The following is a 72,089-nucleotide window of genomic DNA, read 5'->3' on the forward strand; positions in this document are numbered from 1 at the left end:
TTATTCATTTTCTATGGTAGTTCTTATCACTACACATGTAACCCCACCTCCACAATGTGGGTTGCAATGGCAGAGTGGCGCTGTCTGTATTTCTACTTGTTGATGCTACAGGAAGTGAAGATTGCAGAAGGAGCGATTTAAAGCTCATGACTAACTTTGCTGAAAACATTAACCAAAATATGAGATATTTGTGTCTGTTTATGTTTGTGGTGAATGAATTGTTTAACAAGGGAAGGTGATATGTACAAAGTTCATTAACCTGTCTGGATTATTTTGTTCTAGGATAGTGGAATATATACAAATAGACTACACTAAACTACAGGCTGAACAGGGACAACAATTGGTGAATGAAAAATCCTTAATTAGTCTTTATTAACTTAAATTTTGGTTATTAAGAAATCAGTCAGAATGGTAGATTAATTTCTCGGCACCTGTCCGTGTCACTGCCTGTGGTGTTGTAGACTGTTTTATGTTTGAATAGGCCTTGTAGTGTTGTAGACCTCCGTGTCTATTTTATATTTATGTTATTCCCGTGTAAGAAAAACATGGTACTGAGACAGTGCACCTGGCCTGTCGCTGTCTATCGGGGGTGGTGCTGAACCATTCGTCAGTCGATGCACGTAGAGCTGTCCTTGGTGCTGAAACATTTGAACGTGACTGGCAACTTGTTTTCTTTTTTTTGTTATTCAGAACAAGCTTGTCTGACAAAGTGACATACGGTAGACTTATCTGGCTCAATAAGTGACAATTTGTGTTTATGGATAGGATAGGATAGGATATATCAGCTATTTTACAGGTGCAAATTTACAGGTGTGACTTTATCAGAAGGGCCCCTGGAGCTCTGCCTCTGCTAGCGAGTGTTCAGTCTTTGCAACAAACGTCAACTTTATTGTCCCAGTACTCCAGACACACAGGGTGGTTGATGTGATCTGAATGATTCAGTTAAGCAGGAGCAGATCTGAGGTTATAGATATTTACAGTTTGGGGGTCCTGGGTGATCTGTTATCTAGCAGTGCCCCTGCTGATGTGTTGTGATTTGACCTGGTTTTCCACATTTAGAGCTGAGACACATTTAGTCATGGACTCGTCAGATCTTGTGACTTTTGTCTCAAGACATCAGAATGTTTTGGTCACAACTCTTCCCGCCATTAATAATAAAGCACCTGTTCCCTCAGTCAGCAGCCTCCACATCACATCTTCACAGGTGCAGACACCAGACACAAACTACAAAATGATGTAATGTGCACAACTGTACCTGCTGAGCTAAACATTCACAAAAGCTGTTAAAGCTATTTTAGGGGAAACTTCTGTATGTCACTATTTGTTCAATCTGTGATAACAGCAAGAAAAACAACAGCCCCCCACCCACCCACCCACCCACACGCACACATTCACATATACACACACACACACACACACACACACACACAGCACCGAAAAACGTATACATCTCGTCCTCACATCCTTCTTCCTCCACCTCCAAGTCCATCTCTCTCTCTCTCTCTTCGCCGCTACCTGCATCAGCACCGTCTGCAAAAGTTGCTTGCTGCAAAGGTAGGTTTCTAACTGATTATACCTGATTTATATGCACATTTAACCGATCTCCAATACACGAGCATTAAATTTAATGTATTAATGACATGACAGCATATCAATCCGAGCGATGCGCGCATGCTTAGAGGTGGAGAGGAGCGCACCACATGTACATACGTACACACTGTACTTTTGATAAAAGCATCTGGAAACGAGGGCGGACCGCTTTGCAATTGCATTTGTGCTCTTTAAAAAAAAAAAAAAAACTATTTAAAACTGTTTTCATCGAACAAAGGTTCATATAACAAGGCAGAGTTCAGAAGAGCAGTTTGAAGACGTTTTACAAGGTAAGCCAGAGCTCACGAAAAAAGGAGTAAATATGTAAGAAATTCAAAAGAAAATCACCACATAGGACAGAGTGGTCACTATATACTGATTATCATATACAAGACCATCTATGAGTTCAAGTGGTTTTAACTGGAGGACGTTTAAATCAACATTTATTGTGTCAAATGAGAACATCACACCATAAACTTGTTGTTGGGCATGATGTTCTCATCCTTTGTTCTCTGACAAAGGACAGGTATAGTATGTCTTATAGTTTGTGTAGGATCCTCTGTGCAGGCGGGATGTATAGAGTGTGGGCTCCAGAAACAGTCTGGATTTAGATTTCTCTGTCTGAGTATTGAATATTACTGGAGGAAGCAAACTGATCCTGTTTGATATCGAGTTTCACTTTGCTTCAGCTGGAGTTTGTGCACAATATCAATATCTTTGATTAAAAGCACATAAGCAAAGTTTCACCTCTCTCTTTCTTTTTTAACATCTCTTTCCCTTTACTTCTGTATATATCTATATATATATGTTAATATTATATAATTCTTCAAAAATATGAACATGGGTATTTTTTCTGTTGTATTATATAGTTTTAAAGGATACATAAGGCAAACAAATATCTTTATAATATTCCCAGAACACTCCCACAGGACCATATAGTGTGTCACTATCCTTCTATAATGTGTCTATAAAATTTTATAGCCCTATAATCCTTTTATATAGATTGTCTGTAAAGTGTAGTTTAGTATTAAAAATGTTTCACACACACACACTCAGAGAAAACACTATTTCCTAGTGTGGGTCTTGTGAAATGGTATCCATATTTTGTACAGCATTTACTGTACTCTAGTGTAATTTTAACATGTAAAGGGATACCTGCACACACACACAAACATCCAATCAGGCCTCTGATATCTGAGACATTTGTTTGTGATGATGGTTGGCCGATGTGTCACTGTCATCATCACAAATGCTCCAACAAGCTCTCTACGGTGCGTCCATGTTCATGCTGCTGCTCTGTATTCACAGCAGGATTCATACCGTCGCTGCATTCATGATGCAGAGCATGGCTGTTTTGTCCTTGAACTTTCCTCCTCTGCATCATGATCATCTTTGCTGCCACCAGCAAGCCCTTCCAACATGTGTTTGTTCCATGTTGTGCTGCAGGAGCCGTCCTCATAATCCACACTGGATTCAGTCTGAATAGCATGTTAATTTAAGGGGGTTTGAGCAAAAAAAAAAAAAAAGTCTGCTTTGTTGATTTTGTTAATTACTGTTTAAATAAGAGTTTTGTACTTTACTTTCTCTTGTGGATTATATAGCAGTAGTCCAGGCCCTCCCAGGTGTCCTCCAGGGCTTTCAAGGGAATGTAATAGGTCTGTTTTCAGCTGCAGTTTCTCTAATGGCCACTAGATGGGACTCCCAATAAAATTTACTGTACTTAAGTGATTGACAAAACTCTGAAATTCTCTTTTGAATGACAAAATCTAATTTTCCACAAGATCATATGGTCTTAGTAGCTTATTTTAATTTTATTGTGATTGATTAGTTATGCAATAAAGTTTTCCTGTGATTAACTACCGTAAACCTTTAGGCATGGCCTATTTGACATAAACTACTATGACTCTGCAATGCACTATGCAATTGCAATCAGTTCTAGATGCGCATATTGACTCAACTCTTTGAGAGGATTTACATTAGATACATTCAAAAGGCAATAACCGTGAATCTGCCTCACTTGAGATTTGGCAGAATCCATTCTTATACAAAGTCCCAGTGCTCCCTGATGTGATTTTAATATTTTCCAAAAATAAAAGCTGCCATCAGCCTGTCAGCTTTCAGCATCAATTTGACAAGCTTAGCAATGGTCTATCTGCAGATCATCTACTTTAATCCTGTGTAAATGTGGGAGGAATTGTTGATCAGGGCGTGCAGGGAAACTCTTTTGTCATGATTTACCGATGAATATGAGTTGGATTTCAAAACATAAATCTGGTTATGACAAAAGCGTGTAACATGTAACAATCACTAGATTTTTCTCCAGAAAACCTTGCTGCTCAATATGCTGTCTGAAGATGTTGAGACATAGAGAAAGGTCTATTACACAGCATGTTTGCTTCCACATTTGATCCATCCAAGTTTGTCCCTGAGCAGGAAACTACTAATAAGCTGGTTTGGGTTTTATTTCAGAATGACAAGACAAGTGATACATCTGCTACAGACTAATTGGCTGGTATTAAGTTCATCATAGGTGATTTTTTTGTCTTTTAAACAGGTATATTTCAAAGTCAGATTATATTTGTTTCATCTTTGATTATGACAAATTCATTCAGGTGCACCTGAAGCATTTTTAGGTGCTGCGATTCAAATCTAGTCAAATCTTGCTCACAGAGGCTTGAGTATTAATATTTCATCAAAGGAGAGACAGCTGCACAGGCGGATAATTTATCCAGATGTTTCACTTCTCTTGCTGTTAATCTTCACCAACAGTACAAACTTCATAGCACCAATAGATTCCTAGTAACGAGGATCCAATCTGGCTCACATGTTGGGATCAGTCTGAAATACTGAGTATGCAATCAAATCAGATCTAGGTAGGGTCAGTCCCTTTTAGTTCGGTTCTTTTTGTTTTATGCAGGTCATGTTGGGAAAGATTTTCCAAGTGTTTGATCTTGTTCCAGGTCTTCGCTGGTTGTTTTTGCCAAATGGGCTACAAGTCTTTCAAACAACAATATACTTCATTACAAATTACCTTCCAAAGAAACCCACAGTAGCATTTTCTGATCTGACACAGGGTTAGTGCTTGGATAGACTTGTGGCACAAAAACTACTTAACTGGGGTTAGAGAGAGATCGTGGTTTGGGTTTTTAAAAAGGGAAAGATTTTGGTCATGGCTGAAGGAAACCAACACTGACTGTCTGTAGGTAATGGGATGGAAACAGCAGCCTCCGGTGTCATAGTCACACTATTCTTCAATGCTTTTTGTCCAGCCAAACTTCCTCTTTATGAAGATTTGTGGGCTTGTATAAAATTGTTATGCTGGTCCAGATTTTGCCAGCCAACATTCATAATTCACACTGCAGCTAGAGCTCTCTGTAAGTTAAAGGACAGGTTCACAATTTTTCAAGTCCTATAACAACAGTCAGGTGCCAAAATGAACAGTGACACATTTCTCTAGTCAAATATTCTAGACATTCACTTCTTGTCTGTCACTCCTCCTGTTCATACTGGCCATTAAGAGATGCATGAGTTAGTCAAATCAAGTGAATGTCTTCCACAGTTACAGTCTTTTTAGTAAAAAATTCCCTCTTTGTGTCTCGACAGACAGCGTTTCAGCTGCAGTGGAAGAATTGTAACAGAAAGAGGGACTTTGGTACTAAAAAAAACAATAACTTGGAAAGATAATGAAGTGATTTGACTATTTTGGGTGATTGAAGTCTCATATTATCTTCAAATTTACTTACTTTTTACTCTTAAACACATTTTTTTCTTGAGGACTGTGAGTTTTGTCCCCTATCACTTATATTGAAACGTATTTTCAGGGGGATCTTCTAATGGTCAGTAGGAACAGGAGGATTGTTTTACTGTTCAGATGGGCACCCGACTGTTGTTTTAGGACAGACTTGGAAAAATTGTGAACTTGTCCTTTAAACATAAACACATCACATATTTAGGCATGACTAATGCTGCTGTTTCTGCGTGGGAGTTTCTAAATGGGCATTCGCGGTCACAGGCACCTCTAGATCTGCTGTTGGCATTAAAAAACTTGGGATATCCTGCTGTGCTGCTGCTGCTGATTCCTCTCATGTGGATTTTAGGTGCCCCTGAAGTTTTTGGCAATAGCTTGCAAAAATAAAGAAATAAATAAAACTAGCAAAACCTGACCCTGTGTCGGTGCTGACGGGGATTTTCTCTTCAGGAAGACTCTGCTTGTTGAAAATGTAGGACGTGAGTTCAAGCAGGAAAGCTGCCGGTTTACTGAAATGCCCTCAAGCAAGGCATTAAATCCCTACGAGCGCGGGGCGTAGGAATGATCTTTCAGCTTTGAGAAATCTGCATTGTGCATTTCAAAGCATGAAACAGCGCTAAATGCTTATGATTAAGCCATCACACCAACAGGAAGAAAGTTGGATGGATGAAACATGCCGAGACACTGTGACCACAGTGCAAATGACTCACAAGTCTGTCATCTCTCCACCTCTCTCTCTCTCTCTCTCTCTCTCTCTCTCTGTCCTGTGAATGTTCATTCCTCATGTGTATATATGCAATTGTGTATAACCTGTATACGAATGTGTATGTGTGTGTGTGTGTGTGTTTGAATCCGTCATGTATGACATCCAGGCTCCTCTGCACACCAGTGGAATACACCCACATTTTTTTTTTTTTTTTAATCTCAGCAAAATCCTCTCAGCTGTTACATCCATCCCTCTACTCCCCCAACACACACACACACATGCACGCACACAGAAACACATACACACACACACACACACACTCGCCAGCTCCACCATAGACTTGGAATTCACTGTTGCCATGGCAATGGAATAGAGCACGCTCTCTTGCATCGCCTGTTCTTTTCTATTGCTTTATCTCTCTCTCTCTCTCTCTCTCTCTCTCTCTCTCTCTCTGTGGAGGAAAACCAGCTTCTCTTGTTTGACAGGGGGGCTCGTTTTCTGCCATCGGCGTCAGGTTTTGGATGTTTGTTTGTTTGTTTGTTTGTTTGTTTGTTTTTTCAATGACATATCATCATCATCATCATACAGAAAACATGTTTTTATGGGAGATGCTTCTGTACAGGAGCATCCCCTGGTTTCAAGACTCATGTCACGTTCGTTAATCGAATCCATCCCCCCCCCCCCCCCCCCCCACCCTCCCCACTTCTATCTCTTCTTCTCATCTCCTCTTCTCTCACTCTTTTCTTTCTCTCCCTCATCTTCTCCTTGTCCTTTGCTTCTCTCTCTCTCTCTCTTTCTGTCTTTCCTCTCACTCTCTCATTCTCTCATCTGCTTTTTACCCTCCCCACACCTCTTTTTCTTCCTTTTTTCTCAGTAGCTAAGATGACTGCCATGACAATTCAATGAGAGGAGAGGACGCCAAGTGAAGTATCCCCCCGCAGCACGCTGAACAGGAGAGAAGAAGTGCTCAAGGTAAAGAGAGGAGAAAGAAGAAGAAGAAGAAGAAGAAGAAGAAGAGAGGGAGAGGCAGAGGAGCGAGGGAAGGGGAAGGGGCGAGAAAGGGAAGGATAAACGGTGGATGGAGGCGGCTCGGACCGGGGCTACGGAGCGCTCTTCACCGACGAAGAAGAAGAAGAACAGCAGCAGCGGGGGGGAGAGGAGATGGAGGCGAAAGGCAGAAACATGCCCTCAGGTAACACACACACACACACACACACACACACACACACATACACATACACACACAGAGATGCAGATGTGCATGTGTCTTACATACACAAGTAAATAAACAACAGGATGCACATCTGGATTTCTGTATGCATATGTGACACATACGTACATTCATGTACATTGACACTTAAGCATGCATAAACACTCAACCACATAGATATACAACACACAAACACATTCATGCAGGAAACCACCCATACACAACACACACACACACACACATACACAAGAGTGCAGATGTGTACAGATGTCTACATTCAGAAGACAAGTGGCTTTGATTAATCTGCAGTGGCATTTGTGTAACCAAGCTAAATGTTTGTTCTTATTTAGATCAGACACAGCTAAAAGGAGCGCTGACATATAAGCAGTTGAGGATATTCAGGAAGCACGCTGAGAAAAAAAAAAAAAAAAAAAGATTATCTGACTGTCACTTGAAACGTCATTGAGTTTTCTTTAAGTTGTCTTTAAATATACTGTGTGTTTTTTAAATGCTAAAGCAGCCTCGGTTGGTTGGATCTCGCTACTTCTTTGATAAGACTAGCCAATCAGGATCAAGTAAAGCTAAGAAATGTAGCATTGTGTCACCTCTTGTTGTCTACGCTGGATATGACTCAGTTGTGTTTTTAGTTGTCTGCACATAATAGTAGAAATTGAATGAAGTCATCGCTGAGTTCTTCATATAGTGTCCATTTGTTTGACTACATGTATGCTTACAGTACTTTAAATATAGAACAAACATAAAGCTGACTTTTAATACACTGATCAGGCTTTAAAACCATTTTAAGATGTGTGTTTTATCCCGAGTGGAAATAATTCGTCACATCTATGGCCATCTTCAAAACACAAAGCTTAATATACTTTCAGCAAATCAATGGTGAAGATAAAAGCTTGTACTTAACTTAAAAAAGCTGATAACTAACTGTAAATTCTATGATTCATGAAAACAGATCCATCAGTATTGATTGTGAAGCTTTTGTTGTGTATTTAGAGGCTGTGTTTTTGTCCATCAGAAGATTTTTGTTGATTGCTGCACAAACATGTCAGTGTGAACATGGAGGAAGGCTGTTGATGCCATTTTGTTGATGTGCTGCTCACATGGCAGGTTTCCACTTAACTTCAATTTCATTTAACAGCCCAAAACAGGAAAATGTGACACATTTTCTCTTAATCACTCAAACAAATTCAAATTCCAAGATTGTCTTCTTGACTGAGAAGTCCCGATAAAACATACAGTATGATGGCACTTTGCATACATACTGATGATTGTTTTGTGTTGTTAATCTAAAATAAACAGATATGGGTTCAGTGTTTTGTTCAGATTTCTTCAGCAGATTTCAGTGCTGTTGACTGCTCTGATATATCTACACTGCTTCCTATAATTACTCTTTTAAAATATAGATATGTACCTGTGATATCAGTTCCATTAACAGATACTTTTAAGATGTGATTATGGTTTCTGTAATTAAAATAAAGGAGGAATACATATTATGCAGTTGAGGATTTCAGTTGAAATGGATAATTTCCATCATGGTGACAAATGAATACTTTGCTACTAAGATTAAAACACAATTCAAAAATGCACTAAACAAAGTAAAAAATACTTCCTGATGTGCAACTTTTGACTGAATACGTATTTTATGCTTTGCCGCGGTGTGTTTCTGCAGTCTTTGCGGGATTTTACCTTATGCATATTCCAGCAGGCGGGTCAGTTTCAGGGTCAGAGTACCAGTGCTCTCTGTTATTTTGGGATTTGCGTTGCCATGGGAACACGCCACAGGCCCATCAAATTAGACAAATAGTTTAAAAGCCCACAGTGGGATTGATATTCTCCGGGTGATCGATCGTTTGTATTAACCTCCCATTTGTAATCCTGTGAAAAGAAATCGTAGTCGAGGGTTTTTTCACATCAGCACTCGGAGCGGTTAGACGACGGTTTTATTCAAATGGTTGGAATCGTATTGAGGAACTAAATGGTTAAATGGGAACCTATGCAGATCCCACTCTCCCCTTCCACGCTCCCTGGATGTTTCATTTATGTTTCCTGAAGCACAACAGATGTGTTGTATCTCAGTTTTCCTCTTGTCGTCTTTCTTGCTGTTAACCTCTCGGTTCCCATTTACATCTCTTGTCCCCTCTATCCTTTCCTCTCCTCTCCATTCGTCTCTTCTCGTCTTATCATCCACTCTTCTTTTATCTCTTCTACCCTCCTGTTTTGATTAATGTCTACATAAACCTCTGTCCCTCTTTCTTGCTCCTCTGCATTTGCCCTTTGGTGTCTTCTCCACTTGTGCGTTGCTGTTTTTTTCCCCCAGATATCCTTTATTAATCCAACTATCCAATCAATTTAAAAGATTTTGTCCTTTCCTTTACTTCCAAATTCTGTTCATATTAATGCCTCTCACTGTAAGTCTTTCTAGAAATCATAAAGGTGGTATCCTAATGCATATTTTGACACAAAGTTCAGCAGTTTAGCTCAAGTAAATTCACTGAAATATGAAATAATGCATTTTCAAAATGTATTTGACAGAAGAAAAGCAATCCTCCATTTTAAGTCCCCCAGCAGTCAGTCCATCTTCCTCCCTCCACTATTCAGTTCTGTAACAATATTGGTTGTTTTTATATTTTTTGTTGATGCAACGGGGTTGGCATTTTGTTCTTCTGCTGGCTGCCAACATTTCCTACCGCTTGAGGCTGTGTACGTTGTTTTTTGATTAAAAAAACCCGCTGTAGTGTGGTCACCCAGAATGCAACGAAAAGACCGACAAGCAGCTCCCACCACTCACCTACAGTGGCCCGTGGGGGACATATCTTCTATTAATGCATAAATATTTGACAGTTCAATGCATAAATTGCGAGCAGGGTGGAATACACGGTGGTTACATGTCTTTTTTTTTTAGCCTCCTCATTTTACATTTAATGGGTGCTCAACCTATCTATGGCATTTTTGAATGGAAATAAACGAATTAAACAAAAAAAAATGTATTTAGTTTGACATTTACCTAAATATTGAAATGAATGGATGATTTGGTTGTGTTAGTAAACGTCTGAAAACCAAGCAGCAACTTGTAGGCTAACACAGTGACTCACCAGTAATGGACAGCATAGGATAACAGTAATCTTTGCTTGGCTTTACTGGCTTGTGACTGGAAGATAATTTATAAAATCCTTCAGACTGAGTGCAGGAAGTGAGTCTCTCTTCTCTGCCACTGCCATTGAGAAAATAAATTTACCTCTAAGTATGATACTGTGATTGCTTGTTATTGTTTAGGTATAAATGTGTTAAACTCTCATCTGTTTGCAGCCTTAACCTTTCAAACTTTCTTAGTCAAACCAGAATGCTCAAATCAGCACAACTTCCTTTTCCAATAGATGTCAATATCAATCAAAAATAAAGGAATAATTCATCCAATTAGAATGAAGGTGTTCCTTATAACTTGAGCTCTTGCTTGATAATCATCCAATTCAGACTGCTCCTTAAATGTCAAATGTAATTTACTGGATTGTTGTCTATACATTCATGGTTGCATTGCAAACAGGAACAGCGTGACTTTCAATGTTGCAGATTGCAGATGTAATATTTATGTAATATAATTTTATTCATCTTTAGGGTAATAAACAGGGCTCAGCTATATGGCTCACTGGCAACATTTTACCTTCTACTAACATCAGCCAAAGCATGATGAGAGGAGTAGTCTAAACCAGGGAATTGTGTACAAGGAGAAACGTTCTGGCAATAGTGACACGGCTGGGTAATAGTATTTACTATTAAACAGTATTTAAGGAATCATAGGTGACTGATGTTATCCTAGAGGCATCAACATGGGAGTGTGTTGCAGCCATCAATGCTGATGGATAAATAACATCTAAATCTTCCAAAGAGATTAAACAGCAAGTGAAACTGTTCATAGCCACACAGCTGATGTTTAGATTTGTGATTGACTTCTTATGGTGACAATAAAGATAATGCTTTCACTATATCTTCTTCTTCTGTCGGCTGCTCCTGTTAGGGGTCACCACAGCAGATCATCCGTTTTCTTCTCTTCCTGTCCTCTGTATCTTCCTTTATCGTGCCAACCATCCCTCATCATATCCATAAACCTTCTCCTTAGCCTCCCTCTTTTCCTCTTGCCTGGCAGCTCCATCATCAGTATCTTTCTCCCAGTATAACCAGCATTTCTCCTCCACACATGTCTGAATCATCTCACTCTCACCTCTCTCATTTCTTTCCAAACCGTTCAACCTGAGCTTTCCCTCTAATATGCTCATTCCTAATCCTGTCCATCCTCGTCACTCCTAATGAAAATCTCACCTCCAGCTCCTGTCTTTTCGTCAGTGCCACCACTTGCAAACCATACAACATAGCTGGTCTCACTACCCTCTTGTAAACCTTCCCTTTCACTTTTGCTGGTATCTTTCTGTCGCAAATCACTCCTGACACTCTTCCCCACATCTCTTCTTCTACACTCTCTGGTACTTTGAACAGTTGACCCCAAGTATTTAAACTCATACACCTTCGCCACCTCTACTCCTTGCACCGTCTTCATTCCTCTGTCCTCCCTCCCATTCACATACATGGGAGGGAGGAGTCAGTGGGAGCAAGGAGTCTCTGACTTTCATTCCTCTTCTCTCCAGTGCATACCTCCACCTCTCCAGGCTCTCCTCAACCTACTCCCTACTCTCACTACAGATTACAATGTCATCATCTGCTAACATCATAGTCAAAGGAGACTCCAGTCTGATCTCGTCCGTCAACCTGTCCATCACTATTGCAAACAAGAAAGGGCTCAGAGCCGATCCTTGATGTAATCCCACCTCCACCTTGAACCCATCTGTCACTCCAACCGCACACCTCACCTCTATCACACTGACCCTCATACATATCCCGCACCACTCTTACCTACTTCTCTGCCACTCCCGACTTCCTCATACAATACAACACCTCCTCTCTCAACATAACTTCAAGCTGTGGCTGATCTTTCATAATATCTACCAACCATAAAGTAAAAAACTTAAGTGTTATCATGTGCATTGCATAGAGCTATCTACTGCAGGCAGATGATTTTGGTTTCTGTTCTCTTTTCAGATATTAGTTTCCTTCCCCGCCCAGCAATGGTGTGGTGTGAGCGTGGCATCCAGGTGCTGCTGACCACCATGGGGGCGTTCGCGGCTTTTGCCCTGATGACGGTGGCTATCGGTACGGATTACTGGCTGTACGCCCGGGCCTTCATCTGCAACAGCACGGCCAACTCGTCCCAGGAGGAGTCCAACAACAAGGACAAGAAAGACCCAGGGGCGCTCACCCACTCCGGCCTCTGGAGGATCTGCTGCCTGGAAGGTACAACTGGTTGTATGTGCGCAGGCATGTTTTTGCTTGTGTGTGTGTGTGTGTGTGTGTGTGTGTGTGTGTGTGTGTGTAGGGAAAACGTCTGGATGAGTTGGGGGTTGAATGTGTTTGTTTCTTCATATGATGGTCACTGGAGGGTCTTGTTGAGGTCAGTGTGCTCATCAGTGTAATCTGAACAGACTTAAATAGGTGTTCTCTTACTCACAAACACAAACACACACACACACACACACACACTACCAGTAAGATATAATGCCCCACTTTGGTTTGTTTGTGTGTTTTGTTGATCTGCTCTTAAACCTTTTGTACTCAATATAAGGTCATTTATGAGAATGATACACTGAAATTCTTAAAGGGACCTGATATGCTTTTTATTATTTTATACTGTTATGATGTCAGATGTCTATGTTAAACATATCAAAGGCTGAGGTGAACATATGTAAAAATGCTCCCTGTAAGTCAAGAGCTTGGGCTTCAACCTGCTCTGAATGCTTTGTTTTGCAACGTTACCTCTATTTCCTCCTTGTGATGATGTCAGATTGTTCGTGCATGTCCACAAACGGCTTTCCATTCCATTGTGTTTGTTACTAAGGTTGTTCCACGGGTCAAGTGTGTTGTCCACTCGTATATTTCAGATTGGATTTTGGCTTGAACAGGAGTTAAAACGACCTGTTTCAGACAGAGGCTGAACTGGCGGGCCAGTATAAGATAAATAAGGAGTTTTTAACTGTAAATCATGCAAAGATATTCCAGTAGAGCCCCAGAATAAAAAATATAGACCTGGAAATGTGTATGATACATCCCCTTTGAGATTCTTTCAGACAGCAAGCAGTTATGCTGCTGCTTCCACTGTTTTGACGTTATCCCTGGGGGTAGGCAACAATGAAAGCTGCAAGGAGAAGGCGGCTGTACATTCATGGCTACAGTATTTGGTTATTTTGAGTGAATGATGGTTGACAATTTGTCTTGTCATATGTCTGCAATTGTAGCTACCCATAATGCATTATTATAAAGTCATGTTATGCTGCAAACATGATAATGAGATGCTATAAAAGCAAAGCGACGCCCTCTGTTCACTTTTTGTTGCATTGTTGCGCATTTCAGATAATATTTCCAGATGTAGAGATCTGAACTTTGCCCAGTGTTGTACATGCTGTGCTCATTTTCAATATCTAGCATATGTATTTAAATATACACACACACGTACAGTATGCACACATACTATGCACTGAACATAAAGCTCATCATAATGCCCCAGAGCTTCGTTATAAGTGGTGACTCATTCAGTGACTGATTAAGTAGTTTTCCTGCGTTGCTGCAGCTGACAGACAGACAGGTTTAAAAGGACAGAACACACACATACATATATTAACACTCTGCAAGGTCTGCAGGCCAAAGCTGTTCATTATAAAGGTTCTTGTGTTTTAGATAAAGGTGTGACGTGTTGCATTTTAACATCAGTAAATTACCACACTCATTTTGAGGCATTACTATAATTATTATAAACAAGAAAACAACATCAAGAACTCAAACCTTTCTGCATTTTTCACTGTGTGCAATCAGATCTGAAATAACAAGAAATCTATTGGATTTGCAGCCTCAAAAGGTTAATCCTGAATCAATTTTTTATGTTTCAAATGTTTTTATAAGCTGTTTCATCAGGAAAGGTCTTCTTTTTGTTTGGTTGTAGTTTGTGCTGCCTCAGGCCAGTTGGTATTTCCAGTATTTTTTAAGTTGTTAGATAGATGGTTGGCCTCGTCATCCAGGTTTACTGTCTACTGACCCCATTTTTGTATTTCTATGCCTCCTTAATCCAGTTCCTCTTCCCATTAGATATGACAATATTGCCCTCTCCCAATCAATGACCTGGCTGTCTCTCTTCAAAAGATCTGATACTGCTGACTCCAGGTTTTCTTAGCTGCTCTTCTTTGCATAGGTGTTTTCCTGTTTACCAAACGCTTGGCCTGTCTCTTCAATATTGCAAGAGAGACATGGGATCTGTCTTTTCCTCTTGATGTTAATTTCATCCATGGCATGCACAAATAGTTGTCTAGGTAAACAAATATTGTCTGTCAACAACAAATTGAAGTGTACAGAAACTGTTTCTGCTGTGATTTACAACACAAAACAGAAGCAGGCTGCTGTTCTTCCAGAGATAAAGCTTTCAGAGGGTCTAGTAATAGCAGATGGTTGAAAAGGTAACAAGCCAAATCATATTTTTTTTTGCTTGTTGTTGCTCTTGTATTCAGTAAAGAAAAAAAAGAAAGAAAAAACACCCAAAGCAATGCCATGCAGGGCACTGAGAAGTAGATGGAGCATTAAAGCAGACTCTTTCTATTAGGAAACACGACAGCATTGGTTGTTTGTTCAAACGTCTAAAACAATCTATGTTTACATTTACTCTTATAATGACTCTTGCCTCAGGAGCAAAGGTACAAGTAGTACGATGTTGTTAGCACCTCAAAAACTCCTAGTCCTCCTGTTCAAATCTTCAAATTAACATCTTTTGTCCTTGGGGTCAATTTGACCCAAACAATTTAAAACACCAGAAAGTGATTATGATTAAAATTGTTACCCAGGTTTATGTGTAAGGTACTTTTTCTTTGTTGACTACCTAAATAGCCCTTTAAATAAAACATAATACCCTCACCCCCATACAACTAGAATACCTATTATGCGACTATGGAAAAATATGCAAATCACCATAAAATCTCACTGATTGACCTTTTTGGTGTTTTAATGGTTTTATATAACTTCTAAGTACAGATTTTTGTTATTTATTACATTTGGAAAGAAAACAATTTCTCTTATCAAGGATGTTAACATGTATTATGTTCAGGGTCAATTTGACCCCAAGAAAAACTAACACAATTTCAAAACAAACAGAAACGTCATCATCATCAGAACATCAGTAAGGAACACATAACAGTTCTTTATTGACAGAAAACACCTGTAAAAAGTAAATTCGAACATTGTGTCAGGGTTCATTGTTCTATGCTACTATAAGTATGCAAATATGTATGTATGAGATAGAAATGCGTCGGCAGCTGTATGTGGCTGTGACCTTGTCTAGGTTATCAATCCCTCCTTTTGTCTCTTTGTAGTCCAAGACCATTTGTTGTTTTCTGTCTTCTGGTGCTCAGTGTTGTATAGATCTTGCTAATTCAGAAACACCAGGAGATTTGGATGTCTTGAAGCAAAAAGATTTATTGGCAACTTGATTGACCAAGGAGACATTGGGATATAGTCTTAAGTACACAGAGTGGACACCTAGGTGAATGCTACCTCAAAGTCTGAAGGAGAGCCCTGAGAAACGCTTAGTTAAAACTTCTGGTAAAGATTTGTTTACCAGTCAGCCTTGGCTCCAGACAAAACATAATTAAACCGTGCCATAAGATTGTTTACTTTATTAGTTCTCATGGCTAGGATAGGTCAGCTTGACCAGGGAGAGGACAGCTGTCTGCTCCTCTCTGCCTGCTTGGTTTAAGGAGTATTTATATATGATATATATGAACATCCCTTCACACTCAGGACTGCATCTTTGTGCACGGTGCTCATCAGCAAGACATTTTTCCCTTTCTTGGGGCAAGAGGAGACGACAGTGGCTCTGTCAGTTAAGGCAAACATAGAAGATGTTACCTTCCTGCTCTTCTTCGCAAGAAGCTCAGAGGGAAGCTCCAGCTTGTTTTTTCTCACTGTCCCCAACACGGTAACCTTCCTTTTCACCAGGTCCTCACCCAGAGCATATAATGTAAAAAACAAAAAGTATCACATGTAATGTTATGACCATTCAGTCCTTCAGCCATGTATAGTACCACCCTCATGCCCAGATTCTTTTCAAGTGCTTCCCCAGGGGATTTACTAGTGTACACCTGCATATTCCAGGCATAACTGGACTGTCTATCACATGCTGACCATATTTTGATACCGTATTTGGCTGGTTTGCTGTATTGTCTGAAGCTACGAAAAGCAACCAGACATTCATTCACAGTCGCATGAAGGCCTGGATTGTAAAGAATGGGTAATCTCTGAACCCACTGTACCCATACATCCCATATTGCTGCGAGTTTCTCACATTTTTTATGGCCCTGTCTTGTTTCTCTGTCATCAAAGCGTATGACACAGGAGAAAACATGGAATTTCTTTAGAGACATGGTGGCTGAAAATATATTGCTCTTCCAGTTTCAGCATTCCAAAGGCTTGCCGTTGCCTTTTGACTTACATACTCCTGCCAAAACAAGCAACCCAGTGTAGGCTTGCAAGTGGGTCACATCCAAGTCTTTCCAACTGTCCCCATACCCACGCCTTCCCTCTAAGTTTGTCATTTAAGTATATCCTTTTCGATTGATGGTGTTATGAACAGCTCAAATATGGATTTTATGTCTTGGACGTTGTTGACAGCATATCTGGTCGGGCCTGGAACCATTTTGATGACATTAGAAGCATGAAGTCTACCCTGTCATTCAAGTGGGAAGAGGGACCATAATAACTTTTCATTTTTGTGAGATAACATGTCTGCTGGTGGTTGAGAGACAACAGGACACCATGGGTCTCATTCTCATCAGAGGAGGATGCCTCTTAATCAAGGTCCTCCTCAACATCATCCTCTGCCTCAGACACATTCTCATCTGTGCATTTTCACTATCAAAGGGCTGTGACAGAACCTCATCGGCAGAAAACCTTTGCTTGGAGGTCATTTTCATTTGAGAGCATAAAGAGAGAGCTCATAAAGCACTAAGAGAAATGGTTTGGAAGGCTGCTGTGCAAGCTTTTATATGTTTGGTCCTCCCCTATGTTGTGTGAACTATCAATTTCCCTGTCATATCAACTATCTATTTCCCCAACCCAACAGCGCGGAAAATATCAGAGTTCTCATGGGAGTTATGTTTTCTACTCCCTGATGTCGTGTGAACTATCGGTTGTTCTCACACTTCTACAGATATGGTTATGTTAGGTTAGAGCCTTAAAGCAGAGGGAAGTTTTTTGAAGATTATAAAAATTACATGTTAATAGTGACCTCTTTATCATCCAAAACAACCAAAACAAATGTGTGTAAAATGTTGATATTTCTTATATGTTTTAAACAGTTAAAACAGCCTGGAGTCAAATTGACCCCAAAGAACATCAATGCATCTAAAATGTGTTCAGGACATTGAAAACATATCATTAATTTTATGTTTACCCAGTTATCCCCATGAAATTAGGAAAAGTCATTAAATATTAGGCAAAAAAATGACCTCATTCATTTATTTAGAGAGGTTAAACATTGAATGGGGTCAAATTGACCCCAAATATAATTGAAGGGCTAGAGAGGACGCCTGGATGGATGGTTGGGTCAACAAAATGTGAAGGCTGTACACATTCTGTTTCCCTCCCAACAGTGAATGACATTGTTGACTGACTTCTTTGGTAGTTTTTTTTATGAAACAACACCATGAATCCTGTCAGTCCACAGTTTGTTTGGCTGCACTGTAAACAGATTGAGTTTCTCTTCTTCTTCTGTTGCATTTCTGAGCTGCTCAAGGCATGTTTGCTGCATGCATGTGTTATGTCAAGCAGAACTCTCGGATCTGGATTATTGAAACACACCATGACTCTCTGCTTACTTATCATGTTACAGCAAAGAGTGTATCTTACAGGTCTGACCGTAGCAAACAAAATGCTTGTCATTCACTGGAAGAGCCTGCGTGCGTCATCTCATAGAAATTGATTACTTTCATTGTTGGATATCATTTATTCAGAACAAAGGGCAGCCAGAAAACATGGAAAGAAGGCAGAAAATATTGAAATCTATGAAAGTTTTACTCTGTTGATCATATGCCTTGCCATATAGTATGTGTATATATATGCAGTATGTGCACATGTTATTTAACAACAATAATAATACCAATAATAATAATAAATATTCTAATAATAAATAAAAATCAGCATTTACAGGGGGAAGGCATAAAATAAACTAAGAACAAAATAAAATACCAAATACACTTAACCTACAAATGTATGTGTATGTATATGTGCAGTATGTATATTTGTACTATATAAATACTTGTATGTGCATGTGGCTGTATGCGTGTATGGTAGCAGTGTGGTGCAGCCTTAATCTTGTAACCTGGGGAGGGAAAATAGAGGAATATTGTGTTCTGCGTGTCTGTGCGTTTATGTCTTGTGATGCTCATTAATGAAAAATAAAAATAAAAGCACTTTGTGTTTCCACCAATAACCGGAGGTGTTGCTAAATCAACCAGGACTGAAATCTAAAGAATTATAACTCATTGGTTTATGAGAAATTTCTAATGTCTAACTGTATTAAATAATAGCCCGATTGTCTCATGATAACTATGTCAATAAGAATTCAATAATCACTGGTTTCATCTTGTTAGTTCCTGACAGAGACTTTTGTCTCTCCTCGCTTTTGTCCTCCTCTATTTGTATTCCATTGTTTGTCTCATCATCATCAATTCATCTGTCTTCTCTGTCCATCTGTTACCTTGTTTACGCCTCCTGTTCCTCTATCTCTTCATATTTCTCTTAATTAATTTCCTCCCAATCCTCCGTCGCATATTGTATACCTCCACCTCTGTCCATTTCTCTCCCTCACCTTGCTTCCTCATCAACAATGTTTTTCTTGTCTGTCCTTCCTTCTCATCTGTTCTCCATTTCTGCCGTTTCTGTTTTCCCTATCTTCCTCATTTCTTTGTGATCTCAACCTATCCTCTTCCTCACCCTCTCCTCCTCCTTCTCTCTGTCTTTCTCAGGTTTGAAGCGAGGTGTGTGTTCCCAGATCAATCATTTCCCAGACGACGCAGACTACGACCAAGATGCTGCAGAGTATCTGTTGCGTGAGTGACACACACACATACACATACACACACATTGATAAATGAAAAACAAATGCTCACAGACATGTAGAGAAACATTAAATAAGAGTACACTGGCACACACACACACAGATTTAGTATGCACTACACACATCTTAACAGGACACAACACACATACACACTCCGCAGTCTCCATCACACACGGATACAGAAAGGACAGAAGGGGATGGTGGGCGGACATCAATGCACGGATGTCAGATTCAAGCGAAGCATTCCTGGAGGTGTGTTTGTGTGTGTGTGTGTGTGTGTCTGTACTGTGTGTGTAAATGCCCAGGTGCATGGGGTTGGGAGTCTGGGGGTGTACAGAAAGCTTTTTTTTCACAGATGGATTGAAAGAACAGCCTTCACTAATGGATTATTTTCAGCTCAGGATTCAGGTTTCACATCCTGCCTCCATTGTGAGAGCAGATTCTTTTCATACAGCCCTGAACCTTTTGGTTTTTACAAAGTATATGTTCCATCTACGTATATATATTATATAAACATATCTATTTCTGTGAAGGAGGCAGTGATGCTATCTTGAATTTTCACGTCTGCTTTGCTGTTCAACATAAACTGAACAAGACATCTTATACTGCACCTCTCCAAAGGTTTCACAGTCCTCACAATTCGTTTTTAAAATCGCCAATGCCAAACATTATCAGTAACAGACAATCCTAGGGTACATCTTCCAGGTTTTTAAAATTCAAGCAAATGCAGTTGTTGACAAGAAAATAGTGAACCAGCAAAAAAATGACAGAAATAATTAATCGATCATTAGCCGATAATCTCTTTATCACCTAATCATTTCAGCTCTGCTGCTAAGAAACAAGGCTTAAAATTCAACCTCCTGAGGAGATAATCATTATTTGACGTAAGAGGAGCACTCTCAAGGTTAGAAAATCACTACAAACTCAATACTTAAAGTTACTGTAGCTCAACATTCTTTCTTATCAGCTACTTATCGGATAATCAATAAATTGTGCTGAAGAGGCGAACACCACCTACGTAGGTTCCTTTTCCAGTTAAAAACAAATCCAGACAATCATTTGACATGTCTGACAGAAGCTTCTATGAATAAATGCTTATCACAGCATTATCTTTTTTTTCTCTTCAGAGGCAAACAAACGCTAACACAGCTGGCAAGTCACCTTCAAAACTTGCTGAATAGCTTCCAGAGATGAAGCTTTTTTTATATAATTTTCTATGTCTCTGCTACTGTATAAGTTATATGCTGTTTTTAGGTTTGAGGTGTGCAGTGTTGGACAGTTAATTCACTGCCGTCCATTGGTTAACTCATTTGAGAGTCAATACACATGTTATTTCTGAACTAATCATTTTGTTGCTGATATGTAAATGCTTCTTGTTTCCATAAAGTCTACCTGTAATATATGCTGCCATGCCTCTAACTGTTGTGAGTAGGGTAGATTTTCCAGTTATAATGTACAAGAGACCTCTAGTGTTTCCTTTCTGGAACCCAAAAGCTCAAGTTGATAATATGAAGCTCCATGCAGCATCATACAGATATGGGTGACAAACTAAAGGAAGAACCAACATAAATTGTCTTATTATTAAGATGTTCTTACATTATAAGCTTCCAGAACAGCTTCAGCGCTCCACGTTATTGATTCTCCATGTCTCTAAAGTCTAATGGATGGATGGACATAATTTTTCTAAAAGATATTCCTTCATTTGGTATTTTGATGATGGTGGTGGAGAGCGCTGCTTCACACGTCGCCCCAAAATCTCCTGCAGGTGTTCATCTGGGTAGAGATCTGGTGTCTGTGAGGGTCACGTCATTTTCATCAAATCATTCATTGAGCCCTCGTTGACTTAGTTTTTTTCTTTAACCCTCCTGTTGTCCTCGGGTCAATTTTGACCCGGAAGGACACCAGGTGTCATTAAGTGTCATCAAGAAAATTGATGACACAGGTATACTTTGTTTTAAAACCATTTCAATTTTTTTGATGACAGCACATAATGACAACTGTTGTCCTCCTGGGTCAAAATTGACCCGAGGACAACAGGAGGGTTAATTTGATTGGTAGTCAATTGGAATTGAACCAATAATCATTTTAAAGGAAATTGTTTGCCACTTGTTGAGCAGGGTAATGGTGATCCTGACTGTTATAGCTGTTTTGTAATGTGCTGTGACCTAAGGGTTATATTTGTAACTACATAGAAGCATTTTTTAAATCTTTTTTTTTCCTGCTATCAACAATTATATAACTTAAACATGATGGAGGAAACTGGTATTTATAGATAGACCACAGTGTCTGCTGTTCCAGTGCCAAGTTGTAGTGTCAGCTATAGCAAGTCTTTGTAACACTTCTTCTCCCAGGAGTCTCACGAGGCTGTTAACTTTGCACCATCAGATGGTGTCGCGCCTAAAAAAAATCGTCACAATTTGTTCTACATCACAAAAGTACAGAATCTGGCCAATTTATCAGATGCAATTAGATCAACAAAAAGCTGAAAAGGCTGAGAAACTGACATTTCAGTCAGTAAGATGATGTATTTCTTTCGGTGTCGTCATCTGCAGGTGTGGTGCGAGCCTCCAGTATCTTCCCCATCCTCAGTGCAATACTGCTCCTGCTGGGTGGAGTGTGTGTTGCTTCCAGCAGCTTCTACAAGAGCAAAAGGAACATTATTCTTGGTGGAGGGATTCTGTTTGTGGCTGCAGGTAAGACTACAGCTTTGATATGGTTTCGGCGTGGTTTAGAGAAAAGGTTTCTTGTGGGTGTGCTTGCTGTTACGACCAAATGTGGGTTAAAATCATATTAAATGTTATCAAAATGTGCTATAAGCTTTGTTATTTTAGCCTTGGCTGGAAATTGTGTCTGCTGGCGTTGTTACCTTTAATTCATGCCTTTGTCCTCCCAGTCTGTCTTATTCCACTCAAAACTGAAATTAAATTTAGATGTTTCGGATCTATATGGTCAAGCACATAACATGATATTTTTATGCATAATATACAAATCTTTTTTATCGTGCCTGCCTCCACTCTGTGTAATTGAAGGGGAAATATTTCCACTATCCCTGCCTGCAAAATGAATCTGCTGGTTAATTTGTCTCAGAAGAGCACTTAGAAGTCTTGTATATTTCCTCAGGCCTTAGCAACATCATCGGAGTGATCGTGTACATCTCTGCAGCACTGAGCGACATCTCCCCCAAGAAGGATGAGGATAAGAAGTGGCATTACTCTTACGGCTGGTCCTTCTACTTCGGTGGCCTGTCCTTCATCCTTGCTGAGATGGTAGGCGTCCTCGCTGTCAACATCTACATTGAGAAGAACAAGGAGCTGCGCTGCCGCTCACGCACCGACCTCTTCAAGAGCACCACACACGCCATGCTGCGGCTGCCCAGCTACCGTTTCAGACGGCGCTCTCGCTCCAGCTCACGCTCCACCGACCCGCCACGCTCACAGGAGACCTCGCCCATCGGCGCCTCCAAGACCTTCAGCCTGCCGCCGTCTGCCCCGCCCTTCTCTGTGGCCACTCTGCCCAACCCGCACCACACCAGCAGCGGTGGAAGCGGAGGAGGCGACATCTCCATGTACACCCTGACGAGAGACTCCAAGCTGGGCAGCCTGGGAGGCGGCGCCCCACCTCTCTACGGCACGGTGGACCGCGCCACGCTGTACCAGCTCCACAACTACTTCCCAAAAGATTCTGGCGGTAGTGGTGGAGGAGGAGGAGGAGGAGCGGTGATAAGCAGCGGTACGCTCCCGTCTCACTCCAAGTCCAACTTGGCGGCAGCGGCAGCTGTAGCCCAGAATTCAGCACCGCTGAATACCTCCACATCAGCCGCCACACCGGCCCAGCAGGCTCCAATATCTACAGCCACCATGGAGAGGGACAGGGGCAACGTGGGAACCCTGGACCGACTGACGGCTAAAAGGGACAGGGATAGCAACTCAGATACCCTTAACAGGAAAACTACGCCAGTTTAAAACTTAACCTCAGAGGGGAGGGAGAGAGGGCAGAGAAAGAGAGGGAGAGTGATGAAATTTTTAAAATAGAGAGGTTGAGTTGAATTTAAATAGATGTGAAATATCTGAGTTGAAAAACAGGAAGATGAGGGCTGAAGATGTGTGGATGACACTTCAACGGTAACGTTACTGTCCTTAGGTCTGGGGTATCCAGCTGCCATAAATACTTACCAATATCATAACCAGTCATACAACACCTAACGTTATGTGCAAGTCCATGAAAACTGCCTTAAAAATGGTCATGATTTTTACTCTGAAACCTTGTTTGTAAGTTGGTTGTACAGCAGTGGTGCAATGGAGGTTTCAGCAGGAGGGGGTTTTGTTTTTTTTTAAACTTCTGATTTCAGCATCACTCTGCTTCACATTGTTCACTGTTTCACAACTGGGAGCTGCCCAGTAAAACAAGTCTCCCAGTGCAGGAAGTGGGGGTTAAGTGCCTTGGCACTTTGGGAGATCATTATGGGGGTTTTCCATATACACACGTGATGGTTTGGCTTGACTCGGTTTGACTTGGCGCGTCAACCAAGCGCAACAAGGATTTGCATCTCCGTTACAACAGTGCGACCCGCTTGAAGGTGTGTCTTTAACTGATGACACGCTTGTCTTGAGTCGATGACGTTTAAAAGCAGCGCCCTCTTTAGCGCTATTTACCGAAGCCCCCAGGAAGTGTGCCAGGCAGTGACTAGTGGTCAAGGGCGCTGCTGTAAAATGGTGGATAAATTTTCTCTGAGCGTCACAACTCCTACGAAATGACTCATTTCACTATGAAAATTTTATCCATTCAGTCCGATAACATTTGGAAAGTCTAGAATACAATTGAATATTTTAGCGGAGGGCTAAAGTTAGCGGAGGGCTAAACTGGAACTTAGCCGTCTCGTCCCTGAATGACGAGGAGACCCTTCTGACGTCACCACAACCCGTTTGGGGGTAGATCGGGTGCACTTTGACGCAACTTCAGAGATGGTCTCGGGCACGACTCAGCGCGTTTAAACTGGTAATGGAAATGCAAATCAACACAGCATGGTTTGACTCGGCGCAGCCAAAAAAGTGTCAATGGAAAAAAGGCTATCAGTTAGTTTACCCAGTAAACCCAGAAAGCTTTGATTTAGTGATTTGCAAGTCACAAGACGTCAACTGGCCTGAATTTTACACATTTAGGTCATATAACCATTGTTTCAACAGCGTTTCAATAGTTGTATTTAATTGTGAAGGTACAATCTACACGTTGAAATATTAGACTTGCAATCACCTGATCAGTGCTTCCTGGGATTCTCAACTTTACAACACTTTACAAACATCACAAATAATGAAATAAAAAAAAGTGTCCAGATGGTATAAGCCACATTTCTCTGTTATATTTCTGCTTTTAAAAGGAACAGAGAGTCACAGACGGGTACATTCTGCCAAGTAACAAGCTGCTCAGTGACAAGTTGACTGCCAATTCAAAGTCAACAGTAGCTACTTAACCTCTGGTCTCAAGAGAGTGACCTCAGCCATATCTAACCTACTGACACATACACACACACACACATACACACACACTCAGACGCATACATACACACCAGAGGAGGCTGACACACTGTGAGCTGATTTATTTTTCATTGTGTGTCAAAGGTAATTACATTGACAGATGGGCATTCTCCACAGTCCTAAAGAAAGGAACAGCCATAGCTTCACCCTGAAACGCCTCCATCACACCACTGCCAGTCAGCTACGCATGGCAACAAATGTCCATCTGAACAAGCAACTTCATCGAATGATAAAGTCCCAGAATTGTTTTTTTTTTCAAACGTGCAAAATACTCGCTGAATTACAGCCAAGTGCACACTGACTGCTTGTTTTTGTTCATTCATTGTCTGACAGATAAGATTTAAAACAAACAGCGGCCAAAAACACAGCAGAAGCTATGACAGAAATCCCAAGTAAAGAGTTTGTAAACCATGTTGCAAGTAGTCACTTTTTTATATATATATATTTTTGGCTTATAAACTAAATTACCTCTGCAGCCAGATGTTTGTAGCACCAATCTCTATTCACGAGGATGACAAAAATGTCAGTAGTTGAGCTTGCTGGGGAAAGAGATTTTAACAGCCAGCCATGTAATTCTTAAATAATAAACCCCACTTTCAACTCAGTTATCGTCACTTTGTGTCACAGGACTAAATAAAATAATAAGAGTTTATTTATGACTTTAAAAGACATAAGAAATCTTGTTTGTGATTATCAGCAGATGGAGTTTATGTTGTCTTTGGGGTGCCAACCTGAAAAGTCGAAGTAAAAATCTTGCAAACGGACCTTCAAAGTTGATGAAAGTTCTTGTAAAAATGGGCATTTTTGCACTCCATGTGATGTTTAATTTCTTAAAACTGATTTCATGGTTTGTATGACTGCTTATGATGATGATGATGAATTGATACCGAAGGCTACGATGGCAGCTTCTGCTGAGTGTTGCTGTAAAGGGCTGCAACCACAGGGTGGGGGGTCAATTCAGTTTACACTCAGGGGGTGGAGAGATTTAGTTAGAACTGAGATCAAAAGCTAAAAAAATTTGAATCCAATATGAGATATCAGCCATCTTATCGCACTGAGTTCCTCACTTAGTCCTAAAATAACACAAATGTAAAGCACATTGTGGATTATTAAAGAAGTTTGTAACAAACCAATCAGATTTTGAGCACAGGAATTTTTTTTTTCTTTGCATGTTTTTTGAAAAATGTCTTAAGATATTTCAAGTGGGAAAGATTTCCGTAACGGACGTACTGCCTAAGATTTTGGACTGAAACCCTTCACATACTCTAAATCCGATCATTGGACTAATATCATGAACTCCGAATGCACTTCTGGATCAGCTGCGTTTGAAAAATGAATTCAACCCGACCCTGGTTGACAACGAGGAGGAGGGAAAGAGAAAAGAGCACAACAGCCTTCTGTTCCCCTTCCCTCCATCTCTCTTTTAGCTATAACTATATCTACTATTTCACAAACTAGAATAATAAATGTATTAACTGCGTATATTATCAATCCATTCAGTTCAACAAAAGCACATAATGTCTGTAAATGGTAATCTTTGGGTTGTCTTTTCATTCTGAGTGATTGATTATCATAGTTTACATGAGATTGTAACTCCTTGAGTATTAATATCATGTTGCTGGTGTTTTTATGATCGTAATGGTTATTGCAGGGTATTTATACATTTTGAAATCTTTTTTTTTTCTTTTTGTAATTTTTTTTTTTTTTATATTCCTTTCAAGGACTTTTCAATTTTATTTCTCTTGCTTATGTACTCTTAAGTCAGTGGTGTCACGTGGAAAGCATGTGCACAAAAGTGAGAGGGTGATCATCTCTAGTTCATCATGTCATCTTCATCATGTTATTGATTTGATTTGTACAGGGAGAGTTGACTGAGCGTGCATGCTCTTCTTCAGCAACGCCCTGCTGCTTCACCTTCACACACACACGCACACACACACACACTGGAAGCCGTCCAGGATAACCACAATCATCTGCTGCTCGCTACTGAGGCGGCTTCCCTGGAATATTTGGAGGTTATGTACCTTGCTCAAGGGCACACAGATAGTTGCAGAAAGAGTGTTTGTCATTTCATTTCCTCCATCCAGGTTGTTTGTTTTTAAATTTCATCATCTGTAAATTGTTTTTTCTGTTGTTTGTGCGTCATTTTTCTTTTCTACTTCTTTTTTTTTACTGATATTTTTTAATTTTTCCTTTTTTCTCTATTTTTTCTGTAATCTCCTCTGCTTCTATTTTACAGTAAATGCTCTTTAATTTTGTCTTTTTCAGCTTTTGTAATCTTGTTGTTTGTTCCCTTATTTTTTTTCTCCATTGTCACTGTTCATCATTTTTTCTACATTTCCTTGCAGGCTATTAATTATTTTTTTTTCTCTAAACATTACCAACGTAGCCTAATAATCAGTGTTTTTTAATGTTCTGAGTGTATAAGTGTAGGCGATAGAATTTATATTTATCTATTTATTTTCGTGGTGATATGTATAGATATTCTTAATGTTATATTGTTTCAGAGTTCCTACAACTGTATCTTTGGGCTATAAAGGCTCCATGCCTGCCTGGGACATATAGTCAGTACTCTAAGTGCTGGGAAAGTGAGCTGAATGTGGTCTGTTTTGGTGTTGTCAGTGGGTTTTTTTACATGGTGAACAGTGAGTACAACAAAATACATCAGCCTCACGCTTCTGGGAAATGTGAGAATTGTAACAAAATCACTAAAAGGACACCGACATGTATCCTAAACTTGCATTTTACATTTCGCAAAATGACAGAAACACTTAAAAAAAATATTTGTGAGAACATGGTCAAAAGTGAATGTTCTTTTCCTTCATTTTCCATTCATATCCTGGTGTTAAGGCCATTTTATTGTACAGCCAGGGTGAGTCACCAGCTCTTTTTCCCAGCACTTACTTGTAGGCTACTGGCACAAGTCAAATCTGAAACTCTTCAAATGGACAACTGATATATTTCCACTCAGCAGACAAACACATGTAAACAATAATGATAGGGGGAAGCAATACAATATACTGATCCTCACTGGAAAAGACAAAAAAATATAAGGTATATTATACATATATATATAAATATATAGATATATTCAATAAAGTTCTATATGAAAATTGAGTGTGTCATGTGCATTATTGAGGTCATTTCTCAGTGTCCTTCAGAAGGTGAAGGACGCTTGTGTGGTTAAGATCTGGTTAAATTTAGGCAACTAAAACTGCCAGGTTAAGGAAAAAGATCATGATCCACTTTGACTGGTTGAACTATGTCAATGTTGCAGACACACACTGTATGTTTGCTGATGCAACACAAAGCAAAGTGAAATTTGATCCTTTTCATTTTCTATGGGACACAGCTAATCACCCCTCAAAGCTCTGTGGGACATGGGACTAAAGGCCTCTTTACACTCTGTGATTCTGTGCTCTCTGAGACAAAAGTTGACAAATTGTGAGAGAAATGTAGTAAAATCTTTGGTCGTCTATCCAAAATGGTAGTACTAGATCACTCTGTGAGACACGTCCACCAACAGATGATTTGGAGCTTCTGCGACCAAAGACAAGTCTGAGGCAAAAATCATTTAAGACCAAATTCTCACAATGTGACTGCAGCTACGACTCATGTCCACAAACAAGCCATCAGAATAAGACATGAAATTATACAGAATACACCGGCTAGTGTGACATTTCATAAGTGCAGTGGACACTTGTTCTCCTTAATACGTTTATTTAACACAAAAAACAAAACAATGGAGGTGAAAAAAAAAGACATACACTTTTTTCTGTAGTGCTAAGATTCATCATGCATTCAAGATTTTATTATAGGCGTCTCGCACAATGTGACTTATACAATCAGTCTAAAAGGCTCCTTAACCAGCGACATGAAGAAAACGTCTGAAAGTTGCAAGAATTTAACATTGTGCAAGTGAGGACAAAATTCACTTATAAGCTAAGTTGAGTCTTTACCAGGTTGAAGACCTAAGATTGAACTGTACTATTTTTCTGTATTGACGTGCAGGAATTCTCCAGAAAAGGAACAACACTATAGATGGATGTATAGATAGTAGGAGTGTGCACGAATACAAATACATTATTTGGCAAAGCACAAATAATGGGGTTTTTACAAATATTTGTTTCATACAATTATTTTAAAAAATATTTGTTAGTTAGAGGTCTGTCTGCAATGAGGCGATGAGTAAAGTTTTAGCTCAGTAATCAGCACAGTCATCTATGATCTGGGAGACTCCAGTTCAAGACCCAGTGTGAGGACCTCCTTCATAAGGTAGTTTATTCATGAACACTTATTGTAACACTTTAATTTTCTAAAATTAAAAGCGTAATAAAAACAAAAACAGGATTTTTAAGCCTCTTTCCACTTTTATTCAAATACAAATACAAATACAAATAATTTTGCTGCATCAACAAATACAGACACAAATACAAATACTGGGCTTTCTGCACATCCCTAATAGATAGATAGATAGATAGATAGATAGATAGAGAATAATTTGACAAATCTTGCCTAAAAAAAGGAAACATTATAGACTGTGACAGGCAGTAATTAAGACAGCGCAGTCCCTTAATAAAGTTGAGACGTCTTCTCTGGAGAAAAACACAGGGAGGGACTGTCAGCCCGGGGGAAATGTGACAGTTTTTAATCCCGCTGACAATAGATCTGCTGGCAGAGCACACGGGAGACTGAGATGTGTTTGGTTGAAGCAGCGAGGAATGTGATTTGGTGTCAAAGTTTTAATTAGTTGGCCTCTCTGTCTGGAATCCTCCTGACGCTACAGTGCTGTCTTCATATCTTTGTGCTTCAGTAGCAGGCAGCAGCAGCTCTGCACCAGCAGCTTCTACGGAGTGAAATGTTGTCTCTGTATTTCTGTACTCTTACCATATCTTTGTAACTATGCAAAGACGTAAGAAGCCTTGTGTTTTCGTGGCTCACTGCACTCATTTCATAAACTGTGTTTGCTGTATACACCTTCTTGTTGTGCCCTGTGCAATCAAACCATTTCAATACTGCAGACCGGCTACTGCAATGAAGAAATGGAGCATGAAATGACCGGCTGGTCTCACCCAGCGAGCAGCTGCTCACATCTCCGAAAATGTCCAAGCAAATTTCCAAATAGTCATTATTTGGATAAACTGACCACATATTGGGAATCTAAATGGTTATTTTCTCACATTAAAATTTAATAAAGTGACATATTAACAGTCCTACAGGGAAAATTACAACAGCTTAATCTCTGCCATCGCTGTCAGTTGGTGGGAAATGCATTCTGGGATACTTTCTAAATCGTTGTTATTTGGATCAATTGACCTCATACTGGGAATCTAAATGGTTACTTTCTCACCTAAAAACATATTAACACTGAAAGGGTAAGTACATTATTTTTTTTAGTTTTTTAGGTTTTTATATCATTCTGTAGCTTCCCAGTAGTGTTCCATATGGACACAACAACAAACAGACCAGATGAAGCGAAAGGTAACAAAAAACATTTTATTCCTCTGTATAGTCCTTTCCATGATGTTGTCAGAGATGAAGAAAATACACATTTGGGTAGAGACTTAATAATCAAGTGATGTCTTGATCTTGATCAACAAGATGCCAACCGTGTATCTTTCCTGTCTTTGACCCCTGCTGATTTGACCTTTTTGATCCTGTCTAAATGCTGCCTTGATCCTGTATGCAAATGCCCTACCTCCCTACCTTTTGGTTTCCAATTGTTTGATCTTACGGTATAAAGTATTTCCATCCCTTCTGCTCTGGGTCAGTCTACTGTATCAGATCAGCTGTGTGTCAGTAAGCTCACCGCATTTCCAGAACGCTATTAAATCACTTCCACCACAGCAAACTTTGAACAAGGATTTGAGTGATTTTCTTCAACATCAGACACTTGTAATAACAATCTGAGCCTCTCAGTGGCAAAAACAAGCACTTTTAGTGGATGTACATTGGCGGGGTGCTATTGCCCCAAAGGATTATATTGCAGCTTGTTTCGCGGCTGCTGGCTGAAGCGCTCTCACTCAATACTGGACCAATTTCAAAAATTGTTGTCCCCATTAGTCACTGAGACACAAAAAGATGGGAAAATAGGGTCCAGGTTGAAAAATACAGAAGTTTCCCTTTAGCTCAGACATCGCTGCCGGTTGGTGTGAAATGCATTCTGGGATAATTAGCTTCAGCCGCCTTCGGCCAACCAACTTCATAACTCAGTCAGTGACTCACTCAGTCACTCAGTCAGGGACAGACATTCATGTTTATAATGCTGGTCCCACTGTTGTGGTCCAGCCAAAAAGAGAGCTTGAGAGAGAAATTCAAACCGTGGCTACTTTCTTACAGATATTGTCGGACTCAGCTATGTAACCATTTGACTAGCAGTTCAAATCTTGCTGAAACTCCAACAAATGAAATTATTCAAATTGGTGTAACCAGGTGGTAAAATAATAATATTTATGGAAATAAAATCCATGCTGGAGAACTTCTCCGTTGTTGCTATCTAGCTGAGGATGCTCACGTTGGACAGCAGGGGGCGTGAGTTTACCGTTTAGTGCAGCGGTATGCCTGGTGAGTGGACAGGGAACGCTGGGAAAAATACAGGAAGTACAACATAACGTGCTACTTTTTGCAGAGAATAGCCACTGGTTCCAACGTGGTTTAATGATGTTGGATGCACTTATATAAAAGCCACATGTTGTGTGATTGTTTTGGTAGGATTGCAGATGTTGGTGGATTGAAAGCCACACGTCTGTATTTTTATTTGTCAAATGTGTGAAGTAGAATGAACGTTGCTTTTTTTGTGAACTGAAAAGATTGCTAAATTTGATGCATTAGCGCTGATATGTTACATGGCAGTGCAGTGAATGTTTTTGTGTTCTTCTGTTTATTAAGTTGCTCTCCATAATTGGATAACAAAATTGAAGTTGTGTGTTGACTTTATCCCTGGCTTCATTGGACTGGTAAAATCTGTACCACTGGCCAACTGCAGTACTGCAACAAAAAAATTATTTATGAATTAATCAATAATTGCAGGTTTCCCCAGACATTCACCTGTATTTATAGTCAGATAGAAGACGCCATCATATCCCCACCAGGTGGCCAACGTTCAGTATTTAATAAAACCTAATATAACCGCTAACAGCAGACCAATGTGCACACCAGGGTTCCCCCATAATGCACCTGGCTCTTCTGTATTATTATGTCTGAAGCCAGCCGCACAGTTGTCTTACATTCAGTAAGAAATGATAATAGCCACCGCCTTGTGTCAGCTTTCATGTGTCAACAGGAGTCTGCCACCTGTGAAAACATTCTGCATTTTAATTTCCTCTCGTCATTCAGTCTGATGCTCGCTGTCCGGCTGTCTCTCCTTCCAGGGCTCTTTGGTGGCGAAGAGCACAGGCCTGCAGTCACTGATAACGATGGCAGGTTTGCTGACAGACGTCCGTATGCCAGTGGGGAGGTCTGTCAGTCAAGATTACATTCTCATTAGTGTGAATGCTTGTCAGCGTTCACATTATTATTCTTCGAAGCTTTATTTATTCTTTTTCTGTATGCTTTTTGATCACTAACTACTTTTGCATACTTTCAGCTACAGAAACCATTCAAATATCAAAATGTTCAGCTCTTTAGGGACATTTATACTGTGCATTTTCTTCTCTCTAGCACATTCCAGTGATTTAATTTTTTTTTTAATATTAAAATTTATAATGGAAAGTCTATGAGAGGAATGTTTAAAAGTTGTAATCTTAAAAATTAAAAGTGCTGAAGTATTCATACTTCATGGACAGGTGTCACATGTGGAAATGCTTAACATATTTAAACATGATACCAACAGCGCCACCATGTGATCGGTTATTACATGCTTTATGTTTTGGCTATTAACTCATGAACAGTGAGGCGTATCAAAACAATATTTGTACAGTGTGTTCCTTGGACGATGCCAATTCAACTGATATGAAATTTTTACACCATTTTGGATTTTTTTGGTAAACACATTTTCTGCTTCTGTTGGCACATATTCGATCTAATCTTCACTATTAAACTATTATTTAGAGGACCCTGAATAAAACTTATGAGTTCATTTTTGGGTATCACTTACCTTATCCAGCAGACTTTGGAGATCTGCCTTAAACTACAAACTACGTTTCTGCATTTTCTGTAGGGGTGCCTTCAAGGTCAGTAAAATGTGGGTCTCCCAAAACACTCCCGACTTTTGCCAGCAAATGAGCAGGGAGTTCTGGGTGCAGGCAACATTGAGGGAAGTTAAACATTGTTCATTTGCATTAACTACCCACACTGTAATGATACAATGCTGTTGAAAATTGGCAAAGTTTCTGCTTAAGACTTGGGGTCAGGTCAGTGTAAAGGATACAGTTAAACATGCGGCAGTCTGAGTTAGGGTTACAATTCAAGAAAACTGATGTAGGCCTGTCTCAATGCGATGTTTGACGAAGTTAACAAATCAAAGTTACTACCTGAACAGAAAAGACAAAGAACCATGTAAAACAAAGCATGGTTCATGTCTGTTCTGTTCAGGTAGTATCAGGTGAGTTTAAAACTGAACTAAACTAATATTATGAGTAATGATGAATATTTTAAATCCTGTCTCATTAATAATCAAGTACAGTAAAAGTTTGACCTTTTTTATAACCCCAAAATACCTGTGTGAATGTATGATTCATGTTCTATAGGACCATGATTATCTATAATATCATCATCATCATCATTAAGCTTTATTTCAGTCTGCTGCACATAAAGAAAAACATAAATGTTATCAAACCAGAATACCAAACAGCACATTTACATAAACTGTCAACAAATAAGACCTAAAAGGTGTGGGTTGAAGCCTATTATGCCACCAAGACACCAAGTATGTAGCAGTATTAAGGAAAATGAATCAATGATTTACTGGAAAGTCATTAAAAAAAAAGCCTGACCATAGTGACTAGGGAGGTGGTAGGAGGCAGACTCAGACTCTTGTTGAATGAGTAAAAACTGATTTATTCAGTCCAGTGTACCAAAAAACTAACAAAAAGGTGTCTCAAAAAATAAAATTAACGCAAGCAAAATCAAAGTTAACTAGCTTAACTCAGGATAAAGCAAACTAAGGCATGATCACATGCAGACAGCTACACTGTCATCCTCTAAACTTACATCTCTCCCCTTAAATAGGCCCTCCAATCTACCAGGCAGAACCATATTTATTGCAGGGGTGTCCTTTCCCTTATGCCACCTGGCATTATAACAATGCTACTTGTATCAGTCAACATTGTTTACACAAAACACATCCACAACATTAAACCTCAACCTGAGCCAAAACAAGTACAAATCATATCGATACTAAACCAAACATTTAATGAAATAACATAAATCCCCCCTATACTTGGTCTAACCCAGTGACATCACTGACGACATAACCCAGTGTATAAGTAGAGGAAATAGTTGGGTGCCTCCTCCTTTTGTTTGTGGAGCACATGGTGGGTAAGTAATAAAGAAACTGATTAACCAACAAACAATCACTAAACTTAATACTTAACTTCATACCAAAACATAATGCAAACCACAAACAAACCCGGGATAGGATGTGTCTGCAAGTTACAGAAACAAACAACAAATGGTGTATTCTCACCCACTTTGTCACACACTGAACAATGTAATGTCCATAAACACAAAGTACCATGTTAGATCATATTCAGTAAGTTATTTTTGAACATTTTCTTAAATGTAATGATTGTTTTACACATTTTTAATTAAATTTTCCCCCTTTAAAAGAAATTTTCAAATTTGTTCTGGCTCTGGTTTTCTTGAACATACAACTTCCTTTAAAATTATATTGACTCTCTTATTTCAAACATGTTTTGTACATTCTTTGTAACTTAGTTGTGGGCATTATACAATTATACAGCATCTAAACATTTTGTTTTTTGTCTACAATATCATCAACTTTCAATATCTAATCTGTGAGTGTGTGAGCACATGTAGGAGTGTATTCCTTTATTAAGACATCTGATACACTGACCACCAGATGAAACTGTATACTGTACGAGGTTGGGCTTTTAAAAGGCCAGTGAATTCTGTTTTTAGCTCATTGCTCATTTTGCTTTAAATTTACGACGGTTGTCTAGACGTGTGTGACATTCTGGAGGTCTAAATTTAATACATCTCTGATGCAGCAGACATGTAGAGTAGTAGGCGCTGCTCTGTTTGAGTTGGATAATTTAGATATCTCTCTGGGTGTGTTCACTGGTGTAACTGTAGACAGTAATTGTAGCTGCAAAACATTAACGGCTTCATATCAGTTTTCATAGAGCACACTCTTCACTTGTCAGGTTCTCATATTTATTTGAGGAGTGTATTTTCTATTCTATGCTCTGTCCCTCACAAATAAACAAATACATAAATAAATTAAAGCTGCAAGCAGCGTTGCTCGGGACCTCGCACTCTGGCCCATCGGTATCAGATCATTTTGCTTTTTAAAAATGAGGGATATTTCTTACAAGTGTGGTGTGCTTTTATTTTGAAAGTTTGATTGACATGTGTACTGTCAGGTGTGTAGAGACAATAAGTAACTGCAGCTGGACACAGAAAAATACTCATATATTTGAATGGAGAGTGTGAGTGAATCCACACCTTTGAACATTTACTGCTTCCACATAGTTTTAGATACAGACATCATTTGAACTTTAAATGAGTCATGAGACTTTGACCTACAAATCTTGAATTTACATGTTTTTTCTATCTTTTATTGTTTTTGAGACATTAGAGTGTGAGTTTTAAAGTCTTTTCTTGCTCCTCCTGTGATTTTATAATGAGTGTGTATTGCGGAATGTTTCACAGCACTGAGAGAGTGACATCATCAGGAGCAGTTGGAGAGGAGGATTTTAGAGTACGCGTCTTGTGAAATATCCTCATAAATCCCAGTACTTTGGTCAAATCTTACATTAAAAATCATATTTTAGTAGGAAATTCCGTGGCGAATCCATTGATACAGCTTTGAAAGTGGTCAGACTTATAGTTTAGACATCAGAAGCCTCAGTTTGACACAAAGTTCATGCCTCCCCATTGTTTTACATTGTAAGGGTGATGTGGCCCTGCAACTTTGAGGGCTTATGAAATCCAAACTATTTCAGTTATTACAAAGTTTTTAACAACTTTTTTCAGCATAGTGTCATAACTCATCTATTAAAGTTTGAAGCTGATACCATTAACGCCCTCGGAGGAGATAGCATTTGTTTGGGGGCCAAAATTGGGGCAAAGTCTTATTTTGAAAGGCTAATTGTGGACTTTCTGTTGGATTTAGGTCAGGGGTGTCAGCATATGATTTATAGGTGTTGATGAGAAAAATAATTGAGTTTGGTTTGATCTCTCTACGACATTCCTATGGGCCTTGGTGGCCATTTTAGTTACATAGGTGGCGCTAGAGAGCACATTTTGGTACTCTGGGGGTTAATTTTTACATTTTATCAAATTTTTTACCAGACCTGATGTGCATGCCAAATTTGGTGAGTTTTTGAGCATGTTTAGGGGGTCACATTTAGGGTTTAAGTGGCGTAACAATAAAGAAAGAAACAAACACACGAAAAACAATAAGGTCCTCGCCCTTAGACAAGGACTACTGTTTTACAGTAGTCCTCTGCGTTTTGGACTCAGTCCCCAAGTATCCTATGGATTGGATGATGCTGAGACTGAATGACTTTTTGGGGTGAATCCGGTTCCAACTGTACACAAACTGTGTAGTGTTAAAGCTGCAACAGGAAAATTATGCTGAGCCAACATATATGAACAATGAATGAAAACAACTTCAACTAACGAAATAATTACATCACCATCTCAAACAGTGTTACAGTGTAAAGGTGCAGGTTCACTTTTGTTAGCAGCACTTGTCACCTGTAGTGAATGTCTGTCACTCATTACCTTGATATGTGAGTTATAAAATCTACATGAGACAAGTCACAGGAATCATCAAAATGATGCCCTCTGAGACAAATGAATAAAACCTGCCCTGAAGTGGAACACCTGGAGAAGAAGCACAGAACAGGAGATTAAAACTGAGGGGCTCTCATGGCAGCAACTTGATCAAAAGGCAGAAGATTGGAGAGGTTGGAGGGCTTTCGTTGATGGCCTGTGTCCCTTAGGGAATAGAAAGGACTAATGAAATGAAGTAGAACAGTCTGAAAAGTCCTGACAACCTGTGATTTTCCACCAAAGGCAAGAAAAATCATACATTATCTAATCTTCCCACAGTTTATAACTTAGGGCAACAAGATACATTTGCAGTCTGACTCTATGTCTTTGTGTTTACCTGAAAATATATTTATATTGATTTTGGGACATATTGAGGGGTTACCTAGAGGTTAGGTGAGTTTCAGTCCACCTGTTCTTATTTGAATTTCAATTTGCACATAAAAAACCCCTTGAGTAGACAGTTTTTATGCTCGGCTGAGGTGGTAACATTGGCGTATCAATAAAAGGTCAAATGCAACAAAGTGCAATGGAAACAGATTGAGCGAATAAGTCAAAACAACCACTTACATTTCCGCTCCACTGAAGAACCGAAAAACAGCTGCAGATGCAAAAATCAGATCTGTGTGGAGCGATGAGGAGACTGTTACACTCCACAAATCAATACATGTAACAAATAGAAATTAACTGCCGCTCTTTTAATGACGTCATCTTGTTGGAAATGGAAAATGTAATGTAAAAATATCACCACTTGCTGTTTATCTCGATCAAAATACTAGAGGTGTGCCCAAATACAGGTACATTATTCGGCAAAGCACAATTAGTGGGTTTTATACGAACATTTGTTTGATACAAATATTTTTAAAATTATTTGTTTTTGGGAGGAAAACTGCAGTCTCAGTCTCTCTCCTCTGCTCTATCAGCAGGTGTCAACAAAGGGAGTCACATCCACCTGCTGCATGATGCACATTTCCTAATTTGGCCATCACTCTTGGAGTTGGGGGTGTTCCCAAGGGACTCTCCATAACCTGTTGTTCCCCTTCTCCTTTCCGCAAAGTTAGGTTGTAAAAAAATAGGCAATAATTGAAAAGTGCAAAGCAATAATCATCTTTGAAGTTCTTCTCTACATATTACACGGTGTGCTGTCTCTGTGTTATGGGTGTATAAATAGGTAGAGGTCTGTCTGCAATGAGGCGATGAGTTAAGTTTCAGCTCAGTAGTCAGCACAGTCGTCTATGATCTGGGAGACTCCAGTTTGAGACCCGATGTGGGGACCTCCTTCGTGAGGTAGTTTATTCATGAACGCTTATTGTAAAATTAAAAGCGTAATAATAACAAAAACAGGATTTTTAAGCCTCTTTCCACTTTTATTCGAATACAAATACAAATACAAATAATTTTGCTGCCTAAACAAATACAGATACAAATACAAATACTGGGCTCTCTGCACACCCCTACAAAATGCACTATTCCAAATATTACAGTTCACAAAACAGCAGTGGATGGAAACTCTCTTTGATTTTGCCAATATTCTGGATATTCAGTTGAAATTTAGGCTAAATTTGGATGCTGGCTATCGTAAGCACAGAAACAAGGAGGTCACTGACAACAATTACAGTGTAAGCAGTAACAGAAGGAAAATGTGAAAAATGTTTGACAGGTGGCAGAAAAAGGCACTTTTTTTTTTTTGCTTTTTGCATCACAAGGTGCAGATAAAACTGCCGAATAGTGAGGCAGCAGTGGTTTGTTTACCTTTAGCCAGCTGGGATATTAGTCAACCAACTCGTGTCAGATTATCCCCAGCAGAGAGGCCATCAGACGGCAGATCATCATGAGTGACAGGTGCTGGAGTGAAAAACTTGTCTAAGCCAGGGAGGAGGAGGAGGGGCGGGAAAATATCCCACAGTTTGCTGACTCAAAGTGAAAAGTTGTAACTTTATCAGCTTGAGATCTGCACTCACTTCACTTTATGACTTCTCATATTAATTTGAGGAGGATGATTTGATTCGCTGCGGTGCGGTGAAGTGGGATTGGATGACGTTGGGAAAGAATGACGTCGGGGGTTCAGTTTAAAGCGCTTTCTGACTGAGCTCACACTGTGAACACTTAAGTATGTATCATCACATTTGTGCATTCATGTGCACATAGCGAGTCTAAGCGTCCCTGTTTCTGTGTGTGTTTGTGTGTGTGCGTTCGTAATTGCACACGTGTGTATCTGAGCAAGTGAATTTGAGAGTGTGTTTGTGGGTGCACAGTTTGTCTCCAGGTTTGTGTTTCTCCTCCTGCCACGTCAGTCCTATTGGCCACGGTCTATATTTAGCAGTGGAGGTCGCAGCCAAACAGCGTGGGAGAAGCTTCTGAGAGAGACGTGAGCCTTGGAAGGAGGTCAACATAGTGACTGAGATGCGTTGCGAGCGGGATAACAAGAACTGAACCGGCGGTAACGTTAGCGGAGGTAGAGGGGGCTGAAACCACGTCTCAGAGCGATCCAAACACACCCACGCACACCTAAAACGCCCCACCTGCTGTCTGTAGCTCTTACATATTCACCTCAGTGAACTTTCCATTCAGAAACACAAACAAAGGTTACAAAAAAATATACCAAGAAAACAAGCTGGTTGATTTATTTCGAAATGCAACTTGATTCTACATGCACCAAGAAAATGTCGTAACATATGCTGGTCATCTACCTTTTTATGCTGCCTTTAAATGCTGTGGGAAATATTAATCATGACCTTAGGGTATGATATAAAGCAGGGGGTATATGGGCCATGCTGGTGGTATGGCAGTCGAGCTATGCACTGTATCATATAACAGTATGTAACATGTAACTGTAACATCCTGAGTTCAAATTTAGCCGGGGGGAATTTTGTTGTATGTCATCACTCTCTTTCCCTCTGCTGCTCTTTACTGTTTACTGTCTTACAAAAGGTGAAAGTGGCACAAAAATATTATAAAATATGTGATATAAAAGGATCATCAAGAAGCTGAGAAGTTGTTTTTAAGGGCAGAGGGTCAGTGTTTAACCAATGATGGAGAAAAAATAAGTGTTTATTGTATTGTTTGCAACTTTGAAAACCAAATAGGACATGTCAAATATGTAGATAGTCAGTAGTGTAATTTTTATTGTGAGGTGTAAAGTGGTTATTCAGGAGGTAGAGACTGTAAGAACGTAAGAACGTGTTGAGAGTGCAGAATAAGAGAGAAATGGAACCTGAGAGAGGATGACATTAAATATTCATGTCGTGTTTAATAATAAAATGAAGTCATTCATACTCAATCAATTCAGTTCAAAAAAAAAAAAAAAAAAAAAAAAGTTGCACAGACGTTTCGCCTTCCATTCAGGCACAGAGAAGCACTTTGTTCTAACATAAATCATCCAAGAAAAACACTGAAGGTAAAAACATGGCAGCGGAACACACTGTTAGCTGATTTAACACCATGTAGCATCTACGCCGCTATAAATCTTTACAAAGTTTTATAGTCACATCAGCTCGTCTGACAATTTACAAAGTCTAGCACTTCTTACAATGTCTAGTATCTACTAAACAATGCAATGTGAAATCTGATAATGATTAATAGCCAGACAGATGATGAATATACATAGATAGATAAAAACAATTCAGGAAGGAGGAATTGTGTGATGACTTTAACAAACATAGCTGTCATCCCGGCAGAACCGCTGATGTATTATACTCCTGTCACATGACTGTGCAGGTCATGTATTTCTAATTATGTCTATCTTAATGTTTATTGATGACTAACAAAACAACATCAAAACATCCAACATAGACATTAGAGAGGCAGCTCTGCAGAGGTGAAGCTTTTTTCACACATTACTGAGAATACACTAATCTCTCAATTGAGGTTTTCAGAGGTCAATAAACTGTTCCGTTCATTCAGAGTGTGGTGTTTTTTGTTTGTTTGGTTGGTTTTTTTGAGGGTGTTTTTTTCCATGAGCAGACATACAACTGTGATGAAACAACAGGTGGATGTAATCAGAGTCTAGCCACAGTAAACGGTCAGTGTTTTGGGCAAGATGACCTTGTCTGAGTCAGTTTTGTCTTAAAGTTATAGTATATAAACTCAATCCAAATCATTTACAGTATGATGCTGCACATCTAAGAGCATGAACCTTCCCAGAATGAACAAATACAACAAATGTCTCGTTTGAAAACCTAAAACTATGAATGGTTCTCTGCTTGGGGGATCCAGTAAACTCTACTGTTTGCACATTCAGCCCATAAACATCCAAGGAAAATTAAAGTTAATGGTAAAAATTACCAGCACAAATTTTTAAAAAAACATACTCGTTATAGATAAATGATCTAGCCAATATTTCACTTTTAATCTGATCACTATGACTTGCTTGATCATACTACTTCCATGTTAGCTACCCTGCCGGCAAATGACTTCAAACCACTGACTTCAATCATTTCCTTTTAAAAGCAATTTGTAAAGTGTTGTTTGACGGTGAATTTACATCAAAGGAGTGGAGCGGCTAATATCTAAAAAAAAAAGTTAGAATTATGCAAAAGACTGATTTCATCGAATGAACTAACAGTTAATTGTGTCCAAACCCTGCAGTATAATTAATAAGACAATACAGGACTGTTTCCCAAACACATTTGAGCAGTAAGGACTTATATTTGATCAGCTTTAACACTTATTTATAGCTTTTGGCACCTATCTAGTTGTGTTGAAATCATGGGGTCATAAATAAAAGATCTCAAATGGTCTTTTACCCATATAGAGAATAACTTTACAACAGTCAGGGAACAAAAATTAATTTATGGGCAACAAATTTAGGAGAGAATAGGTTATATTAAAATATCAGTACTTGGTCTTTCATGAATGCAATCCAAAAAGTATTGGAGCATGGGACACATGAGTGAATCATTTAACAATGACCCATCAAAGAATTTTTCTTCTCATGAAAAAAGAAGAGAGTTTATCAGTTACCAATTTCTCACAAACATGCATATGACTCCTTTAAAGTTAACGTCTCTTTGCTAAGATGTGTTTGGGAAACTGTCTCACCCCGTCTGCACCCTCCCACCTCAAAAACAGAAGGGCAGATAAAGTGCAATACCACCTCCGGGCCACTAGCTACTGCTGCTGTCCTTCTGAGGGAGACACCTCTGCCAGGGGCTGCAGGGCAGGGCCAGCAGCAGAAAGAGGATCCCGCCGACGATTAGGACGGCCCCCGCACAGCCGATACACGACACCGACCAAGAGAGCTTATGGTCGAGAGGAACCGTGTGGTCACTGGCCAAGAAAGCCATGACAGACTGGTGGAAAACCACGAGGGACAGAAGCACCAGGATGCCTATAGAGGAGACAGATCGATCAGATGATTTACTGTCAGCCCAGATTATCTTAAATATTGAGCTTGTGTTGCTTATTTCCCTGTGTGTTGTTGCCTTTACTGACCTGACAGAATGAAGCACACTGATGCTGGCTTGAGGAAGAACAAGATCTCTTTGCTGAGAGACATGGTGATGCAGATGGCCCCCATCACCATCAGGAACAGGCTGACGAGGGCCAACGTGGCCGTGGCTATGTTCAGATCTGCACAGGAAAGGAGGACAGTGGTGTTTTCATGAACTGAAAGTGCACAACAGCGGTCATTATATCAGCAACACCTGGTCTTTTGTACTTGGTGGAATTCATTTATTAATGTGTTTAACAGGGATAAACATTTTATTGTTTCATACAATAGACACCACCGTTCAGACAGATTTGTACCCAGTAATGTCCCTGGAAAACTTTTTCCGTTAAAAGATCCCTTAATGATGTGTTTGTTGAGTGATGGGGGACAAAATCTACAGCACTTGTTTTGTGCAAAAATGTATTTAGAAGTTTATCTAAAGCTAATATGAGGCTTCAGTCATCCATATTAGTCAAATCAAGTGGATATCTGCCACATTTACATTCTATTTACTACAAAATTGCCTCTTTGTGTTTCCTGTTTGAGCTGCAGTGGAAGGATTGTAACAAAAAAGACTGAATTTGATGCTACAAAGACAGCAGCTTTGAAAGATATCAACTTGATTTGACTAATTTAGACGGCTAAAGCTTCATATCACTTTTAGATAAACTTTTAAATGCATTTTTGCACGAATCGGACTGTGGATTTTGACCTTTATCATGCGGGATGCGGTTATCGACTTACGGACTAGACTAATTTATGTATTTTACATACTGTGCATGCTTTTTATATCTGTGCTTCTGCTTTGCATGTTCTAGTTAGTGTCTAACAATGCAGCTCAATGTGGTCTTATTCAATCTACTTTTCTATTAACATTAATATCTTCATGTATTTATTGTCTTGCATATCTTGTATCATGAGTCTGTGTTGCATGTTTTAAGGATGTCCAGAATGATGTTTTTTATTAATATTATATATGTTCTTCTTTCTTCGTTTTATTAATTGTTCCGCATGCTCATAAAAGACCTCAGTAACTTTGTCATTTCAATCTCATTTTCATATTCTGTTTTTAGGGTGACTATGTAACATCTGTCCAAGGACTGCAGATGAAAAATAGCCTCTTGGCTAACTCTGGCACATTTACAGCAATGGTTATTAATGTGCACTTTTAAAATCAATAAAGTGAGGTCTATAGTGTGACAGTGATGTGGCACCAGCGAACAATGAGAGTCTAATGTACGTCTGTCTTTTTTTTTCATTCAGCGAATGGCACATTTATTGAGCTGCCAGTGAAACGAGAGGTTAGACGGCAGCTCGGAGACACTTGAACGCAGCGTGGGCGGAATAGATTTCAAACGCTCACAGAGCAGACAATGGCCAAGCTGAAAGAGCGTGATGAGGAGGTGAAGGGAGACAGAGAGAGAGAGAAAGAAAAGGACAGAGAAAGAGAGGGATGACACAAGAGAGAGGAGAAGAGGTGGGAGAGATGACAGACAGAGGGATGAAGACCAAGAGAGGAAGAAGATGAAGAGGCAAAGAGTGAGGCAGTCAAAAGGGAGAGATGGAGGGGAAGGAAAGGGATAAAGAAAGGAGGGAGTGGGCGGATGAGGTGTGACAGCGGCTGGAAGAGGCCAATAGAGTCGAAAGAGTCGTGTGACTCACTCTTCTGCGTTGTCTTCTGAAACATCACAGCGTTTTCCCCCGTGGTGAAAAACTTGAAGTAGGTGCAGTTTGATTCTGCGGGAGAGAAAATACAGAGGGAGGAAAAACAGCTACAGTAAACCAGACAGACACAAACAGGTAATCTGCTTCAGATTCATTTTATCTTGATGAACATTTAATTGAAATTCAAGGAGCCACATTTCTTCCAGCCCCCTTTACATTTTAGTTTCAATTATTCTCCATCAAACACAATCAGCCGTGAACGTCAATGACAAGCTCAAGGTGACAATCCAGCGCTTCCTGCTCAATTAGTATTCCGCCGTCCCGATGATGTGTTACAGTAATTAGAGTTTGGCCGTCAAATAGAATGTGACACCTCTATCTGTTCTCTCGCACATTCGCGCACACAAGCAAGCAAAACACGCACACACATCACTCTTAATTAGTGTGATCAAAGCCGCATCCTCAGAGTGTTCTCGCTTGTTTTTCTTCCTCCTCGCTACAGTTATCATCGTCAGGAGCTGCACTCCAAATCCCATCGACAACATTTAAATCCCCAAAAACAAATGATTGCTGCAGCCGGCCAGTCAGACAATAATTGACTTTCCTCTCGCCAACCAAAGAGCATGTATACATCTTAATCCCTTATGCAGGACATGGTTTGTGTTGTGTCACAACATTCCCACTAACAATATATCACACTGGACACTGGATAATGTGGAGAGATGTCACTTGAAGATTATTTACACAGTGGTGTCATACATAAAGTTACGATTAGGAGTCCAGTGTTTGCATATATGCAGATGATGCTGATCTATACCTACTTTAATGGGGCACAAAAAGATGATTTTGATAATTTAGAAGCTTTAAATATTTCTGACAGTATATTTTTTATTTAAGCTCTGTATAATTTGAACTTCTGTTGATTTTGAATGTGTGCTTTATGAATAAAGCTACCTATATGCTTTGTCAGTTAGCAAAAATAGCAATTTTGCATTATATTGCAGCTTCAGGTGACTGAAGCTGCAATATTTTTCTCCGCTGTAATCATAAATTAGATGATGTGTGGTCTGAAATTACTAATATTAGAGCATCTTTGCACTGTGCCAAAAGAGAAAGGTCATATTCTAAATCTGGAAAAAAATACATAAAATGTAAAATGTAAAAGATTTCGTAGGTTAAGTTTCTAAAACAGTTTGAATCCGAGCGTCGACTATCACGGCTTTAGAAATTTCTTTTCAACGAGTCATCATGGCACTCCTTTATACACAGTCTATATTTGAATCATGATATTGTTCCAGCAGCTTTCATCTGTACAGCTTTAAAAAAAAAAAAAAAAAGCAGAACTAAAAATATGACCATAAAATCAATCATGTGGCCATCAAACCGATGACAAGCACACACATACTGTGCAGAAAGCTCTCGGTGGACTTTTCTCAGTCTGTCTCTGCTTTGCTTTTTAAGTGTGAGTCATTCTTCAAAAGGTGAGTTCATACAGGTGACTCATGGAAAAAAAGGGAGAAATCCTGCAAATAGCTTTTATAATCTTTTGCCACACTCAACTAAAAGAGTCAAGCGTGTTCATGCCACAGTCGTGCCTTATTTCCATTAGCTGCTCTTTCTCCTGTAATAAGAAGCTGGAGTAGGAAGTTGTACCAGCTGGAGCGTTGGGGGACTTATTTTCCTCAATTCCCATTTACTGATAATCTTCATCTCACATTACATACAGGCTTTTTTAATCAGAATTCTTTAATTCTTATATTTTCTATACTCAGTATACATGTATTTGGTTTGCAACATGCAATTTTCTTCTTTGTCCACTGAACTATTGCTTTGTCTATCTGTTTTAATAAAGTATATATTTAGTATCGTGCCGTCTTGGCCAGTTCTCCCTTGCAAGGGCGGTTTCTGACCCTAGTGGGATTTAGTTAATGTTAAATGAAATTGAATTAAATACATAAATGTTCAGGCAACTCTGAGCACAAATTAAAAATCACTTGTTTCGACAGCAAAACAAGAAGCACCTGGATTATCACCCAAGAACAGAGGACTTCCGAAATCCAGGTGATATACTCCTCTACTTGACCCGAAAGCAGCTTGTGGACTCATTCGTTCACTCAGACTGTGTAACAGTGACTCAGCCGGTTAGTCAGCCATCAAACGAGCGAGCCAAACATTAATATGACAAGCCAGAAAGTCAGGTAGATCACTCATTCACACTAACTCACTCCCTCAAACTGAGCCGTCCAACAGTTCTCATCAGTTTGACAAACTTCCAGTCTGTCAATCACCGGCTCAAAACTCACACGGACCACTCAGCCGTCATAAAAGTGAGAACACCAGCCACCAAACTAGTCTGTAAATCTTTGAGTTACCTCCAGGCAGTTCAGCAGGTCCGCAGTTCTCTCTCTCTGGGTCGATATCAGCCACCCACAGGGTCTTTGTGCAGCCCTTCCACAGGCCGTAGTGAGCTGTCACACATGTCTTAAAAATAAAAGGCCAAAAAGACAAAATCAGCAACAATATTCTTTTCCCATCCATCACAGGCTTTTATCCTGTCAGACACCGAACAGCGACTCATTTCTAACAGGAAATTACTGTTTAGTTGTGGATTCTGGCCCCCGTGTTTTCTGTACTGCAGAACAAAATCCTTGCAAGATACTTTTCTGAGAAACTATATGTTATATATATATATGTACTAGATGTTTCACCTGGTTGTTATAGAAACTCTTTGGGGGTGACAGCTCCACCCAGTACTCTGTCCCCACCCCGAGGACTGTCAGGATTACACCAACGATGGCCACAAAGAATGCAAGCTTGATCTGGTGACAGAAAACAACACAGAATACATATATACTTTAAACCTACTGCACCCAGGCATTTGATAATCTATATAACCTCTATCAGCAGTCTTTATTATTGACCGCAACATCATCAGCTGTTCACTGTCACTGCAACCATCTATATTCCCTATAACTCGCAAGTCTGTCCCACTGTGAAATCGGTGAGTATTTGAGGGTATTCTCATAAACTTTTTTATGCATTTCTGCACAATTACCCACAAGTCATAGTGTTCTAATGCTGTGACCTGAAATCATGAACATTATACATTAATGTTTGTAAATTTTATGTTTTGTTCTGTTTTGTATGTATTTATATATTTTAAAGGCCCAGACATTGCAACCTGGCTTAGACTATAAATGCTGTGGTATGTGGCATTAGTTCATGCTATATACTTGACCCCATACAAATAATCATTAAATAAAACTGGCAAAACCAAATTTACATGCATACATTTACAACAGCAAGCAACATGTCTAGCTTTTTATTACTGCATATGAAGGCTTAATCAAGGCTTTCATCTGGTTTCCTATGCAAATTTCACACGGACTAAAAGCCTTACACTCACACTAAGACTTATTGGACAAGTACTGACCACAGAAAGGCTTCAAAAAGTGCTGCCCCATTCATTTATACAGCATTTGGAGCCCTTTAAATCTCTTTTTAATGATCATGCATATGATGTGGGGAACCAGGCTATAGTTTTTTTTTATTTGTTCTGTTTTTTCAAGCTAAGCTAAGAGCAGATATCCAACAGTAAAGTCTGTGAAGAAGTAACAATCTCTGCATGTTGCTTTTAATGTCCTCGACAAAATGGAACATCAACCCTTCAACAAGCAGTTGAGATGTGTGGGCGAGCTCTTGTACTCCTACTGTACCTTCGAGAGGACCGGTTTTAGATGCTGAGACTAAGGGCATTTTTTAGAAAGTGAAGACATTTTATCTGGTCTTTACTTCCTCAACGGGCTGTTTGAGGGTTAAGGTTTAGCATCAGGTTTAGGGGAGAAGGAAAGTCAATGAGTATCTTCACAAGTATAGAAGTACAAGCTTGAAACGTACACTTGCAGATTAGTCTTATAGTTATATTTTATCTGTCTTTTGCAAATATGTATTTTCTAACATCAGAAGCCATTCATGTCTTGCCCTGCAGACTGGCCTGATTTAGTCAAACAGGCGACTGTGTGATTGACTGGTTCTATTAGCTCCGGACTACTTTCATTCAGCCTCAGGGGAGAACACTTATTCACACAATATGAAAGCAGTCACCTTTCCTTCCTGGGCCTCACTCATAGCATTTCCTCCTGACGCTGTCCTGCGGCGCTTGTTCCCACCGAATGTACCGCGTCCGCTCGTCAGGCCGGCCAGACTCGCCACCTGGGGTGGTCCTCCTGGTGCGACCACCCCCACCGTTCCTGGCATCATTGGGCCAACTGTGCGGCCCTCCTCATCAGTCACCAAAAAAGTTGACCACATTTTGTGACAAAAATAGAAAGCGACTAAGAAAGCAGACTGAGATTCAGTCTTCAGTTTGCTTTGAGCTTTGTCCTCGTTACAGGGACGGTAAAATTCCACAACAGAAAAAAAAAAAAAATGAGAGAAAAGAACAAATTTAAAAGAAAATTGTTGTTTTCTCAGTGTGTGCCCATGAAGAAAACAATGAACAACATGAGACAATGTTGAACTAAAACAGTCATGTACAGTTGTACTTGACAAAAAAAAGAGGGTGGGGGGGATGGGGGGTGGAGGGTGGGATGGGGGATGGGGATGGGAGGGAGGGGGGGGGGGGGGCAGAGAAAGGAAGAGGTAGATAAAAACTGAAAAAAAAGAAAAGAAAATGCCGAAAAAAAAGCAGGATATATACGTAAAAGAAAAGGTTTTAACCCTTCCTGACTTGAAAACTAAACCTACAGTGTCTCTGAAAACATTAGCAGCAAAATTCAGGAATCTGCTTTCTCTCGAGAAAACATTTGAGAAAAAGTGGCGGCTTTGATGACAGAAACAAAATTGTGAAATGAATCATCCTGGAAAAAAAAAAGAAAATGACAGAAAAGATGTATAGAAAAGTGTTACCAATGAGAGTGTCTGGAGGTAGAGGTCAGGAGTGAGTGAAGTGATGCTTCCTTGTGATAAAAATATGAGGAGAAAAGAAAAGAAGTAAAAAAAAAAAAAGTATTATTCTAGAGGGTTCTGGTTTTGTATAAACGTGCATAATTTCACTCACAATTTAGAGAACAGAAATGTTTAGAGGGAGGAATGATGCAGGAGTAAATACAGATACTACACGTTGCACATTTTCATGCCACAAACATGAACCACAAAACAGAACATGAACACTGGTTAACAGATTTCAAGCACTACTGGTTCTGATCCACCCAACAAGCTCTCCCTATTAAATACGATTGTAAATTCCTTCCAATACAACACATATACAATAAGAGTTTCCTCTTTTCAGCCTTCCAAAACTGTTACAAATGAATGTTTCATGATTTGGCCAACTTGTTTTTAAAATTTACTTTGGCTCAAAACATAAAATTGACTTAGGGCTGTTTAGTTGTTAAACCTTTAGTTTCGTTTGCACGCTTGTCTGTCTCACAAACTTCTCACATTACAAGAACATTGACAGCGGACAAAAACAGCTCTTTGTCTTCCTGTGTGAAAAGGTGCAAGATGTAAATGTTCCTGAGTGTAGCTGCATGTATGAAATAGTGCCTGTAATTTACCAGGAACTATTTGTGAAAGAGTCTTAATAGTAAAGTAAATATTGAAGTAACTTTTGATTAAATGCACTGGTTCTCCTGTAATTGTGTGAACAAATAAATCTACAATGACATCATCCGTGTGAGTTTATGATACAAAAAAAAAACAACAACAAAGAACTGGAGAGAGCTTCCTCTAAACAAAATAATTATTTGTAATTGCCTCTTCTACTTTCTTCATTACGACAGAGAGGCAATATAAAAGCATTGAGCGTAGAGGAATCACAATCAATTATCTATTTTGAGATGTTATGTAACAGCAAACACATAAAAAAAGAAAACAGTCAGAATACTCTATTCCGAGACACTTTGTGGTACCTCAGCAGCACGGAAACACTCATCATGTTCAAGCCATAGCCAATTATCTATTCCAAGAAGCTGTGTGATAGAGAAGTCATGCAGATACACTGCTGATGAATTGAATCTTAAACCCTTTGTGTCTGTAGGGTGAATGAAGCAGCTGTCCTGCCGCGTTCCATCAGGATGTGGTGACAACAGACATGACATGCAGTCCTCCTTCTTGTTAGCAAAAATGAAACACATCCCCCGGGGAGAACACATAACTACTTTCACATCAGCGTCTCTCTTGTTAACAAGCTTGCAGAGCGCGAGTTCAGGGCGCACTTTCAGGCAAGTTTTCTTACTATGAAGGACAGATAGGAATACTTCACACCACAGTACAATGCATGAAATATAATATAATGTTGCTATCTCTATTCAGTTTCGCCAATTTCTCCCTTACCTTCTGTCATCAATGCACGTCTTATCAGTAAATTTAACCGTTTTTCAGATGGTTTTCTGCAGATGCCAAGTACTAATCAAATATTTTTTAATAATTAAATGAGATGCACACAACATACTCATTGTCAATCATTAACAAGAAGCTCTATGTATAATATAGTCTACTGTATGAATCATTTTCTATTTGGTATTCTCTTTCTCATTTAAGTCTAGCATTGTCCAAGATATTTCTGTTGCAAATTCCTAAATGACAAATGAGTTGCATATTCAAATCACTATTCAGAAAAACAAAAAAAAAAATAGATTTGATTAGAAAAATGCAAGCAAACTCACTGCAAATGAGTTAATGATCTATTAGTACTAAATTTTCACACCACAGGCAAACAAAGTATAAGTACTTAAAGGTGCAGTGTGTAAGATTTAGTGGCATCTAGCGGAACGGACTCGGCAGAAATGGAATATAATATTCATAAGTATGTTTTAATTAGTGTTAAATCCCCCAGAAATAAGAATCATTGTGTTCTAGTTACCTTAGGATGAGCCCTTTATATCTACAAAGGGAGCGGGTCCTCTTCCAGGGAGCCCACCATGTTTCTACAGTAGCCCAGAATGGACAAACCAAACATTGGCTCTAGAGAGGACCTTTTGTGGCCACCGTAGGTTCTCCTACACGCTTGGAAGGGGGAGGGGTATTCATTTGTAATCTGCAACATCACAGCTAGATGCTATTAAATCCTACACGCTGGTCCGTTAAGTTAATTGCAGCTAGAAGTAGTGGTAGCAGTGGTAACAGAAATATATTTTTATTAAATTCTAGGTTTTGAAAAGCTCTAATGTCTAACAAGACACTTTGGCAGGTGTCAAGATGAAGAATCATACTTGCAACCTTTCTCTTACATTAGAGTGAAAGTGATCTCTCCTGCTGCTGGGAAATCTTATTCCTGCAAAACAGACCTGCAGAATAACACTGATAGCACTTTATTATTGTTATGTTATTATCATGCATTTTTATGTTAACTAAATCAGGTGTTAAATCTGTATAATTCAAAGCTATGTTTTTAACAGCCTCTGTCTCCTAGAAATTACGTTCATGTACAACTAGTTTTCCCAATTATGCTGCATTAGCAAATGTAATCACCGCCTGGATTATATTCGGGCGAATTAATGGAGCGCTACATTCATACAGCGCTCTGAAATCGGAGGGAGGAGTTCGGGGTGGATGAGGATGGACGTACAAGATGCAAGACACCAGAGACTGGGCTTCACATCCTGTGTGAGTCCTGTGTGTATTTAGGTTTAGGGCAACAAAGGCACTTTGTTTAGGATTGCAGACTTTTTTCTGTATTAAACCAAGATCCTTGTCTTTTTGAAATCATAACAAAGTGCTGATAATGGCTAAACATAACCATAAAAAGTTTAATATTGCTGTAGTTCCTGCTCGCGGATATTGTTCTGCAAAATCAGATATTTGGTAAAAAAAAAAAAAAAAGAAGAAGACATACATTGTCTCATAACATTTCACTCATACATTCATCATTTACATTTTTGCAACTTCCCAAATATCTTAATTGACAACATTCATAATTCATTCAGCATTACGTTTCTATCAGAGCCCATATGTTGATGCAATTTAGTCATATATGAACGTAAATTTTATGAGACAGGGTTGGTTTTTAAGAAGAATGCATGCAATTAGTCAAAATAGAGGTGATGTGAATCAAAAATGAGTTACTTTTAAAAAGAAAAACACCAAAATAACATTCACCTTTGTTACAACAAGTTAGTTGGTTTAAAATGTAATATCAAGAATATCAAATGTTATAAAGCCTTGAAATACCTGTTAGGAATATTAAAATAAAGTAAACTCTGGTGTCCTTACTCATCAAAACTGAACACAGCTCTCCTTATAAGGCATCCAATTGGACACACTGGAAAAGTAGCACTGAAGCACGAGGAAGGAACTCATTACAGCGGCTGTGACCAGCGACAAATACTCTTTGACAAGTTCAGTGTCTCAAAATATCCCTCTTACTGCCTCCAAAAATAAGCCATTGTGGAATCGGCACACAGGGGGGAAAAAGTTCCTGTGTTATTATCACACAAACAGCAAACTTGACTCCATAAACACTCAGCACAGGCAATGTTTGAAGGAGAAGCCAGTTTAGCTTTATTCCCCCCCCCTCCCCTCCACACACACACACACTCCCCCTCCCCCCAAACAGTTCAGCAGCCAAAAAAATATCATGCTGAAATTAGACACATTAGTTTTATTTTTCCACTCTTTTAACACGTGCTGCACGCGTGCTTTACAGAGCTCGCCGCCACTTCACAAATATCACAACAATGATATTAACAAATTGCTGACCTGGTTTTTGTGTGTGTGGTTCTGCTCGGAGTGACGAAGGGCGAGGCGAGGCGAGGGAGTGAGGGGTGGTAGGTGAGGGAGGGGAAAAGGGGGTGGAGGTCAAAGTAGCTTGGAGTTACGTCCGAGGGAGTATGGTGGGGGGGTAGTGAGGGGAGGGGGTTAGGAGAGTACGTGTGTGTGGAGGTGGAGGTGAAAAAGAGCATCAGCTAAATGTGCTTGTGTGTGTGTGTGCATATATTGGCGTATTGCATGTGCACAGTGTTTGTGTTATATGTACCTATGAACACTAACATATAGGGTTGCAGAAATACACATCTATGTGTATGTGTGTGTGTGTGTGTGTGTGTGTGTGTATGTGTGTGTGTGTATTTATCTGTGAGTGTGCATGTGCATGCCTCTGTATTAGCTTGCAGGCCCCTGTGTATGTGTGTGTTCCTTGAGCCAAATGGCTAAAATGTGTGTGTGTGTGTGTGTGTGTGTGTGTGCGTGTGTGTGTGTGTGTGTGTGTACATTTGCGTGTGCGTGTGCGTGTGCATGTGCGTGTGCATGTGTGTGTTTGTGACAGTGTGTGTGTGAGGTATACAGTCACACTGTAGCTTTTGTAAGTGAATCTGTTTGTTTACTCTAACAGGGACAGTTGTGCCGGAAGAGTCTCTCAGCTTTAAAATGTATTTGTGTGGAAATGTGTCATACAACACACACTCAAACAAACACAACCCCATTTCTAACTGTGTGTGTATGAGTGTGTGTGCGGTGCGTGTGTGAGCTTATTCCTCCTCTATCTATTTTTGCCCCCCACCTGTTAATGACATTAAAGCCGACCCAGGGGAAAGGGCTGCAGCGGGGGGTCTGTGTCAGCTCGACCTGGCTGTGAGGCTTACGTCTGCGGCCGTCGCTACGATCCAGCTGATTGAAGAGGGAATTGTAGATTCAACACCTCGAAAACAAGTAACACTGTCGGTTGGCTCACATGGCTGGATGTTAGAGCTGTGAGATCGATTCCACTGAACCCAACTGCCTGCTGACACATGCAATGCAGCAGTTTATCCAGTTAGTTTGTTCTAAAATAAGGCTGTCTGTAGGTCTTTTAAAAAAAGGATGTGATAGTCTTAAAATTAGTCTATTTAAAGTGTGTTTAGTGTTGTGTCACATATAGTGGTGGATGGTTAGATCATACCACAGTAACTGATACTTAAAGTACTCCACCGATTTAGTACTGCAATCTTGTAACATTTTTTTTTAAATGACTGTCAACTATATTACCCACAATGCAACTTAACTTGATTCACTTGACTGTACTGTTTAAATTGTGGAATAGTTTGCCACTGACGATTAGATTTTCCCCTTCCACTGATATCTTTAAAACCCATTAAAGACCCATCTCTTCTTTTTAGCCTCTTAATTGTCATCATGAAGATATGCCTGACCACACACTTGCTTTTATTTATTTGTATTTTATTTGTTATTTGTGCAACTCTGTTTGCGTCATGATTTTATCTGATTTTCTTATTTATGTCTGTGTTGTTATTTTGATCCTGTATTTTTGTTTGATTGTAATTATCAATCAAATAATCCTATAATTTAATCTCTCTGTAAAGCACTTTGGTCACCGTCTATTAATTTTAAATGTGCTCTATAAATAAATTGACTTGACTTGTACAAAGTCAGGTGCTAGTAACGGCTAATGTAGCCTCGAGCCACTAGCCCAAGCGGTACCTTAAAGGGCCACGACGGCTGCTAGATGCTCAAACTGACACCCGTTCAAAAAGCGTCCACTTCTCTATAATTTTTTTCAACAAGTCATTATGGTCTCAATCTCTAAATTTGGGCCCTCTAACAAGGTGCTTCTATGTCTAATGTACTGTTAGGTATCTTTTTATTCAGACTGCTAACACTATCAGGTGAGCCAAAATACGTGCTGGTGATATATCATAACTGACGTCACTACAGTTGTGCAGTGCAATACCTTCCATTACAAGTGATCTGTGAGTGAATGAAAAGAGTGAGTATTTATCCACTGCATTACCTGTGGTACAGTGGAAACCGCTTATAGTGATCACTTCCGTCCAGGTCAAATTGATCACTATAAGCGGATGATTATTATAGCTTTATTTCTTTTTCTTAATTTTTCATGCAGATTACAATTTAATTGAAATTTGTATATTTATTACATGAATATAAGGTAATGAAATGGGCAGCTTTGCTATTTACTGAATTTTATTGACTGTTTCAAAAGACAGTACAGCTGTTTCATTTCACTGCTGCATCTCGTTGGCTCGTTTTTGGCAGTTTGTCATAAGCTTCAAGGAGACTAGGTTTTTCGTTGATAGAAAATGACTTTTTCCTGTCATGATTTCAATGTGCATGTAGCAATGGCCTCCCAGCCCGAAGCAGATGGGTTGTGGATTGTGGGTCCTGGGTTGAGCATTTAGGCTGCAGGGGTAGGGGTTGCAGGGGCACCGCAGTGAGAAAGTTGAACCAGAACCAATTTTAGGAGAAAGGTAAAGAGAAAATAGAAGTACTGTAGTTTTAAAAAAAAATTGCATGCAGCTCTGGAACAGGGAACTTCTGCAGCTCAGAAACAGGGGGATGCTGCAGCTCTGGAACAGGGGATTGCTGCAGCTCAGGAACAGGGGATAGCTGCAGCTCTGGAACAGGGGATTGCTGCAGTTCAGCAGAAACAGAAGATTGCTGAAGCATAGCAGGAACAGGATTGCTGCAGCTCAGCAGGAACAGGAGACTGCTGCAGCTCATAAGGGACAAGGGACTGCTGCAGCTAAGTGGGAGCAGAGGACTGCTGCAGTTCAGCAGGAACAGAAGATTACTGAAGCATAGCAGGAACAGGATTGCTGCAGTTCAGCCGGAACAGGAGATTGCTGCAGTTCAGCAGGAATAGGGGACCGCTGCTTTTAAACTGGAACAGGGGAATGTTGCAGCATGGGAAGTGGGGGCCCCTGAGGTACAGAAAAAGGCTGGGCCTCAGTAGTGGCACTGGGCAGCAGAGACTCTGTAGCATTGAGCTGCTGAGAGAGCCACTGGCATCAGAAGCCATGGGGACCATGCCTCCTTTTGTAGACTCCACAGTACACCATGACGAGTCACTTCAAAGGGTGACTGCTGGATGTCTTGATGGCTCTTCAGCTGATCCATATTCAGCTCCTGAGGTTCAGGGAACACAGGATCAGAACAGGTGAGACAGGAAGCGAGCTAGCCAGCTCACAACAGGTAGGCTGCAGGCTCACAAATCCGAAGCCTAATCGACTGGAATGCAGGCTGGTTGCGAGGAGTCCGTGGTGCAGACTGAGGGCTAGTAGGCCAAAGTGCAGGCTGAGATACAGGCTGGAGTCTAGGATGCTGGTTGCTACATGCTGGTGGCTAGCATGCTGCAGGTTAGCTGGCTGGGAAGCAGGCTGAAGGCTAGGAGGCTGGTCACTAGCAGACAAGGAGACTAGCTGGTGACTAGCAGGCCCAACACATGAGGTTGCTAGATAGGCAGCGGGGGACGTAGGGGATCCAGGCAAGGGGTACAGGAGATCAGGTGCAGAACATACAGGCAGGGAATTAGCTGGAGCTGAAACAGGATCTGCAGTGTAAGTGGTCACAATCTCTACCAGATCAGGCAGTAGTTCCAGCAGCCAAGGCTTGGATAAAACAAAGCGGAGTGCCAAAGACAGAGCTGCTCCATGCTGGTCTCACAGTAGACAGAGAATTGCTCCACAGCATACAAAACTACATTGCCCTCCTGCAGTGCAAAAGCTAGGTCTGCTGGATCCATGTCTTTGGCGAGAGTGTACTGTTACATGGTGCAGAGCAGGTGAACCCAAGTGCAGACACTCAAGGTGAGGAAACAGGGATATAATGACAACAAGGTATTTCTGAAGGCTGGGGAAAGGGAATGTAGTCCTGGGGAAGGGACTGGGCTGGAAGCTGAGAATCAGGAGCTGAGGCTTGGGCTGGAAGCTGGGTAACTGGGGCTGGGGCTTGGGCTGGAAATTGGGAACCAGAAGCTGAGGCCTGGGCTGGAGGCTGGGAACCTGGGGCCACAGGCTAGGGGAAGCTTGAGCTGCTAGCTGAGAGCCAGGAACTGAGGGTGGGACAGGGGCAGTTAGGGGCCGAGGAAGCAGGTCCAGAGTAAGGTCCTGAGTAATACAGGGCTCCAGAGCAGAGCAGCAGGGCTTGACCAGAGGAGGGGCAGGAAACAGGGACCAGAGTAAGAACAGGCAGGATAGTAGCAGAGTCTACGATCTGGTAGAGTGGAAATGGCATAACTGAGTCTTTGTAGAGACTTGATTACAGAGATGAGGTGCAATCACCCACACACAGGGAGGGAGAGGGAGAGAGCCACTGGGAGAGCAGCAGCAGGCCAGGGAGACACTGAAATGGAGGGAGAGGGCATGGCAGAAGATGTCTCAAGGGCAGATGTAACTCTAGCCCATTTTACACAGCCTGTTCAATGCAGGAATTATTCTGCCTCGCAGTTCTGTATAAAAGGTATGAACACGGAATGGGGGGCATTGTCGTTCCGCTATTAAGCTGGCAGCAGAGGTAGTCACATTGCTGGATTGACGTCTGTGTAAAAGGGACAGCCAGCATTGCGGGATTTACATGTTTTAAAAAAAAAGGTGCTCTATAAATAAAGTTTTACTTACTTACTTAGACACATTAGATGCCAATGTTGTTGTGTTACACATCTGATTTCAGAATCTTCTATCTAAATGCTATCTAAAATCACACACAGGGCGGCATTATGCCCACTTTGTTTGGTTCAGTGTAAAAAAGCAAAGCTAGCTTATTGATGGGTCTTCTTTACGGCATAATGTGGGATCTCTGTATAAATGGGGCTACAGACTAACCCTTCTAAATGCCAAAACATGGTCAAGCTGTTGAATTTGTGCAATCATCCAGCAACTACCCAGTGCAGTGTTTTTATTTTAGTGGTGTATGTCCAAAGCGACACGTTTTCTGTTGGTGTGAAACAAACTGAAAGTCACATTCAAGAATCAGATATCTTCCATTTTATTTAGACTCATAGTGGATAAAATGAAATGCAGAAATTTACAGGACAGTCTTATATACAAACCAAGCAGTCCCTTAAACTAATATAACATTGATATTATAATGAAGTGATGTACTGCCTTCATATACATTGGTAAAATCATTCATTCCTTTTTCCATCCATTTGATCAGAGGGTCAGCATTTGCCTGGTTCTCCTGCTGTAGGAGTGAGAGAGGGAGAGAATACTGCAGTCAGATGTGCCTGGCATTGTGATAAATGGTGTGTGTGCAAGCAGAAGGTCAGAAAGACAGAGACGAAGGACTGAAAGGGAGGATGAGAACGATTAAGTAAAAGACAAGAAGAAAACAGACGGAAGAGAAGAAAGAAAGAATGACGGACAGGACAGACAAGACAGCTGCAGACAGTTACCTCACCACTGAGCCAGAGCAGCCAAATTGAAATGCATAACATGCTGAGATGGACAGTAGAGGCTGTTTTGGAGCAGACTTATCAACTGATTACATGTAGTTTTTTAGCAGTTTAGTTAGCTCTGAGGCTACTAGAAAATACTGGTTTAACACCAGTTAACACTTGTCTAACTAGTTTAATACTGTGACTTGTAAGAACAGATTCTCTGTCTTTACCAAAGAGGATAAACATGATAGAAGGCATTTTTCAATTTGTGCTTTGTACTTTCCACCTCTGTTTTTTTTCCCATAAAGCAACAGCAGATTTTTCCTCTAATGCTGATTTAAATAATGCATGGACTTGTAATAATAAATATTTTTTGATTGATGATTTATTGATGATGAAATCCCCTTTAATGTTGTGACCAAAAAGTGAAATTTGAGGTTTCGTGAACTAAAACCAAGAAAAAGTAAAGGATCAATTGATTTCATTTTCACTTTACCACACCTCCTAACTGCTCAAAATTTCCTGAGAAGTACAGCATTACCTTTTATCTATATAAGAGAAGGTGACTTCACACCACACCTCACTGTGTTGTAACACCGGGTGCTTCGTTCAAGGACAATCTGATAAGTGTTCAGTGAAAAGAGTGTTTTACTCATTGTGTGTTTTGTGGACCTTTTCAACTGCTGCTAGAAAAAACATTCAAATGTCAAACTGTGCAGCTCATTCAGCAGATGTGTGCTATTACTTTTCTGTTTTCTAGTATATTCCAACAATCTTTTATTATTTTTAACATCAAAATTTATAATGAGAGAATGTGATCCAACTCAGTTGGAACCTTTGTCACTTTGAAACTCTACTGCTTGGATATCCCTTATCCTATAGACCCCATTCCAACTTTAAAATGTTCACAAAAGTTTTTAATTTTCAAAGTTATATTCTGTGTTGTGATATCTTTCATACATTTTGAGAAATTTTAATCCAAAATGAGAGCTTTTACAGCAGTTTTCAGATCTCACCATTGTCACAGCCCAGCACTAGACTGTGGTACACTGTTTAAACCAGCCGCACCAGGAACAGACAAACCAACAAGCTTAGGAGCAGCACCATCAGAATGCCCCTCGCCTTTGAAAACCCCATCCCCCAAAAAATTCAAGAACTCTGCTCTTCTTACGGAAATGCAAACACTGAGACACGCAGGTGGTTCCAATCAGTTGGTTTAGATTATATCTCTCTCTATTTTGTATGGAAACATTAAATAAGGGTACACTAGCACAGAGACACATTTACCATGTGCTACACAACTCACATACACACTCCACAGTCTCCATCACACATGAATACAGAAAGGACAGAAGGGGATAGTGGGCGGTCATCATGTGATTGTTGTAAGCAGCGGTGGCTTCCTTAGCTGAAATCAATTTATGGATATAGGCCATACCCATTTGTGCCTATAGAACGTTTCTTATGTTTTACATTTTTGGTAAAGGCAGTTCGTGCTTCTTATTGTGCATGTTTCATCCTATTTCACCAAACCTAGTACATACCATTTACATAATATAACAAAACACATGTATTTTGTTTTCGATATCTTCTCCTGTTTCTCTGTAATTGGTTCCCAAATCTTTGTCGCTGTGGTCTAATACACATAAACTACCATGCATCAGTCAGTTGTAACCAAATTTGCGAATACAGTGCAGGTGGGGATGCTGAACAAGTTTGCTGCATTTGATACAATTTCACCTGTAGGGGATGCTACCAGATATTAAAAATTGCAGCTTGCAGCAGCAGCAGCAGCACCATCCGCTAGCAGTCTAATCAACTAGTAGAAATCACGCACATTTTCTTCAGGAAATGCACATTCAATTTAACTTGCTCCTTCTAGTTCACCCAACTAGATCAACGACTACAATCAAGGGCTACTCCAGGGACCTTCTGGTGTGCTCCTTATCAGCGTAATATTAGTATCCCTAAAATGTAGCTGCTAAAATAAATTCTAGTGTGAAATACATGTTTTACATGTGCATCTGTCCCGATTGTGCAGTAGTGAACCCTCTCCTTAAGATGGCACCACCTGGTAGGGAGGCAGGCAGGCAGGCAGTGAGGGATGGTGGGTGGAGGATCTGATACTGAGCTCTCCTGATCCTTTTGACATCCAGAGCGTTAGGACCCTGAACCCTGAACTTGTGTGTTGCAGTGAGGTCTGATGAGATTACACCCACACAAAAGTGCAAGAGGATTCATTAGGATGTACAACCTGCTGGGGATGGTGCACGCTTCAGTCCAGGTTCATGTTTACAGACTGAGAATCTACACTCGTGCAATTCTTCATCACCTTTGTCAAACGCAAACTGTGGTAGATGGACAGTCACATAAGCAGCTCTGATGAGGTTGTGAATTTTGAAAAGAAAGTCAAAGCCAGGCCAAGTTTATTGATAAAACACAGGCAAAGTGAAATAAGAGAAATGCATTAGGTCAACATTTAAAATAACAAAAGAAAAGGAAACGAAAAACAAAAACATAATAGACAAGAAATGCAGTTACAGTTCATTGATGAATTAAATTCAATACAGGAAATAAAAGTTCAGTAGAGAAAATAAACCAAATAAAGGAGCAGGGAAATATGAGTTTTTATTTGAATTTAAAAGTATCTAAAGTTTAGCCTGGTTCCAGACATTTAAATCACTGACACATCTCCAATTTGTTCAGCAAATCAAAGGTTTTGTGATGTACCCATTTATGGCTGCTGTCAACCAATCTGAGATTTATCAGTGAGATTAAGAATGGGGTCTTCATCTTCCTACATATCTAGCTAGCTAAAAAGGTAACAGCCAAAGTGTAGCCAGCATGGAGTACATAGATGCACGGATATGTCACTCACTACTAGTTGGTAAGGGCAACACAAGGGCTAGCTGAAGTTGGGTTGTACATCAGGAAGTTGGTTCCATCTGTGTGCAGCATCATAGCTAAGTCACTTCATTGTGCTTGGTTCTGACTCGAGGTAATACTACCTGACTGCTTCCTAAATATCTAAGGGATCTTACTGAAGATCAGCTGTTTGGGTCAGAAAGTGCTGCTGCGGCGTAATACAGTGCACAGCATGCATAGAACTACAGAACTCCTACTTTGAGAAAATGTAGTGCCAAAGGAAAGGGAAAAACAACATACAATTTGTTTATGTACAAATGACAAAGGCCTCTAGCAGCCATAGAAGGTGTTACTCTTGTCTGTTGGGAGCAAAGAAGGAAGTATTATAGAGGATGTCTGGTTGGACGGATTGGACAACAAAACGTTGAACTTTAACTCAGGATACCACTGTTTGTATCCCACTTCCTACCGACAGTCAACGTTGGTCTTTTAACCATGACCGTCGCCTTTCCCTGAGCTTAAGCAAGCATTTATTGCTGTAACCATGACAACGAAGGGCCCAAACTTCTTTGCCTAATCCTAACTATGTTGTTTTTATGCCTACACAATTACAATGTAAGGCCAGAAAGGTTAATTTTATGAAACAGCGTGTCATGCTGATACAGTTTGGATCAGAAAACACTCATATGTGTCATTCTAGGGCATCGAGCAACTACATATTTGTTTAATTTGGAGAGCTTGTTAAAAAAAATTCTGTCCACTCTAAAATAAAAACATCTTTTGTACCAAGTCACATTTCAACTGCTTAATCCAAACAAAGATGATAGCCAGACAGTCATTTTCTTAAATAACCTTCCTTAGTTTTTGAAAGATATCTGGGGATTTATCCTTCAAAGAGATGGATTCTTTGTGGACTCTGTGACTCAAATGTAATCATTCATGAGAGTCCCAGCTAGAATTATTCTAGTCTTTATAAAGTTTTGCCCCATGTTCTGGTTTTACAGGAGAGAAGGTTTCAAGGAAACCAAGCAACCCTAACTGTAACCAACTGGTTGGTTTGGCAAATGCACATCTGGTTAACTTTCCTCCCATGCAGTAGATGAGACATTACCAAACAGGGTTATAGTTGCTCTACAACCAGAAATGACACAAATCTGGACATTATCTGTATTCTTTCATTGTTTTTTTTGTTGTTGTTTTTTTATGTCATTCTACATATACAGCAGGATTCATCAATTAGGTTCAACCACAGGCCAGTTTTTACAGGCATAATGAAAACACAACCCAATATGTTTTATAATTTGCTCTGTTTGTTCATTTCTTTTAATTCATTCAAGAATAACATTGATTTATATAACTGTTTTATGGTTGTATCTGAGGGCAGATGTTATGATTTCCATTAATAAACAATTGCAGCTTCTTATGTTGATACTGATTTGGCAAAAAAATCACTCAAACATAAACATACATGAGACTATAAATGCAATTGGTAGCTTATCCTCACAATGAAGACTGCTTCATTTGTGGTTGAAGGAAAGTACTGTTATTGACACAAATCTGTTCTGGTTAAATTAACCAAATTGTGTTAAGCATCTTGTAAGTTCATAAGAGGTTAACTGGTCGTATTTATGAGGATGTACATGAGCCCTGTGTTTGTTATCTACTGTAGATTTATGAAGAATAATGTAAGATTTGATACAATCTATAAAAGGGAAAACATCAGCTGTCATTAAAGGGCTAAATATATTTGTCAGATGACCAGATTTGGTCCACAGGCCGCTATTTGCCTACCACTGATATACAGTACAGTGTGCTATACATGCAAATATTAGACTGATCAGTTCTGATCCACAAAGGGGCAAGGGAAATATTCAAGGACTTCAAGGTCACCACAGCTAATTTGGTGCCGACAGCTGCACTGAAGTACAGTAACGCTGCTGAAGTTGGCTGACGGTACTCTTCTTCTGGCTGATGCAGGGAGATAAGGAGATTATCATCAGAGGATAGAATTGGAAAGAGTAAAGAAATTAAAGGAAGGTGTAAAAAGCAAAGGGGGTTGAAGAAACAAATGGAGAATATGGCAGCCTATCTAATCAAACTCACCTCTTCTTTCCAATCCTTCTGTCTGTGACTCATAATGTACAGATGTAGGCAGGAGTACACAAACTTTTCTGTACAGACGGTAAATGGACTGCATTTATATAGCGCTTTTACAGTCTACTCACTACTCAAAGCACTTTAAAACACATGCCAACATTCACACACAAATTCATACACTGATGGCAGAGGCTGCTATGCAAGGTGCCAAGCTGCTCATCAGAAGCGATATAGTGCTTTTTTTATCCAAAGTGCTTTACTTTATGTAATGTCTAATGCTCACTCACACATCTTTCCCAAGGACACTTCGACACGCAGACTGGGATCAAACCACCAACCTTCTGATTAGCGGACGACCTGCTCTACCTCCTGAGCCACAGCCGCCCCAAGCATGCATACTTTTTGTTCCTCATTCTCTTTGTGACCTTGTTATTCATTCTCATGCTCCGTCCATCAGCCGCTCTCCTCTATCTTTAGCTGTTATTGTGTGAAAGACAATTAGACATAATCATCTGCATGAGCAATGACCTGCAGGTCACGGTCCAAATCATCATACGTAAATACTGTTCCAGTTTCATGATGGTGTGTTACAGTAATTATGGCGGAACAAAACTCAGACAAAGAGATTGTTATGTTTCCTTTGAGTGCTGTTCAGTTTTTTTTCACAGCTGGGAAACACACAAGTAGAAATAAAGTTTTCAAAGCAGTATATCATCAAGTTATTTCTGAAACTTACCGAACAAAAAACCTATCCACACCTGCTTTTATTATTTTATTAAAGACCTTTAAAAGAGTACTCACCTTTTGCATTCTTTTCTAGTCTGCACTGCTTTATTACTGTTCAGACGCTTTGCTGCTTCTGCTTACATTCCTTTGCTGTTATTCTTGTTCTTTTTCTGCTAGAAATTATGAGCAGTGGCTCATGGATACTTAGAAATCACTGAGACTGGGTAATTTATTTATATGTAGAAGGCTATTGCCATATTTTTCAACACTTTTATGACCTGCAAAGCCCCACGCAAGTGCAGCATATCAACAGCATAAGCCTGTACTGCAGTGACTGGAAACGTGGTACAAAACCTTTTAGGAGTGAGATGTCCCCCTTTCTCCAAAGTCGACATCCACAAACTTGTGCAAGCTAAAGTAAAGAGTCATCCAGGGCTTTATACTATTTTTTACTTTTATACTACTTTTTCACATATGCAGTAGCACTCCCATGAACAGACTTTGATTTGTAAAGTTGTTGGAGTCCCCTTTTAAAATAACAAGTTAGATTTGCAAAAAACTGCTTCTTAAACTACACAATCAAGTCATGTTCACACTACAGAGAAGTAAGCTAGCTAATAGGGATGTGCAGAGAGTCCAGTATTTGTATTTGTATCTGTATTTGTTGAGGCAGCAAAATTATTTGTATTTGTATTCGAATAAAAGTGGAAAGAGGCTTAAAACTCCTGTTTTTGCTTTTATTACGCTTTTAATTTTAGAAAATTAAAGTGTTACAATAAGTGTCTCTGAATAAACTACCTTATGAAGGAGGTCCCCAAACTGGGTCTTAAACTGGAGTCTCCCAGATCATAGACGACTGTGCTGACTACTGAGCTAAAACTTTACTCATCACCTCTTTGCAGACAGGACCTCTAACTAACAAATATTTTTAAAAATATTTGTATGAAACAAATATTCGTAAAAAAAAAAAAAAAAAAAAAAAAAACCAAAAAAACACTATTTGTGCTTTGCCGAATAATGTATTTGTATTCGGGCACACCCCTACTAACTAATAAGAGCAGATATCTGAAAGAAACAACCGCTAAAGACATGATAAATCATCCTAAATACTGCAATGTCATTTGTTCATTTTACTTCTTGTTTTCCTTCACGTACTGTAGCACTGCACAAGCATGTTCAAAAAAACTAACCCTAACCCATAATACCAACCAGATGAGTTACCAGGCGTGTGTCCCTTGAGCTTGTGTTAGACCATTTAAATTGAATAAAAAGAAAATGTCTAATTGATTTGAGTGTGCAAACTCCTTTTTGTGCTTTAGACTTTGACTTTATGTAACATACACCCCAGCTCCCCCATGTCTTTTGGTTGACTGCAATGTTTTTTAACCTCTACAAACTAAAACTTCAGAAACAGTTTTTGAAAAGCAATACAAGGTCTCCTTGTTTTGTTAATTTTCTACAACTTTGCCATCAAATAGCTTCATTCTGACACATTTGTATTCAATCACTCTTGTTCACTCAGACACCTATCTGCTCTCTCACCTAACTAAAAGCTAAACTTGTAGAGGTTACATAAGGCCCCGAGCTGTCAATCAAATGCTTTATCAGACGATAAAGTTTGCTAATCCACACTTCCAACAGAAATATTCAAATTTATTCATAGTTTCATTCCTGTGTGGTTGTGTTTAATGTGTGCTAATCTCATTCTGAAAACTATTATGTATCTGTCAGTTCTACAGTGACTGAAATGCTTTTACCACATGAAGAGCTTTGTTTCATTCTGGCATGAATACATTTGGGAATAAAATAATTTCCTGATCTATCATATAACAGCACTAGAAAAAGGGGAAAAATAGCATCATCTTGTCAACCAGGGACTCAATGTACCTGCTATTTGTTGTAAAACCATCACCAGCATTTGTGCTGAAATCCTGCATGGAGAATATATCATCCTCAAGAGTAATTTCATTTGCTTGTAGCCACAGAAAAGTGAAACAGTAATGGTAAAAAAAAAAAAAGTAAATGTGATGGTCTCTGTTTTAATTAAAAGTCATAGAATTCATTGAAATAATTAAAAGTTATAAAAAGTGTTCTGTTACTCAATATTTTTATGTTAACATGAAATGTGTCCCTCATATTGAAAGAAGAATTATCACCAATTCTGCCACTCTTCAGAGCTTTTAAGACTCTTTTAGCTCATTGTTTTTCAGAACATTTACTGTATAGTTTCATCTCAGCTTTTCCAGCAGCAGAAGGCTGCTGTTTCCAGCAAACAAGCTCTGATGAACTCACAGTACACTACCTGCCCAACAGACAAAGTTAACTAACAATATGAAGAGTTGGTGTAGATCAAACCAAAGCTAAAAGATGTCTGAACATTGGACTTGCTCTCATCAGGTGGACACAAACAACAGCTCCAATTGGACGGTAATGTTGCTCTGTGTCTTATGAATTAATATTTTAGCCATAACAGTCTTAAAAAGTAATCATGTGTCAGGCCTCAACCCGAATTTCTAGAATTTAGGTTTATATTCTTCTAATTTGCTACAGCAAATATGTTTTGTGAGAAGCATAATGCTGGCCAGATTACACTATTTGCAAATATAATAAGGAAACAATTTGCATGTGGCAGAAAATCATAGGAAACTAAATCCAGGCAGCAATTACATTTCCAATCAAAACGCAACTGGCAAAATAAATTAGTGGTGTATAAATGTAATTTCTAGGAGACAGTTGCAGAGCTGTATCACTTTTGACCTTCTGGGCAAAGATAGTTGAATGCTGCTTTAAGAATTAGGGTGCCAAGATTTTGGTTTTTTGTGCGTTTTTGGGCACTTTTTGCCTTCATTAGACAGTTGATAATGAAGAGGCAGACAGGAAAAAAGAGGAGAGAGAGGGGCATGACATGCAACAAAGGTCCCCAGCTTGAGTCAAACTAGGGACTAGGGGTGTGCCCGAATACAAATACATTATTTGGCAAAGCACAAATAGTGGGTTTTATACAAATATTTGTTTCATACAAATATTTAAAAAATTATTTGTTGAGGGTGTTCCCCAGAGATAAAGCTGAGCTACTGACACAGGAAAAGTGCTCCCGATGGACTCTCCATAACCTGTTGTTCCCCTTCTCCTTTCCACAAAGTTAGGTTGTAAAAAACAGGCAATAAATGAAAAGTGCAAAGCAGTAATCGCCTTTGAAGTTCCTCCCTACACATTGCATGGTGTGCTGTCTCTGTGTTATGGGTGTATAAATAGGTAGAGGTCTGTCTGCATGAGGTGATAAGTAAAGTTTTAGCTCAGTAGTCAGCGCAGTCGTCTTTGATCTGGGAGACTCCAGTTCAAGACCCGATGTGGGGACCTCCTTCATAAGGTAGTTTATTCATGAACACTTATTGTGACACTTAAATTTTCTAAAATTAAAAGTGTCATAAAAACAAAAACAGGATCTTTCAGTCTCTTTCCACTTTTATTCGAATACAAATACAGATACAAATACAAATACTGGGATCTCTGCACATCCCTACTAGGGACGTTGCGCCCTGGTAACCATTCCTCTACCAGGACTCTCCAAGATCTCAACAGTTTACTGTGTGCTGAATTGCTTCATGGCACAACCCACAAGAAGGTTTTATTTTGCCAGAGCAACAGAGACTAAACTGAACAATAAAAAATATTTTGTCTTCACATTTTATGTTGTCATTTATTAGGAGCTTTAATTGGTGTTTTTCATCTTTGGAGGGTGGAATGAGGTAACAACCTCATGGGAGAGACAGGAAGCGAGAGAGCTTATGGGAACAAACCATTAAGAATAATTTCAACCATCAAAGTTCATTATGTCTCTGGCTACAGTCCAGCAAAGACTTGAACCTTTATTAAGGCAGAGGATTGTTGTTCTCGATTATCATTCATTGCTTTATAAAGTAAAGATTTATTGAGTTGTGAGACACAGAAACACCACCAATAAATAAGTGATTTATTGATTATGATTCATAAGTGTTAGGTTTTATTGCTACAGCAGACAACAGGTTCCTGAGCAACAGACTAATCTATTCAAATCCCTTGGGATGGTTATATAAAGAAATTATAGAATTTTGCCTTTTCCAGTAAGTTCATTACCACTTCTAAGAAGCTTTCTAGACCCTGACTTAGAAGGACCGCAGCCTTTAAAGCCCGCTAAGATGGTAATTTGCAGTGGGTTTGTTGGGGGTTAGGGTTAATGACTTTCAGGTCTAAGAGACTTAGAAGATTACTAACACATTCAAAGAAAACTTGCAAAGCTTTTTAAAGTGTTTTAGGAAAAGTACCTGTCATCTGGAGTTGACGTGAACAATCATATGACAAGTCTGATTTTAGCAACACGTTACTCACAACAGAGTTTCAACTATGTGTGGCAGCGAACAGTTGCTTATTTCCACATCCAGCAGTTTTAAGGAGCAACGTTATCATTCATTTGGAGTCGTGTTTCTGTTCACCTGGTGAATGTAAGTCCAATATTCACTTTCTTAAAGCTCTTTTTGCTCTCTATCAACTCCTGAGGGAAATGTCTGTTTTTTTAGCTGCTAAATGCTCCACTATGTTCACCAGCTAGTCACGAACTGTGTCTGTTTGACATTTGGTGCTGAGCAGGTAGTGTGCAGTGGCTTTTTAGAGCTTTTTCTCTGAAAACAGCTGCCTGCTGTGGCTGAAAATGACACTATGAGAGCACTGAGAGTGAACCAAAACAGTAAATTTGCAGCCAGACAGCTCAACAATGAGCTGAAACTTGTTATAATGCTCCGTAAAGCTGAGAGGAGCTGCAGAGTCACTGATAATTCTCTGTAGGTTCATTACTACAAGCCACAGACATTACAAAATGTCATTTGATACATTGTTATTATTATATTTTTTTTATTGTTTATTTTTACTCTTAAACAAGTGAAAAATCATGCCAATAACTTTTTTAAAAAAATATATATTGTATTTAGAAATGCATCAACGGAGTAAAAAGTGATTCATGGAAATCAATATAGGAAAAAAAACATGTTTTTATATATATTATTTTACTACTAAGAGCAAATGGTATGAATACACATAGGAACATTACATAACAACGACAATAGAGAGGACATTTGAAAAACATGTCATAGGCCCAATAGGCAGAATATACCCTTTGGTGCATAACGTCCACTGGAGTGGACAGATGGATTTTCAGTCACAGAAAAAAATGTACAAGAAAAATATTATTAAAAATAAATAAAAGTATTTCTAACATCTTATTTAGTTGAGAAATATATATTTTTACCTGTTTTTTTTTCTCTGAGAATAAAAGTATTTAACAGATATTCCTGAGCTACTTAGTACATTTTCTCCACCCTCCGCCATTTTGAATTTATGATTCAATATCTCAAAATCACACAGAGAGAGTCAAAAATGATATTCAGATGGAATTGTTTACAACACTTTGGGGGTTCACCACCTGGTAGTTGGGACATGGTACTACAACTTAAATGGTTCAAAATGGCTTCTAAATATCTGTAGTGGACACCACGCGTGAAAGGGTTAAGCATTTCATTTGAAGATGAAAAGTCTATAAAAAAGTTAACGCCTCTATTAAGATGTTACCAACACCATGTTCCTTTGTTATATTAATTTCTTTTGGGTGTTTTAGTTAAATGTCTTACAACTGAGTGGCCTTTAAACACAATAACAAGCAAAACTATTTATCACAGTATCAAATTGTGTTTACTGTAATTTAACAATGAAGAACATACCACTCATACTGCGTTTATTATATTTGGTGGATAAGGTGTTTGTAATTTACAAGGCAATAAATTCAAATGAAATACCAAACAGTAAACATAGCAGCCAAGAATCAGGTTATTTTTTGACTACACACTCGTATATTTTTAGCATGTTTCTATATGCAGAACAAACCATATAGAGCTTTACCATGATGACCTAATCTGAAGGTGACAGTAATAATAGTTAAGTGGCTGGCTGTCACTTCCATAAAAAGAATAACAAGGGTCAGCGCAGGGGAAAAAGACCTGGATATAGCCTGGCCAGGGGTTAGGAGGTCAGCTTCAAACAGGCTTATGAAACATGCTTAGACTGGGGAAAGGTCCAGCCCTTCATGTAAGCTGTGAAATTTACTGGTGATCCCTAAGGAACCTCTACATAACGTAAAACATGGAATATCATGGTCTCAAACAGAACTGAGGAGCTTTATTAGAACACAATACAATACAAACACATTTACCAACTACAAGAAGAGCTGTTCTATTTAAGTTTGCAGAGTCAAATAGTGAGTTTTCAAACTTTCCATGTTTGTATTGGAGGAATTGTGAGTCTGAATCTTCCCTTTTTTTTTTCTTATTCATAGTAAGACAATGACAATGACTACATATTCAAGGTTAGACAAACAGTAGTGATTTGTAAGTTTGGTTTGTAGTTCAACATTCTTACATGGAGCCTTAGGAAAACACATCTCCTTTTAAAACTCGTTCTCTCTTGATGTGATGATATTGCATCAAGATATTTCAAGCTCACAATGAAATTTGACAGCAGGAGACATTTCAGTGATCCAAATCAAAAGAAAATGTCAGATGTTGGAATATAGAAAGGGCTCCCTTCAGCAGTCGGCATTCAGCAAGTCATACAGGGAGAAATCCATTTATACTCCCACACAGAGTGGCAGAAAATAGACCAGAACGCAGTGCAGACACAAGACCTGTTTTTGGTTGTTTCTCACTTTTTTTCTAGACTCATTTAACTTTCACACTTTTTCTCGTACTATCACTATGGCTCTCCACCTACATGTAAAACCCACAACTGAATGCAACATGTTTAGATATCTTCTGTTGGGGTTGTTACAAGGGAAAGGCTGGACAATATGACTTAACAATTATACTGTATATCTGTCTTTCTCCTTTATTCTACAAACGTTTTCAGAAATCTTGCCTTGCTGTCATAGGATGGCACGACCCTGATGAAGGGAAGAAAGTGACTGGGGAGTACCAGTTTGGAGAAGAGTAACGCGATGTGTTTAATTCTGATGAATGCGATCACTGTGTGCATGTTCTCAAAGTTAGAAACTGTTGGACTCTTTATGTCAGTGCTTGTTTCTGATTTTCCACCTGTTCCCATTTTACCACCACAGCCTCTGACACCCTGTCTCAAGCAGAAACTACCACGGTTTTACGTTGAAGCACCCTAATAAGTGTGTTTATGGTTATTTTGTAAATTATTGTTCTATTACTAATATCTGAAGACTTAACAGTTGGCTCACCTTCTGCTTTCCACGAGTCCAGGAGTTGGACTTTCTGACTTTTTCTCTGTTCACAGTTCTACTGTATTTGTGGTTCTGGAGTTACGCTAACAAGACCCTTGTAAGATGCTGTCACACAATATTTCACTAAGTTTAATATTACTTGATTACGATAACCTGGGCCAGCACTAGGATTTTGGTGGCACTAAACAAGATTTTGTTTGTGGCCCCAAAACACTCCCAGCGCAACCACCAAGTCACACGCACTGCTCATAACTGAATAAACACACACACAAACACACACACACACACACAATAGAGATGGACAAATGAATTAACAAATCTCTTTATTTGAAAACTACGTACATTAAAAATATATTAAAATTTGAGAAGTTGAGAAACAATTAACAATTGCAAAGTATTCAAAATGATAAATAATAGTCAAGATATTTAAACTATAAAAGCAACAAACTTGGACAAAACAAGGTCTATAAGTAAAGACAATGAACACCAATAAAAACAAAGTAGTTTGACAAATAAATAGCAATGAAAAACCAATATAAGAGTGCAAAATATTCCAAATAAATAAAGTGAACACTACAAAAGAGTTAACTATTGTACAAACAACATCTATAGGCTGCTGTAGAAACTATAGCTCACCACCATCCAACATCAGTGAGAAAGTCCTCAAAATCTGTACCTCCTCGATTTTCTTGAAGCAAAATTCAAACATCAGCGTGTCAACCTCATGGTTTCTTCTACTGATGGCAAGTCCAGTGAGGCGGTCTTGTGCCATAGATGATCGCAGGTATGTCTTTATCAGCTTAAGCTTTGAAAAGCTTCTTTCAGCTAATGCCACTGTCACTGGCAGGATACAGGCAATCCACAGGGATATCCAAAGATTTGGATACAACTCACATGAATCTCATGGTTGTGCTGCAACTGGATGTTGGGAATATCAGTGGATGATGTGGAAGGCTGTGGTACCGTAGTTA

General features: G+C 39.4%; 2 protein-coding genes and 1 pseudogene across 27 annotated transcripts; 1 reads left to right on the top strand and 2 right to left on the bottom strand.

Moving 5' to 3' along the window:
• The first annotated feature begins 12,370 nt into the window (after positions 1–12,370).
• LOC137198290 (voltage-dependent calcium channel gamma-4 subunit-like) lies at positions 12,371–28,039 on the top strand. The gene is made up of 4 exons (XM_067611998.1): positions 12,371–12,609; positions 19,374–19,457; positions 22,018–22,158; positions 22,586–28,039. The coding sequence occupies exons 1-4, from the start codon at positions 12,384–12,386 to the stop codon at positions 23,425–23,427; spliced, it is 1,293 nt and encodes a 430-aa protein (XP_067468099.1). The 5' UTR covers positions 12,371–12,383; the 3' UTR covers positions 23,428–28,039.
• On the bottom strand, positions 16,102–19,229 carry LOC137198491 (piggyBac transposable element-derived protein 4-like; annotated as a pseudogene).
• Positions 28,040–40,174: 12,135 nt separating the features above from the next.
• Positions 40,175–52,968, bottom strand: LOC137198293 (voltage-dependent calcium channel gamma-6 subunit-like). 26 transcript variants are annotated; one of them, XM_067612021.1, is made up of 9 exons: positions 52,751–52,854; positions 51,283–51,326; positions 48,959–49,008; positions 48,155–48,328; positions 46,759–46,869; positions 46,423–46,531; positions 44,048–44,122; positions 42,388–42,525; positions 40,175–42,283 (listed from the first exon to the last, which is right to left on the bottom strand). In XM_067612021.1, the coding sequence occupies exons 4-9, from the start codon at positions 48,308–48,310 to the stop codon at positions 42,060–42,062; spliced, it is 813 nt and encodes a 270-aa protein (XP_067468122.1). In that variant the 5' UTR covers positions 48,311–48,328; positions 48,959–49,008; positions 51,283–51,326; positions 52,751–52,854; the 3' UTR covers positions 40,175–42,059. The 26 variants fall into 26 exon arrangements, with proteins under 26 accessions (XP_067468122.1, XP_067468119.1, XP_067468121.1 ...); XM_067612018.1 differs by having other exon boundaries at positions 48,155–48,331; XM_067612020.1 differs by having other exon boundaries at positions 51,283–51,339; positions 52,751–52,846.
• Between the last annotated feature and the right edge of the window lie 19,121 nt (positions 52,969–72,089).

Source organism: Thunnus thynnus, chromosome 15, assembly GCF_963924715.1.
Source record: "Thunnus thynnus chromosome 15, fThuThy2.1, whole genome shotgun sequence".
Classification (NCBI taxonomy): Eukaryota; Metazoa; Chordata; class Actinopteri; order Scombriformes; family Scombridae; genus Thunnus; species Thunnus thynnus.

Excerpts from the sequence above, each read along its gene's own strand:
- LOC137198290 (XM_067611998.1), top strand. The coding sequence starts at position 12,384 with ATGGTGTGGTGTGAGCGTGGCATCCAGGTGCTGCTGACCACCATGGGG. Across the intron at positions 12,610-19,373 it reads GAGGATCTGCTGCCTGGAAG|GTTTGAAGCGAGGTGTGTGT; the intron begins GTACAACTGGTT and ends TGTCTTTCTCAG. Across the intron at positions 22,159-22,585 it reads GATTCTGTTTGTGGCTGCAG|GCCTTAGCAACATCATCGGA; the intron begins GTAAGACTACAG and ends ATATTTCCTCAG.
- LOC137198293 (XM_067612002.1), bottom strand. The coding sequence starts at position 52,953 with ATGCTCTTTTTCACCTCCACCTCCACACACACGTACTCTCCTAACCCC. Across the intron at positions 49,005-52,750 it reads ACCACACACACAAAAACCAG|CATCACTTCACTCACTCCTG; the intron begins GTCAGCAATTTG and ends ATCACAAGGAAG. Across the intron at positions 42,526-44,047 it reads TCAGAAGACAACGCAGAAGA|ATCTGAACATAGCCACGGCC; the intron begins GTGAGTCACACG and ends TTTCCTGTGCAG.